The sequence below is a fragment of the Sorex fumeus genome, unplaced genomic scaffold (assembly GCF_029834395.1).
Source record: "Sorex fumeus unplaced genomic scaffold, SorFum_2.1 ptg000178l, whole genome shotgun sequence".
Classification (NCBI taxonomy): Eukaryota; Metazoa; Chordata; class Mammalia; order Eulipotyphla; family Soricidae; genus Sorex; species Sorex fumeus.
Window position 1 is genome coordinate 1,705,083 of NW_026606235.1, and position 71,642 is coordinate 1,776,724.

The following is a 71,642-nucleotide window of genomic DNA, read 5'->3' on the forward strand; positions in this document are numbered from 1 at the left end:
GGGAGCAGAGAGGGGTTCCTTTCGGCCTCTTCCGAGAGCCCCGCACCTGAGTCCACGGCATCGCTGGCCTTCTCCACCATGAGCCGGTTCCAGCGGAGACCACCCCATGCGGCCCTCGTGGCTGCTCTCACCTCTCCCGTGCCGGGTTTACTCTGAGCCCCTCACAGAACCCAAGCAGCACCCACCATTTCGGTCTTCCTTTCACTTTATTTCGATTTCACTTTATTAAAAATAAAAATGTTGGGGAGGGTGGGAGGGAATCTCGAAACAAGGATCACGGCATTTCAGAGGCACAAACTTTGCAGTAGAGAAGGTGGTCACCTGGCCAGGGCACAGGCAGCGGGGACAAGGGTGGGGGCTCGGGCTGTTCTCAGGGAAGGGGACAGTGTGGTGAGAGGCACATTAGGGGACTCGGGTGGGGAGGGTTGGGGGGGAGGTCTGGGGCGGAAACTCTGGGGGGTGAGTTTTGGCACCTCCCCTCCAGACCACCATGGAGGGGTCCTGGGCTCTCTGTCTGCTGCTCCCTGGGGGGCTGGCAGTGACAGGGGCCATCAGGAGCTCCCCGTGATGGAGGTGGGGGCAGGGAGAGAGTGGGGTGCTCCTGCAGTGAACACAGACATGCTTCCCTGCTGGCCCGGTGGACCCACGCCCCTCTGGTCCCTGCCTGGGCCATGAGCCTCACAGTGAACCGCGAGCCTGAATGAGGTTCCACGGGAGGCCTGGATGCAGGGCGGAATCTAGAAACTTCCTCCAATGCCTTCTCCAGAGGCCCCACATTTCCGCTGGGGATTGTGCTGACCAGGCAGGTGGCAGTGGACAGCCCTGCCACCCAGGGCGCTCTGGGTGACCTCAGATGGGCCCTGGCTTCTCAGGTTCCTGTGTCCCCATAGGGACAATCAGCAGGAGGTCTCCGGTGGGAAATCTCCGACATCCTTTCAGTGTTGGCGGCCTCTCATGGGTGTTTCTCTGTGGAGGACAGGCATTGACCAAGGCTCTGTGTCACCCAGGGTGGAGTCCAGGAGGATGGAAAGGAAGGTGCTGGGGGTGCTGTGGAGAGGAGAGGTGGGGGCTCTGTAGTCACAGGCCTTCCTCCACTGTCCCCTGAAGAAGTGTCCAGGTGGGGCATCTGGAGTCTCAGAGCCTCCTTCAGGAGTTCCAGGAAGGCGATGGTGGCCACACTCTGTGGACACAGCCTCCAGGGCTGAGCAGAGCAGACAGCACTCATGGCCTGTGTCCAGGGTCTCCTGTGGAACAGAAATGGGCTCCTGCGGGGTGACAGGCATGCCCAGGCTGAATCCTGGCCCTCTGAAGGTCTGTCTCTGCAAAGGTGGGCTCAGGGGAGGGTCGGACAGGCCCAGGAACGACGTTCAACATTCCCTTTCCTTAAAGAGAAGATGTAACATCTGGGGGTGTGGTAAAGGCAAAAAGGGTGTGTGTCTCGTGTGTGTGAGAAAGTGTGCGTGAGAGAAAGTATGTGAAAGAAAGTGTGCATGAGAGAAAGTGTTTGAGTAAGAATGTGTATGGATGTGTGAGAGAGAAAATATATGAGAAAGTGTATATGAGAGAGTGGGTGTGAGAAAGTGTAAACTCTGGGTGAGTGAAAGTGTGTGAGTGAAAAATTGTGTGAGAGAAAAAGTGTGAGACTGTGAGAAAGTGTTGTGAGTCAAAGTGTTGTGAGTCAAAGTGTTGGAAAGGAAGGCGTGAGAAAGTGTGTGAGAAAGTATGTGAGAGAAAGTATGTGTATGAGAAAGTATATAACAGTGTGTATGTGTGAAAGTGTGTGAGTGAGAGTGTATGGGTGAGAGAGGGAAGATGTATGAGTGAGAAAATATATGTGTGTGTGAGAGAGAGAGGGAAAGTGTGAGAAAGTGTGTTTGTGTGTGTGTGTGTGTGTGTGAGAGAGAGAGAGAGAGAAAGTATGTGAGTAAGGAAGTGTGTGTCTGAGTGTCAAATACAGAGACAGGGAGGTCACAGTGAGAAATATGAAAGCAGAAGGAAAGGGAAAGAAAGAAAGCAAAGAAAGAAAGAAAGAAAGAAAGAAAGAAAGAAAGAAAGAAAGAAAAAGAAAAAGAGAGAAGGAAAGAAGGAAGGAAAGGAGGGAGGGATGGAGGGAGGGCGGGAGGGAGGGATGGTGGGAAGATGGAGAAGTGGAGAAACATAGGAAAAGGAAGGGGAAAGCATAGTGACATGGAAAGAAAGAAGAAGGGAGAGAAGCAAGAGTTGAGGAGTAAAGGAGGGGCTGGAGATGGTGTTTTCTGTCATGTTTCAGTCACGCCTCTGTCATGTCTCAGACACGCCTCTATCACATCTCAGTGAAGTCTGTCATGTTTCAGTCACATCTCAGCCATGTCTCAGTCACGTCTCAGTCACGTCTCAGTCACGTCTTGGTCACATCCGCGCACTCAGGCCTGGGGCCGGCGGGGCCGCACGTCCAGCTTGCGGTCAAGCTTCCGGTCCTTGCGCGGGCGCCGCTCCCTGCGACCCTTCTTCTGGCTGGAGCTTCGCTCTGCAAAGGGGGTGCAGGGGGCAGTGTGTCTCAGGCTGGAGCCCCCGAATCCTCACAGACAGCAGAGGGCAGAGTAACTCGGACACTGACCTCATGCTGACTCCTGTTGGCACTGCAGGACAGCTTGGCCCCCACTGTCACCTCAGCTCTTTTATTTCTTTTTTGGGGGGGCTTTTTGGGTCACACCCGGTGATGCTTAGGAGTTACTCCTGGCTCTGCACTCAGGAATTACTCCTGGCAGTGCTCAGGGAACCATATGGGATGCTGGGAATCGAACCTGGGTATGCCGTGTGCAAGGCAAACACCCTACCCTCTGTGCTATTGCTCCAGCCCCACCTCAGCTCTTTAGGGGAGCTCACTGTCCTAGGGCGCCCACCCCAGGGGGGGTCCTCATCTGACCTGCCGAGCCCTGCAGCTTTAGGAGGCCTCCTCAGTCAGCTCTGGGGTAGCCTTAGGGGGAGCGCCAGGACCCTCCCTTAGGCACTGAAACTTTCGTCCAGATCTCAGCACCACCTTCCAACTTACCTGGTACCCTGGCTCTGCCCTCAGAACACAGAGGCAGTGACAGAATTTGGTGACGCCCCCCAAATAACACCACCCCACCCCCACCGTGCAGGCTGGGATTTCCAGTGTCCTCTGTACACTATTCTCTCCCCAACTCTCTCTATATGGGGGGGGGGGGCACACCTAATGGTGCTCAGGGCTTACTCCTGACTGCACTCAGGGATCACTCCTGGCAGACATGGGGGATCATGTGGGGTGCCGGGGTTTGAACCTGGGTCAGCCATGAGCAGGACAAGTGCCCCATCCCTGTACTATTGCTCTGTCCCCTGTATGTCTCCCCACATTCCGGCCGCCCTGTTCCTCAGGTATGAGGGACCTGGGCCATCGTGGTTCTTGTCATCCACCTGGCCCTACTCACTGACCTCCCCTCTGTTCCCCAGGTCATTGGGTCATAGCCTCCGCCACACCTCTGCACTGATCCACCTGGAATGTTCTGCCAGTTCTTGGATCAGCAGGTGAGATGACCTCGGCTTAGCGGGAACACAGGCAGCCCGAAAGTGCCAGTTTCCCGCCTCCCAACACGCAGGTCATGCTCACACACTGCCTGTCCCTCCCCGTACTTCTCTCCCCAAGGGCCACAGCCACGGAGACTAGGAAGCAGCTCCTACACCCGCACGGCAAGGCTGGAAGCAAGCTGTGGGTGGCACGCACTTTCATTCTTGAATGTCAACTGGGGGTCCTTTCATCTGGGCACCAAGCCAGCCTCCAGGATGCTGAGGGAGCCTCTGTGGGTGGAGTGCTCCCGGCGTAAAGGACAGGCATCACCCCACAGCACCTGGGACTGGGCCCTGCCAGGGAGACCTTTGAAAGGACCCCGGGAAGGACCAGTCTTAGCCCCTGGAGGTGTGGGTGACAGGCCACCTTCCAGCAACCTTTTGGATACTGTGTACTATGTGGCAGTGTCCTGGGGCCACTCATGGTCTAACCACATGCTCCCCCATCCCCATCCCCATCCCCATCCCCATCCTGGCGCTCACCTCCTGGGCAGGGCCTCTGGATGGGGCATTTCCTGGACTCGGACAGCACCTGGCAGCTGGCCCCCTCCTCCGGCCCGGTCCGGCCGGCCTCTCGCACTCGGGTCTCCAGGCCCCATGACAGGCCGCACGTCTTCCTGCTGTGCATGCACCGGCTCCAGGCACCCCAGGGGCCCAGCTCACACTCCTCTGGGGGGACAGAGACACAGACAGGTGTCAGAGAGGGTCAGGCAGCAAATACAGGGGTTGACGGGCTCGGTTCTCCCCCAGGAGAGGGTCTTGCGGGCTGCCCCGAGGAGAGATGTTTAAGGAGCATCCAGGAAGCAGAAGGTCAAGCCACGGAGGGTGACTCTGAAGAGGAAGGCGTCCCGGGGAGGGGTCAGGGCTGGGGTGGGGCTCAGCAGGTGGCCTCTCTGGGGTGGGGCAGCTGGGGATCAAGGGGCAACAGTGGGGGGCTGTGGCCGGACACGCAGATGTCTGGTCAGCTTGGAGGCCCGCAGGACCAAGACACAGGGGTTGAGCTCAATCGTGCTTTCTCTTTAACTTAAGGTGGGGGGTAGACCATGCTGTTGCGAGGGGGAGAAAACATGAAGAGAAGTTCTCAGCCTGGACAAATTTGAGAATTAAATATTCATTTCTTCCCATGGGATTCTTTTTTTTTTCTTTTTGGGTCACACCTGGCGATGCTCAGGGGTTACTTCTGGCTCTGCACTCAGGAATTATCCCTGGCGGGGCTCAGGGGGCCGTATGGGATGCTGGGAATTAAACCAGATCGGCCGCTTGCAAGGCAAATGCCCTGCCTGCTGTGCTATCACTCCAGCCCCGCTCCCCCGTCCCCGCCATAGGATTCTTTAAAGACTCCCTGGGTCAGAGAGCTAGAACAGCGGGTACTATCTGGGTCCATCCTCGGTATCACAGATGGTTTCTCCAGCCCAGTGATGGGTGATCACAGAGCACAGTCAGCGATAAGTCCTGAGCACTGCCAGGTGTGACCCAAACCCATCTCTGTGAAAAAGAGTCCTTGAGAGGCAGACAGAGATAGGAGTGGTGACTCACACACCTATTTTATAGATTAAAACGCTGAGCCCAGGGCAGGAAAAAGGCAGCCCAGGGAACACAGAGGGACTCGCATCTCAGAAGACACCTCAGGAAGCGGGAGCCCCAGAACCCAGGCCTGCAGGCCTGAGAACCATGGTTCCTAGACTGTATGCATTCACTTGAAAAGCAAGATTGAGGACTTGCTGTGTGTGCCAGGGGCTGGATTGGTGCTGGGGTGCCAAAGAAATAAGACAGACCCGAGTCGGCCTCCTAGAGCTCACAATCAGCAGGGTACTCAGACAGCAATCAGGTGCTCACAGAAGCCCAGAAGGCTTCCTGGAGGAGGAGCCCCCTGACCTGAATCTGGAAGTGGGGCCGGGAGTTCAGCCAGGTTCAGAGGGGGGCAGGAAGGAGGAGAGCACCAGGGGAGAGAAAAGACACAGGCAAAGTTGTCAGGGTAATCGGCCCTAGTTTAGATCTGGGGCATCTATTGCAGACCTAAAGGAGAGAGAGAGTGAAAGGGAATGTGCCTGCCACCGGGGGGTGGGTGGGGTGGGGGTGGTGAGGGATACTGGGATCATTGGTGGTGGAGAAGGGGCACTGCTGGAGGGATGGGTACTCGATCATTGTATGACTGAAATGCAAGCACAAAAGTTTGTAAGTCTGTAACTGTACCTCACGGTTGATTCATTAAAAAAAAAAAATTAAAAAAAAAAAGATCTGGGCCACTGGAGCCTGGCCTCAAATGGAGGAGGAACAAAGGAGAGGGGCAAGAGGTTGGCTTATGGGCACCAGAGGGAGCACTGTGGGACCACACAGGAAGGTCTCTCTGAGCAGAGCAGAATCCTAGTCTCAGCGCCACATCAACAGAATCTGGCTGGGAGCCTGAGCTAGAGAGACAGGCAGGAGGCTGGGGCCAGGATCACAGTCATGGGCGAAGGTGTGTGTGTGTGTGTGTGTGTGTGTGTGTGTGTGTGTAGTGAGGAGACGAGGGCAAGCAGAGATGGAGTGGGTCAGGGAGTTTTATTCTATCTCAGCACCACCCCCTGCCCCCAACGCTGACCTCTCACGCACCCTGAGATCTGTTTTGCTCTCTATACCAAATAGTCCCAACCACGAGGGAGAGAAGCTTTGCCCATTTTCTTGGCAAATATACACTTTTTTTGTGGGGGGGGGTGGGGGAGTCCACCCAGTTTCTTCCTGGCTCTGCACTCAGGGAATCACTCCTAGCATTGCTCAGGGGACTAAATACAGTGCCAGGGATCAAACCAGGGCTGGCTGGGTCCAAGGCAAGTGCCTTACTCACTGTACTATCTCTCCAGTCCCTTCTTATTCTTAAAAATTCCAGCTTTCCCTGGAGAATTTCCCTCTTGCTCTACTCTATTTAATATATATATATATATATATATATATATATATATATATTCACAGGTCTTTAATAGATGTCATAACTTAAAACTTCCATCTGTAAGATTTGGGGGGGGCAGTGGCAGGGGGCACAGGATGATGCTCAGGGCTTCCTCCTGGCTCTGCACTCAGGAATCACTCCTGGTGTGCTTGGGGAACCATATGGGATGCCGGGGATCAAACCCAGGCTGGCTGTGTGCAGGGCGAACGCCCTGCTTGTTGTACTGTCGCTCTGGCCCCCAGTGCCTGACACATAGCATATGCTCTAATGACTCTCTCTTGAAGGAAGGAATGAGCGGATTGGATCTGAGGGAGGATGAGGAAGAGAGAAGAGTCAGCAGAGGTCCATATCTCCGGGGAGGCCAGCCCAGGGGGCGTGGAGCTGGTTATGGATGGAGGAACCCAGAAGAGGCAGCAGGCTACAGACAGGGACAGGGGAGACATCTGACCACAGGAGGGGAGTCATGCAGAGCTGCCCCAGGAGGGATGTGGCCCAAGCCAGGAGCCACCATGTTTAGAACGGCTGTGAAGAAGAGCTCAGAAAGAATGCACGGGTGGAACTTTGTGTTTCAACTGAGAGTCCAGGGGAGCAGGACTCTGTCTGACTGTGTGTCTCTAAGGACAGACCACAGATTATAATGAGATTATAATGCACGTTATAATCTCATAATTATGATGAGATATCCTGGCCTGCTCGGATTGGGACTGGGCCTCCTCCACTCAGATCCCCCATCTTCCAGTAGCCAGACAGTTGCACCCACCGACTGCTGAGTAATCCCACCAACGGCCAAGATCCAGAGACTATGAAACCAAGCTCCAAGAAGCACGTGGCCACAAATGTGTGACCTTTTATTGTCTAGTTTTCTCTCTCAGAGAACCTGGTGGGCTACCGAAAGTATCCTTACCACATATATGCCTGACTGGGAACACCTGTAAAGGTGATTAGAGGCTGCCCCAAAAGCCTCCATCCCTCTCATGCAAGCTACTGAGAGTATATCCCGCCTGCATGGCAGAGCCTCGCAAGCTACCCGTGGTGTACTCGAAATGCCGAAAACAGTATCAATGATGGTCCTCATTCCCCTCACCCCGAAAGAGCCCCCAATATGCCATCGGGCTACACTAGCATGTGTCAGGGACAAATGGAGACATCACTGGTGCCCACTCAAGAAAATTGATGAACAAGGAGAGGACAGTGATACAGTGATATAATGCACGAGCTCAGGCAGGGGTCTGCGAGAGAGCAATTAAGGAATCTGGAAACAACCCGAGTACCAGGCAGATGACTGGTTAAAGAAACTATGGCACATCCACACAATGGGATACTATGCAGCTTTTAGGGAAAATGAAGTCATGAAATTTAACTATAAATGCATGGACATGAAGAGTATCACGCTGAGGGAAATGAATCAGAAGGAGAGGGACAGGCATAGAATGACTGCACTCATTTATGCGATGTGAAAAAAATAGTATGAGGCTAAGACCCAAGAACAGTAGAAACAAGGGCCAGGAGGATTGGTTCATGGTTGGATGCCTGCCTCAAGTGCTAGTGGAGGGGGCAGTTAGGATCGAGAAGGGTCCACTATGACAATGATGGTAGGAAGAGATCGCTCTGAATGGGAGCTGCATGCTGAAAGTGGGCAAAAGACTAAACATGATGGCCTCTCAGGATCTGTACTGCAAATTATAATGCCCAAAACCAAAAGGAGAGATAGAGAGATAGAGATAGATAGATAGATAGATACAGAGAGAGAGAAAGAAGAAGAGATAGATACAGAGAGAGAAAGAAGAAGAGATAGATAGATACAGAGAGAGAGAGAAGAAGGAGAAGGAGAAGAAGGAGAAGAAGGAGGAGGAGAAGAAGGAGAAGGAGGAGAAGGAGGAGAAGGAGGAGAAGAAGAAGGAGGAGGAGGAGGAGGAGGAGAAGGAGAAGGAGAAGGAGAAGGAGAAGGAGAAGAAGAAGAAGAAGGCGGCCTTCCATAGATAGGGGCCTGGGAGGGAAATTGAGGACATTGGTGGTGGGAAATGGACATTGGTGAAGAGACACATGTTGGAACATTGTATAACTAAAGCCCCATCATGAACAGCTTTGTAACTGTGTATCTCACAGTGGTTCAATTAAAATAAAATAAAAAATAAAATAAAAATAAAGGAGCAACTGGGAAACAGAGCAGGGAGACAAGGACACTGATGCAATTATAATGCATTGCACACTGCCTGGATGCTCCTTAGTGTATGCCGTAAGTTCTTCAAACCGTAGTAATTCATTTCACTCTCATTCACCCCATCCACCCCACTTGCTTCCTCAAGGAAGCAAGTCCTATGTTCCTATCCTCAAGGAAGTTGGTTCAATGGTCATTTTTAAAAACATTTGGAGAAACTGAAAGATAGGTAGATGACTTAATCAAGCTCACAAATGCATACATATTAGAGCTAGGTTTTGAATGGACTCCATCTTATTCCACAGTCACTGTTTTTCTCCCAAGTATGGTTGCTTTCCTTAGTCATACTAGGGATGTCGGAGTGGGCACTAATGGAAATGATGGTGTTTATATCAGATCTAGTGCCATTGAATGACTCCTGTGTGTACCTGACACAGTTGGACTTCCATGTGATGGTCTCCAGGACCCTAGACCTCCTCCTCAGACCTCTGCTCCAGAGAGAGAAGGAAAAGGGCAGGGAAGGGAGGCCTCCACTCACCCTGGCACTCCCGTGTGCTCTGTTGGGCTGCGGTGCCAGGCGGACAGGTGGGCAGGCACTTCCCCTTGTACAGGTAAAACCTCCTCTTGCACTGGATGCAGAAGTCCTGGCTGAAGCAGCTCTCACAGGTGGTGCCACATTCTGTAACAGAGCCAGTGCCACCCCCATGGAGGGCACTGCATTCTATGACAGAGCCTGGGCCACCCCATGGAGGGCATCACATTCTATGACAGAGCCGGGGCCACCCCATGAAGGGCACTGCGTTCTCTGACAGAGTCAGGGCCAGCCCATGGAGGGCGGCTGCACTAGTGGGTTTCTGAGCAGCCCTAGTGTTGGGGTCAGAAGTCTGTGTCTCCTTGGAATGTCAACCTTGTCCAACGTCAAACAGGGCTGCTTTTGAGGAGAAAGCACTGGAACTGGGGCTCAGCAGAGGGAGGGCAATGTGTCCAAGGTCACGACAGGCCATTAGGATTTGAGGGTCCAGAATTCCTTTTCTCATTTGATCTGAGGTTCAGAAAGGGCATGAGATGGACCTTCCAGCAAATCTGAGTCAGGAGAAAAGGCCTCCCCTCCCCCCTTTCCATCAAAGCTCAGGGATCTGTCACAGACCATCCCGATAATTCAAGTCAGGAGTCAAGAATCTTTTCCCTTTTGAGTTATGCCACGAGAGGGTGAGGAACATACTGAGGTCACACAGCTAACTAGGGAAGAAGTGAAGGTTCCCGGCTGGCACCAGGGAGGGCACCGAGCTGCCTGGGGCATCAGTACCAGCCTGAATCAAGCCGGCGTCTGGATCTAGCCTAGCTACACACTGGCATCCCTGTGGCTGTGGGGGGGCTGAGACGTGGTCTTGGGGTCAGCCCGGCCCAGGAGCCGATGCTAGCACGGGCCTAGGGAGGAGACACGTACTTTTGCACCTGTTGACCTCCTGGCCGCGGATGCCGAAGTAGCCCAGGGGACAGTCATGCACACACTTGCCGTACTGGCGGATGCCTTCCCGGCGGATGAACAGAAACAGCTTCTGCTGGCACGTGGAGCAGCCGTTCTCTTCCGAGCAGATGACACAGCCTGTGCAGTTTCCCCCCAGACCAGTCCCTGCTGCTCATCAGAACAAGGTGGAAGGTGGGGGAAGGGGAGAGAGAAACAAGTCATATGTGTGAGCATCTCAATTGTGCCATCAAGTCACTGAGAACTACATTTCCCAGCTACCCTTGCGACTAGACACGGCCACGTGACTAAAATCCGACCAATGGGGGCCTAAAGTAAAGGGCACAGGTGCTCCTTGACATCCTCTATCCTTCCTGTAGGTTGGACTGTGAGCATCATGGTTGGAGCACATCTGGGTTCATGAAGTAGAAACCAAGTGTTGAGAAGGTTGGAGAAATAAGATGAGGAAGAGCCTGAGTTCCTGAGGAAGGTTGAACTCTGGGCTGCCCAAGTAAACAGCTATCTGGAAGAAGGCTAGAGAGACAGTACAGTGGGGAGGGCATTTGCCTGGTATACAGCCAACCTTCTTAGTTCCAACCCTGGCACCCCTTATGGTCCCCCAAGCACAGCCAGGTGTGATCCCTGAGCACAGAGCCAGGAGTAAGCCCTGAACACTGTCAGGCATAGCTGAAAAATTGAACTGTTGCATGAGAGAAACATCTTTTGTTTTTTCCTGTTTCCTTTAAATTGCTGTTATTTGGATTTCTCATTTACAAACCTAATCTGTACTAAAATGGGGTGTGGGGGTTGTCTGCCTGTAGGGAGAAGCTAGTCGGCTTGCCTGGCAAGCACTGGACCCAGGTTTAATCCCTGACATTCTATATGGTCCCCAGAGCACTGCTAGGAGTAATTACTGAGTTCCTAGCCAGGAATAAATAACTTCTGAGTATGTCCGGGTGACCCAGAAAAACTAAAAACAAATACACAAATCAACCAAACAAAAAACTCCCAGTTACTATAAAGGAAAAAGAAAAGGCGCCACCAATAACAAAAACAAAATGAAAGGGGAAAAAAATGAACAGAGCTCAGTTCCCACCATAGGCTATTTAAAAAAAAATTTTTTTTTGACAATTATGAGGACTGGCCAGGCTGAAAGGAAATTTTCACTTCATCTTGTGAATCTTTTTCCCTCCCTGCCCCCCCCCCCCCCGGCCCAAACCACAGCAGTTTGTCTTCTGTCTCCTGGTATAAAAACCCAAAATAGTGGGTGTCGACTGTCCGAGGTCAGCATCTAGAGAGCTGGTGATGACTCAGATCGCTCTACCACCTTGGAGAATGGAATTCTCAGGGTCTGAGATGAGGCCTGAGGATTTGCACTGCTAACTGGTTCCTGGGTCACACTGATGTTTCCGGTCTCAAGGGTCATGGGCACAGAGACGGTCTTATGTATTTGCACAGAAGCAGGGTCAAAGGTGTTTACTGAAGCGTTGCTTAATAATAGCTCATTGCAAAGCCCTGTCTTAATAACAGAAGAAGAAAGCACTGTGTGGGCCAGAGAGACTGAACCAGGGGTAGGGTGCTTGCCTTGTACATGGCCAACCCTGGTTCAAATCCCCAGAACCCCATAAGGTCCTCTGAGCACCAGTCAGGGGTCACTCCTGAACACAGATCCAGGAGTGAGCCCTGAGAACCATCTAGACTGGCCCTTGAGCATGGAGCTAGGAGTAAGGACTGAGCAGATGTGGCTTAATGTCCCCCACCCCCACACAATGCATATGCCATACATATTTTACTACTGCAAATGATAGAAATGGAATGTTTTTATGAATTGATCTCAAAGACAGTGCTGAGACAAAAATGCAGGTTGTATGATGAATCCTACAGAAAGAAGCTATATATATATTATATATAGCTTCTTTCAAATATAAAGATACATATCACTTAATCACTTAACTTCCCGTTAATCGTCGATTTGCTCGAGCGGGCGCCAGTAACGTCTCCATTTGTCCCTGTCGCGTGCTAGTGTAGCCCAATGGCATCTCTTCGCTCCGGGAACATGGAGGGCCTCAAACCGATCGTTCATGACCTTGACAAAGAAGTCTGACCATCTGGTATATATATATATTTGAAATATATATATATATTTGAAAACCTTGCAAAGCAGTTTCCTAACACCACTGGCTTTTGTATGATGACATATAAAGGACCCATAAACTCTGAATTTAGGATCACTGCATCCCTCAGGATCCCGTGGGGAAAGGGACTAGAGAACAAACAAGGACTTAGCTTTTCAGCGAGTAGGGCGTTTGTCTTGCAAGCGGCCGACCTGGTTGACCTGAGTTCGATTCCTCCGCCCCTCTTGCTGGAGCCCGGCAAGTTAACAAGAGTATCTCGCTCATAGGTAAAGCCTGGCAAGGTACCCAGGAAGTATTTGATATGCCAAACACAGTAACGACAAGTAACATTCTCACAATGGTACTGTGCCCGCTTGAGCAAATCGATGAACAACGGGAGGACAGTGACAGTGACAGTGACAATGTAGGAGTACTGTATTTGTTCAGCTATTGAACAAATAAGCTGATTGAATTGGGCATGAAAGGACTTAGCATTTGTTACTACTATTTGAGCTCTTAAAATATGAAGCAAATATGGAAATAGCAAGAATATGTAAAAATGGTTGTCAAATAGAAAATGTTTATTAAGGCACCATTTTACAGTTTTTTAAAACTTTTATTGAATCACTGTGAGCTATACCATTATAAAGCTGTTCGTGATTGGATTTCAGTCATACAGTATTCCAATACCCATCCCTCCACCAGTGTACATTTTCCAGCACCAGTGTCCCCAGGTTCCCTCCCATCACTCCCCACCTCCCTCCTCAATTCTTCTATTTAATATTTTGTTGTTGCTTTGGGTTACATCCAGCAGTGCTCAGGAATCACTCCTGGTGGGCCTCAGGACCATAGCTAATGCTGGGGACCTAACAGAGATTGGTTGCGTTCTTTCTTTTTTCTCTTTCTTTCTTTTTTCTTTCTTCCTTCCTTCCTTCCTTCCTTCCTTCCTTCCTTCCTTCCTTTCTTTCTTTCTTTCTTTCTTTCTTTCTTCTTTCTTTCTCTTTCTTTCTTCTTTCTTTCTCTTTCTTTCTTTCTTTCTTTCTTTCTTTCTTTCTTTGTCTTCCTTCCTTCCTTCCTTCCTTCCTTTCTTCCTTACTTCCTTCCTCCTTTCTTTCCTTTTCTTTCTCTTTCATTTTTCTTTCTTTTGTTCTTTTCTTTGTTCCTTTTTTTTTTGTTTTTTGGGGTCACGATGAGCAGTGCTCAGGGAATACTCCTGGCTTTGCACTCAGGGATCACTCCTGGTGGGACTCAGGGGTGTATATGAGGTGTCAGGGATTGAACCCTGGTCAGCTACATGCAAGGCAAGTACTTTACCCACTGTACTATCTCTGCGGGTATCCCCCTTTCACTTTTGCCTATAGGTTTGTAGATCTTAAAACAAGAAGATACTTAAAGGCAACAGTCTTGCCTTTATTGTGTCCTGCGGGTGGGATGGATAGAGAAAGGACCACATTTTTGTTCTTCCCTGTTCTCCTTGCACCTCTCAACCTTCTGGGAAGATGATGGGGATTCTGAGAGCACCAAAGGCCTGTACACCCGAGTATGGTGCCTCTCCTCGGTCACCACATCCATCCTTCCACCCTTACCTCCAGTCTGAAGCATAACTAGTGGCCTTCCACCTTTCTACACCAGTGGACTGGCCGCGAATGTGGACTTGTGATTGAAGAACACGGACTCCAAGCACTATTTATAGAGTGGTGTTGATATTTTTTTTACTTGTTAAAGATAGTAGAACCTTCCTTTGGGGGGATTCAGGGGGTGGGGAGAAAGGGAGGGAGAGAGAGAGAGAGAGAGAGAGAGAGAGAGAGAGAGAGAGAGAGAGAGAGAGAGAATATGTATGGGGGAATGGGGGAAGAGGTTTGGGGATGGGAGAGTGCCGGAGAGGGAGAGAAAGGGCGAGAGAGGCAAAGAAAGAGCATCACACAGCACTGAGCCAGAAAGAGCATCACACAGCACTGAGCCGGGTCTATGCCATTGGGGCCTCTGCTGAGCCCTTGATGTTGGCAGTGCCTGGGGCGCCCTCTAGCGGCTCCATAGTGTAACGGCGCCTCCCGCTGGCGGGCTGCGGATGGTGTCCCTCTGGCTCTTCATGGCATCTCTGTAAATCCTTAGAGAGAGCAAAACTATTTCCGCCCTCCCCACCCCCACCGCTCAGGGCACGGGTGTAGAGACTTGGATTCTAATTTTAGGAATAATAAGTGGTGACAACTAGTGTCTGTACAGTTCTGCTTCAGAAAAATCCCAACTTGATGGTTCTACAAGTTTCCTGGGAGTAAGAACCCCAGGAAGGCTTGTGAAGTGGCTGGGCTGGGTGCAGGGACATGCGAAGCAACAAGTTCAAACCCAGAGTGCTGGGCAGGGCCTTCCCTGCTTACACTGTCTTCTCTCTGATGACCAGTGGCAGGACCCTGATCCCCGGCCAGTGGGGAGCTGACTGAGCCCGGCGGGCCAGTCACACCGTCTCTCTGCGAGGCATTTACTCAGGGCCCACAGCTGTGGTCGGGGCTGACCTCTGGCCCCTGGGCCAAGACTGTTCCAGGAAACACGGTGAGGGGCGTCGGTGGGCTGTAACTTCCGTGACGCCTCTCAGCTAACAGGGCGCTTCCTCCCCACCCTCTGACTTTCAAGGTTCATGTGGCCCCGTGTCCACCCCGAGGCACAGACCTGGGCTTGGCCATCTGGACACTGCACTCCAGGGGCTGTCCTAACTCTGCTAGGGGTTTCAACAAGACCTAGTCCTAGATGTTTTAAAAATCAATTCATGTGTGAATGTGTATGAGTGACTGTGTGTCTGTGTGCGAAAATGTGCGTGTGTCTCTGTGTATCTGCATGTGAGTGTAAAAGCATGTGTGTGTGTCTGTGTATCCGTGTGTGAGTAGAAAAGAGTGTCTGTGTGTGTCTGTGACTCTGAATGTGAGTGACTGTGTGTGAATGTGAGTGTTTGTGATTGTGTATCTGTGTGATAGTGTGTGTCTGTGTATGTGAGTACTGTGTGTAAATGTGAGTGTGTGGCTGGGTATCTGTATTTGAGTGTGAAAGTGTGTGTCTGTGGATCTGTATTTGAGTGTGAAAGTGTGTGTTTGTGTATGTGAGGGACTGTGTGTAACTATGAGTAGTGTGTGTGACTGTATTTGTGTGTATGAATGTGTATGCGAGTGATTATATGTGAATGTGTGTGACTGTATCTGTGTGTGAATGTGAAAGTGTGTGTCTGTGTATGTGTGTGTGAATGTGTACGTCTCAGTATGTGTGAGTGAATGTGAGTGTGTGACTGTGTAACTGTGTGTATCTCTGTGTGTGAATGTGTGAGTTACTCTATGTGTGTGTGAGTGAGTGAATGTCTGTGAGTGTGTTTGAGTGTGTGAGTAACTGTGTGTATGCATGTTTCTTTTTCTTTTTTCTTTTCTTTTTTTGCTTTTTGGGTCACACCCAGCGATGCGCAGGGGTTACTCCTGGCTCTGCACTCAGCAGTTACTCCTGGCAGTGCTCAGGGGACCATATGGGACTCTGGGTCGGCTGCGTGCAAGGCAAACGCCCTACCCGCAGTGCTATCTCTCCAGCCCCCGTTTCTTTTTCTTCTACCCAGGCTTGGGGGTATAGACCAGATCAGAGGCGCTCCATCTGAAGGATGTACCTCAAGGATGGTGAGCCACAAGGCTATCTGGGCTATCTGGGGAAGGGGTGACACATAGGTTCTCTTCTTTTGTTCTCATGCCACTTTGAGTTAGATTTTCTGTCACTTGTAACCAGACACTCCTGAATAATTCAGAAGCAGGGAGAGCAAAAGAAATAAATCTGACACACAGAGACAAAAGCAGCTAGAAACATCCCAGCCTCTAAAGACAATTTCGGACCATCTTCCAAGGGAGCCTCAGGTGCATGCCACCGCCTTGCTCCAAGTCTTCTCCACTCGCCTCCGGCCACTGACAACGCAAATGATGCTGTTTCCTGCCCAGGAAGCAGGACTCAAAGTGGCAGCTCTGACCCTGCCACTGTGAGAGGCCTGAAGCACACCCACCCAGCCTGTGCCATGGTCCCTCAAGGGGATCAGGACACTGAAAACCTGTTATTAGCTGCACACTGACTTTCTCGCTGCCTTTTTCTTTTCTTTTCTTTTCTTTTCTTTTCTTTTCTTTCTCTTTCTCTTTTCTTTCCTCCCTCCCTCCCTCCCTCCCTCCTTTCTTTCTTTCTTTCTTTTTTTTTGGCTTTTTGGGTCACACCCGACAATGCACAGGGGCTACTCCTGGCTCTGTACTCAGGAATTAAACCTGGCAGTGCTCAGGGGACCATATGGGATGCTGGGAATCGAACCCGGGTTGGCCGCGTGCAAGGCAAATGCCCTACCCGCTGTGCTATTGCTCCAGCCCCTCTTTCTTTCTTTCTTTCTTTCTTTCTTTCTTTCTTTCTTTCTTTTTTTCTTTCTTTCTTTCTTCCTTTGTGCCACACTTAGCAGTGTTCAGGGCTTATTCCTTGTTCTACACTCAGGAATTACTCCTGGAGTTTTGGGGACCCTCTGGGGTACCAGGGATTGAACCAAGGTCAGCCATGTGCAAGGCCAACGCCCTCCCCACTGTGTGATGGCTCCAGCCCCTCTCACAGTGTTTTTCTAGATAAAGGCATTTGGTCTCTGGTGCGACCACCCTGCACTTGACTTGGCATCAGCAGTAAGGCACCACACGTGCTTTCACTCAGCAACTGTTTCCCACAGTCAAGGCCGTCCTCCCTTGGTTCAAAAGAGCCAGTTGGCCCCCGTGGAGTCACCCTGAGATGCTCCCTCCAGCAATGAAGGGGATTGAAATGACATCTGAGTCATCTGGTCTTTCCCCTGGTGCCCAGGGCATGAGTTGAGACTTCGGTGTCCATTTTCTAGGGAGTGACAGTGAAATTCATGGCATCAGGCTTGGCAGTTTACAAAGGGGACAGCGGATGACAGCTCTGAACACAAGGGTTAGCCCAGGGCTGTGCTCCCCGTCGCTCACTATCCATCTGTCCGTTCAACACAGTCACTGAGGGTGTCCTTGGGGTGTGGTCCAGGGCTGGGGATGAGCATTGGGGTGAGGGCAGCTGAGAGATCCTGGGAAAGCACTGTAGGAAACAGGTTTCACTTATTTTAGCTTATTTTAGCTGTGACGGGGTGGCAGTGCTGATCTCGTAGCCCGAGATGGTGTGGGAAGACTCTGAGCTTTGAGCTTGGCAAGGGCAGACCCCTGGCAAACTAGAGTTGAGGTCAGTATATTGAACTTGATAAAAGTTTTGTGTGTCGGGGCTGGAGTGATAGCACAGCAGGTAGGGCATTTGCCTTGCATGCGGCCGACCCGGGTTCGATTCCCAGCATCCCATATGGTCCCCTGAGCACCGCCAGGAGTCATTCCTGAGTGCAGAGCCAGGAGTAGCCACTGTGCATCACCGGGTGTGACCCAAAAAGAAAAAAAAAATTTGCATTGTTTGTCCCTCCCCCAGAAGCTCCAAGGCCCCGACTTACATTGCAGGAAGCCAGTTGGAGAGATCATATGGCAGGGAGGAAGCTTGCCTTGCACACAGCCAACCCTGGTTCGATCCCCAGCACCACCTATGGCTGCCTGGGCCTTGCCTGGAGGAATCCCTGTGCCCGGAGCTGTGAGTAAGCCCTGAGCATAGCCGGGTGAGCTTCGTGGTCTCCCTACGCCCTTGCCAAACCCCACCAAAACCCTGCTCCCTTACTCTCTGCATGCCCTTGGAAACACCCCGTCATCTCTGTGGGACTCCGTCTCCTCATCTGAAAACAGTGGCAGCAGCTCCTGGCCCTTCCTAGGGTGTGTGCAAACAAGGCAGCAAGGGCCTGCCTGGCACACAGCTATGGGCGTTCCTTTCCTCTCCCTCACACGCACGTCTCCAGGCGGGTCTGGCCCACTCTGGGGTTCCCTGTCTTTCCCCGGGTGAGCCACAGGCCTTGGTGGACAGCAGGAGCCAGGGAAGGACGGAGGGCAGAGACAAGAGGAGGCCACTCTGGCCTGGAACAGGGGACGCTTCGGATGGCGGCTGGGGAGGTCCCAATCTCAGAGACTGCCAACTTTGACAGTACATTTCACCTCTAAGGCTGGCCATGAGAACGCTCTGCACTGAGTCCTATTATCTGCCGACACCCCGCAGGGCAGGAAGAAGTCATCTGGAGGGACAGAGATGGGCATCTGCTCTCTAATTTGCCGCAGTCCCCACCCTTCCCTCGTACTATCCCTGACACTGAAGGTTGGGTCAGCTGTATGCCCCTGGCTTGCCACCACATTAGAAGTGCACAGAAGATGGGGGTTCTCAGACTCTGTAAATCAGAGTCGCCGGAGGCCTTGGCAGAGCCCTGCTGCCTCTGAATAGCGGGTGGCTGGGGTTCAAGCCCCAGTCCGCCCCTGCCCTTTGCACGGGTGGCCTCAAGCAAGCACCTTCTCCGCCCTGTGCTTCTGGCTCCCCGTCTGACCAGGAAGAACCAGACCAGCTGACCCTGTCGGGAACAGTGTGAGGACATGAGCTGGCCGGACCCTACGAGGACTCAGGATGGTCTCTCTCACCACCTGCCATGTCTCCCGGGGCCTGGACCTTGCTCGTCTTGCTTTGGCAAGCTGTGCAGGACGTTTAATTTCGATGTCAACACTTTTGGGGTAGAGTTTCTTCATCGCTGGGGTGTGCCCAGGGAAGCGTGTCTCGCATGAGAATGTGGTGTGTCATGGCGGATGAAGGATTCAGCCCAGCTGTCCGGAAGGACCCCCTGGGTTAAGGAGGATGAGAAGGACTGAAGGAAACCATGACCTCCTTCCCCCTGGTGAGGCCGGGCCCTGCTCTGTCCCGGGGAAGTTTCCAGAACCATGTAGGGGGGCCCCATGCAGAGATGACTGGGCAGCGCATCCTCCGATCCCTGCCTGGCAGTGGACGATGTGTGCATGTCCCCAATGACCAAAGGAAATAAACAACATCTGGGCTCCGGCCGGCCTGCACAGACCGCCACATGTGGGAGTCAGCCTCAGACACTGGAGAACCCCCCCACCCCCACCCTCCTGGGCGCATTCCTGCCTGGGGGGCAGATTGCACCATCCCCCTGCAAGGGGTGGGCCCCGATTTCTGGCCTGAAAATGACTGGGGAAAGGGTGGGGGCCAGAGGTCTTCAGGATTCTCAATGCCCAGAAGATGGGGCCGTGGGGAGAGGTAAACTATGAATCCACAGTAGGTACTCAAATCCAGTGGAACTTTGAGGTGGTGATCTTGGCTTGGGGCAGGATAAACCATCATCTCAGGCTTCCCTGCTCTGGACCTCAGTCTCCTCTTCTGCACAATGGGACAACTGTAGTCACCATCTTCCAAGGGTTTGTGGGGAGGGCTGGAGCTTGGCCATGGAAGCGTTTTGCACCCCTCAGCTGAAGGAGCACCGTTTCCTGACTCGTTTCAAGGGAGAGACATGCTTCCTCAAGGACTAGCTTATCTGGCTGTTCTTATCTCATATTTATTTATTTATTTATTTATGCTTTTTGGGTCACACCCGGCGATGCTCAGGGGTTACTCCTGGCTCATGCACTCAGGAATTGCTCCTGGCGGTGCTCAGGGGACCATATGGGGTGCTGGGAATCGAACTTGTGTCGGTCATGTTGACTACGTGCAAGGCAAACGCCCTACCCGCTGTGCTATCACTCCAGCCCCTGTTCTTATCTCATAGAGGAACAATTTGTGGGCGCTACAATTTCTCAAATGAATGAGGATGTGGTGGCTTCATGAATATCCTCGAACCTCTTCCCAGGGAGCCTGCAGTGGAGCCAGAGAGCCAGGCTGACAGCAAAGAAAGGGGCGAAGATGGCCCTGGCAGGGCTCGGAGACAAGGAATGAACACAGACTCTGAGCCTTTGGGGGAGCTTTGGGGCAAGGCAGGGCTGGGCACAGGAGCAGGGCTGGTTGGAGGAGGAGGAGCGGTCAAGAGACGGAAGCTCAAGATGGTCTAGAGTCGGTGGCTTGGGGTTACTGGATGAGAGCCCCAAAATGCAAAGGCAAGAGTCACATGGCCAGAATGGTAGCTTTTCTTCCTGTTGACCCTGCAAATGCACCTCATCCGTCCATCTCAGCTGGTGGCTACTTGTCACAGGTGCAGACCCTGGGAGGCATCTGCCTCTGTTCACACCCCCGTGAAATAGACTAGAATCTATGAGAATTTCTGACCTTCTTGTACATGGGGAGATGGGGTTGGGGTGTGGGTTCTACTGTCAATGTTCAGGTTCTGCTCCCAGTTTGGTGCTCCTGATGGTACTTGGGAGATGGTATGGTGCTGAGGAGGGAACTCGGGGCTCCAGCATACACAGCATGCCCCCCAGCCCTGTGAGCAATGTCTCTGGTCCAATCAGAATCAGACCCCCCCACACACACCCAGCCCTGACATATTTCCCTTCTTGCCCCTGCCGTCCCTGATCCAGCCATGACTTTCCCACCCCAGGGCCTTTGCACTTGCTCTCTCTTGGCCTGGAGCCCCACCCACCCACATGCAACCACGAGTCTCACTCCTTTTCAGTCGCTAGTGCTTTGCCCCCTTCCCTGACCTGCCAGAATCCACCATTCTTCCACCCCAGGGGGAATTTATTCCCTCTGTGACAGCTCTGAGACTTTGATGTCTCTTTCTTGGGAGTGAAAAGTGGGCTTGGGTGTGGTGAGGCAGAGCTCAGTACGTGCGCAGACCAGCCACCACCTGCCTTTGGTCACTCAGATTATCCTGGAGAACATGGCACATGGGTGAGGACCCCGCTTTTATAACTGCTGCAAAAAAATCATTCCAGCCATCTCAGAGAGGATGTACCCAAGGTCACCTGGGAGAGGCACAGTGACAGTGTGACCCTGTGGCTGACGGGCAGGAAGCTTGCAGCTGGAGCCACACCCCCTCTTGCTGTCAGGCTGCTGTCTTTGTTTGTGGCAGGGGCTTCCCAAGAATGCTGAGGTGGGACAGTCAGATAGTTCAATGCTCAGGTCCGGTAGGGTTTGGGGGACCCGGGATGCTGGGTCTGGCAGTCAGTTTCTTGTGCTGGTAAGGTGTGCCCCTCCCCCAGCCCTGGCGCTCTCTCCCCAGCTGGGCCTGCCCTCTCTCCCCTTCACAGAGCAGCAGGTGTCCAGGCCAAAACCTTGCTGAAGTCCCCATGCTGTGACAAGGCCACACTTGTCCTCAGTAGGCGCTTGGCAGTGACTGAAATAGGAAATTGGCCAGCAGTGGAGCCCAGCAAGCTACCAAGAGTATCTCGCCCGCACGGCAAAGCCTGGCAAGCTACCCGTGACGTACTCAATATGCCAAACACAGTAACAACAAGTCTCATAATGAAGATGTTACTGGGCCCACTCAAGCAAATCGATGAACAACGGGAGGACAGTGCTATAGAGCTACCCCAAAGGGTCATGATACTGCCTCCCAGGAAGTTGTGGAACAATGTGGGGCAGGGGTGAGGTTACCTTGGATGCATTTGGGGAGTGGGAGTTTGGGGATTTTTTTTCCTGTTTATGCTAGATCACTTAAAGAAGGTAGATTTCCAATACCGAGTAATTTATCATTTTTTTTTTTCCTGAAAAGGGGCAATGGACTAAGTTTAGGAACCTCTGATTTAAGACAGGGTGCTGCAGCCAGAATCCTATTATGTACAAATCCATGTCTTCTTCAAAAATGACTTTTTGTTTTGGGAGCCGTTGTAGAATTTAATTTAAAAAATTATTTTTGATTGAGATTTTGTGGCTTTTAATACTTTTAGTAATGGTTTCTCATGTACATAATTCCAACGCCAGTGTACCCATTTCCCTCTCCCAACGCAAAAACTATCTGGGGTTAGGCAAGCTTCGCCTAAGCCATCAGGAGCATGTAAAACACCCAGGGATCTTGGGTTCAAATGTAGATTTTGAAACTAAAGATAGGGTGTGTATGGGGGTGGGGTGGGGGATGGCTGGGTTAATAGGATGGAGAGGTGGCAGGGGCTGAGATTCTGCTTCCTAGAAAGTGGAGCCTGAAGATGTAAGTCTCAGACCTATTTTATTTATTTATTTATTTATTTTTTCAAATTCAAAATTGGTTTTTATTTTTATTTTATTTTTTAAAATTTTTTATTAGTGAAACACCATGAGGTACAGTTGTAGATTTACATTTTTTTGTGCTTGGGTTTCAGTTATACAATGATTGAGTACCCATCCCTCCACCAGTGCCCATTCTCCACCACTACTGATCCCAGTATCCCTCCTCCTCAACCCCCCCCCATCCCACCCCATCACTGTGGCGGGGCATTCCCTTTTGTTTTCTCTCTTCTGTTGGGTCTCAGTACTATTTTAAGAAGCAGGAGGCGGGTGCTCCGCTTCCCTCTCACTCTGCAGCTGAACTCACGCACGAAGGCCAACCAACCAAGTGTTCCCGGAGGCGCTGGCCAGAGTCCCGCTCTACTGCTCTCTGTCACCTGGCGGTCTGGCACTGGGGAAATAGGAGAAGAGGGAGCTGCTTCTGCTTACTACTCTGAGGAGGGATGCTCTCCCAAGAAGCCCGAGTCAGGACCCGTCCAGAAGAAGGAGGACGCTGGGTTTGTGTGTCCTGGGTGATTTGGGACGGTGGCACTTATGCCTGGACTGGGGGACCTGCAGGAAGATTCCAGCATCCAGTTTGGGGCCTGGACGAGGCTTTGCCCCCTGCCTGGCCCTCTACAGTCCAAGGAGTGGAACTTGAACTGCTGAAAGGACCCAAAGCCTGGCTCTGAGAGGCATGGCAAACCGGTGACAGGGACAATGTCCTCTGCTTTTACCTAATGTATTAAAACAATGTCAAAAGACACATCACAGACCAGGAGAAACATTACAGGAAGCTACACAGAGGTAGACTAGATTGAGCTGCAAACCAGCTTGGAATCATATTCTGAGGTCACCTGCCCACCATGGCACTCAGGACCAGGCACAGAGCTGGGGGTCGCCTGGACACTGCCAGTGTCCACTGAATGAATGAGTGGACAGGACTTAGCTAACTGCTGCAAAATGAGCACATAAAACTCCAACTCCTTCACTCCCCCAAGTCAAACATCTCACCATCCCGAAGGACCCTAGAAAGCCCCACGTACCTGCACCTCCCATGCCACTCATGAAGCACAGTCATATTCACACTCCTGGTGGGAGTCTGGGCACAGAGCAGTCACCCACACCTTCAGAAAAATCAGGTTTTTTTTAAGAAGTAGATTATTAGGGCCAGGGCAATAATACTAGTGGTAGAGCACATGTCTAGCATGCGTGAGGCCCTGGTATCGTCACTGCCACCACATGGCCCCTGACACTACTGGGTGTGGCCCCTATTTTCAATATATATAAATATATGTTTTTATATTTTATAAATGTAAATGGTATTTTAGGGTTGGAAGGCTAGCTCAGAGACTAGGGGTGCATGCCTTATATGTTCAAGGATCTGAGCTTGATCCCCAGCACTGCATGCCCCACTGAAAACATCCAGGGAGAGACCCTGGTGGCCCTTGAGCACTGTTAATTCAGAGCTGTGCTGTTTCTGGATCCAACCGTCGAACTGTTTCCAAGCTGGGTTAGCTGAGTTTCTGGTAGTATTACTAGGGAGGCCTCTCCACTTTCAAAACTTTATATATTTTATTATATATATATATTTTAATTTTTATTAGTGAGACACCATGAGGTACAGTTGTAGACTTACAAATGTTTGTGCTTGGGTTTCAATTATACAATGATCAAATACCCATCCCTCCACCAGTGCCCATTTCCCACCACCATATATTTTATATGTGTTTATAAACACACATGTATTTATACATATACATGATATTTTAATGTTAGTTTTTGGACCACAGCCAGCAATACTCAGGGGTTATCCCTGATTCTGTACTCAGGAGTTACTCCTAGTGGTGCTCAGGGGACCATATGGGATGCCAGGGATTAAACCCGGGTCAGCTATGCTCAGGGCAAGCACCCTACCCACTGCATTATCTCTTCTGCCCCAAGAGACATATTTTTTTTCTGCTTTTTTGGGTCACACCTGGCGATGCACAGGGGTTACTCCTGGCTCTGTGCTCAGGAGTTACTCCTGGCAGTGCTCAGGGGACCGTATGGGATGTTGGGAATCGAACCCGGGTTGGCTGCGTGCAAGGCAAATACCCTACCTGCCATGCTATCTCTCCAGGCCGTATTTTTAAAAGGACTCTTATTGGGTCCCTCTCGTTCTGCAGGCTGCAGGAGCAGGGCAATCATGCCCTCCAGAGGCTTCTCTGGGAACCTCCAGGGCTCAACACCCCATTATCTATGAGTCTAGAATTGTCACAAAGCTATTTACAGTGTGAACTGTCAAAAATCCCTGGAAATGCCGTGAAATGGTTTTCAAGATCACGAGCAGTTACTCTGGTGTCCAGTATGTGGAACTGCCTGAGACACTGACGGCCACAGTAAGTCTGTGGGCATGTGGCACATGGAGTCGCTGGAGCCAGTTCCTGCCCCTTGGCTCTAGTAAAGGCCCTCCCGTTGATCGTCGATTTGCTCGAGCGGGCCCAGTAACGTCTCCATTGGAGACTTTGTTCTTACTGTGTCTGGCATATCGAATACGTCACGGGGAGCTTGCCAGGCTCTGCCGTGCGGGCGAGATACTCTCGGTAGCTTGCCGGGCTCTCCTAGAGGGGCGGAGGAATCGAACTCGGGTCGGCCATGTTGACTGCGTGCAAGGCAAATGCCCTACCGCTGTGCTATCGCTCCAGCCCCTTGGCTCTAGGATGCTGAAATACACTGTGCCTCAGTTTCTCCTCCTGTACCTGCCCCATAGGGCTATTTTGGGGATCAAAAGAGAGATTGGCTCATAAGATCTCACGGTCACATATTGGTGTGCCCAGGTACACACACAGGTATACATGTGGGCATGCACACAGAGGTAGACACATGAACGCATTCTCCTGTAGGAACACACATGGGTACACATACACGATCACGCACACAGGCACACAAACATGCATGTATGAGTGTGCACACATGCTACATATGCACAGCACACACGCACAGAAACACACATGGGTACAACACTATAGCACACACTCATACAGGCACAGGCTCAAACATGGACACACATTCACACCCAGGTGCACACCTGCATAGGCATACATTTATACACAGGCACGTGCTTGCACGTGAACTCACACACACACACATGGACACACGTCTATGCACATAAGTGCACAAACATGCACATACCCAAATGTGCTCACCAGGTACAAAAGCAGGGGCACACAGGCACACATATGTTGGTGCACATGTACACACACACACATGCTCACACACATGAGTGGAATTCCCCCAAGGCTTATAGGTTTCTAGCTGGCTCAGGGCTGTGGCCTCAGGGCCCTGCAGAGTCAGTGTCTGGCCGACAGCAGATGCTCAGGTTGTACTTAGACACGTTCTTGCTCCCTCCAGTGCTGGGCCTGTTTCACCATGGGCCTATGTGACCCTGGGCAAGTGCCTCCCCACTCTGATCCTCTCTGAGCTGCTGGGTTGGCTGCTCTAAGTACCTGAGACCTACAGCTAGAGGCCAGGCAATACTGGGGGTGGTAGACTCGCTAGCTGCCAATTCCTCCCTGCCCACTACCTACTCCGGGAGTTTTAGATTCTTATCTTGTGTTTCTTTATCCTTGTGTCAGGGGGTATTTCAAGAGGCCTTTAAAGGTGGCAGGTGAAAGCTGAACCCGGCTGAGTGGGGGGATTTTCACATCAATGATGACCCATCCTGCCCACCTGGAGGTGCCAAGCCATCTTCTGCATATTGGGGTTGCCCACTGGTAACAAGCCAGAAGGATCCTGCAAGTGCAGGGAAGGATCAGAGTGTCTGCTCGATCCGGGGAAGAAGGGGGACTTTCTAAGGAGAACTGGAGAGCCTGAGGTGGTCCCCAAGATAAACCAAAAAGGAAGCAGTTTTCTCAGCAGGTTGTAAAACCAAGTTCCTCATTCTGTCAGAGGAAACCCAGCGATTAATGGGACTTGGCACAAGGAACCATACACTGATTCCCAACTGGCCTTGCACTCAGACTCAAGATACCACAGAGGAACACCCCTTGTCTCAGGATCACCCTTGAAGGAAACAAAGAACTGTCTGATAAAGTGGTTTCCCCCCTAATTCAGTTAACTTTCCCCCTAGATGAGCAGAGAGTAGCACAGGACTCTGGAGAGGGCCAGGCAGGGCTGGGCTGTGTTGGGAGGTTTTGCTGGGGGGTCGGGGAGGGTCCTGGGCTCTGTCTTCCTGCTTTATTTCATCCCTTTCTGAAGAGCCCCTAATAATGATCCTCGGGACCCCAGAGTCCCACAGTACTGATGACAGAGGTAGCTCAGTAGGGGACCCTAGAGCAGGAGGAGGTTCTGAAGAGTGACAGCCTGGCCTCCAACCTCACCCTAACCTCACTGAGCCTCGATTTGATTTTTCCATCTGTAAAATGCAGGCAAGACAGGTTCAAAGCACTAATGTGCATGCATTTATGCCCAAGGCGACATGGTCCCTTGAGTACAGCTGGGAGTGCCCTCTGAGCACAGACCAAAGGTATACCCCAGCCCTGATGGCTGTGGCCCCCTAAACAAACAAGAAAAGAGAAAAGAAATGTCCTATCCCTACCTTCCATTGAGAAGATTCAGCTAATCTGTGGGAAAGATGAGAATAGAGTTTGCCATGTGATGAGGGGCAAGTATAGGGCACTGACATGACTGGCTGCCTCTTCTCAGACACAGGAAGATAAGGCACAGAGAAGGCATGAAGTGCCCAGGACACACAGCTGCTGAGGGGAAGGCGAAGACAGTCAACCAGGCAATCTTAACAATCAGCCTCCATAGGGGAGAAGCTAGTCCCCAGAACACGTTTAACACAGACACGCCTTCTCTTAAATCTAAGGAAGGATTCTCTTAAATCCAAGGAAGTTTGGGGTGCATGAGCAGCCCTAGCACAGAGGGAGCCCAGATCCCACTGCCTGCGAACACCTGGGATGGACCTGAGCTGAGTCAGGGCTAGCCGGGACTCTGTTGGTATTCCAACCGTCCTCTCTCAGCCGGCATCCAAGTCACCCAAGATTCCCAGGGGTTCCAGAAAGTTGGGGTGCAGATGGAGCCTTCTGCTACAGGCGAACATTTTCAAAACCCTTTTCTGGGTGTGGGTTCTCCCCAGACTCCCTCCTTTTTCACTTTAAAAAATTGACTTTATTATTATTATTATTATTATTATTATTATTACCTTGCATACAGCCAGCCCAGCTGAGCCGGGTTCGATTCCTCTGCCCATCTCGGAGAGCCTGGTAAGCTACCGAGAGTATCTTGCCCACACGGCAAAGCCAGGCAAGCTACCCGTGACGTATTCAATATGCCAAACACAGTAACAGGAAGTGTCACAATGGAGATGTTACTGGGCCCACTTGAGCAAATTGATGAACAACGGGAGGACAGTGCTACAGTGACAGTGTATTATTATTATTATTAAATTAGTGAATCACCATGAGGTACAGTTACATACTTACAAACTTTCATACTTGCATTTCAGTCATATAATGATCGAGTACCCATCCCTCCACAAGTGCCCATTCTCCACCACCAATGATTCCAACATCCCTCCCAGCCCCCTCCCCTCTGCCTCTGTGGCAGGGCATTCCCTTTTGTTCTCCCTAGACTCCCTCTTGCTCTCAGACTCTTGAATGGAATCCACCTCCCAGTTCTGATTCCCCTCAGCAAGTTCCCACTTCCTCTGCAGCCCAGCTTCTCCATCTACCAAGGGGAAACTTCTCATCAGTAGGGGTCCCAGATTCATTTATCCATCTGTCTCTCCACCCGTCCATGAGTCTGGTAAGCATTTCTTGAATGCCTACCCTATGCCAGATCTCTTCTGGGCTCCATAAACTTAAGCGTGGAAATATGAAACAGAATACATTTCCTTTGCTTTTATTTCATGTATTAAACAATGTTAAAAGACACATCCCAGGGTTGGAACGATAGCACAGCGGATAGGGCGTTTGCCTTGCATGCAGCTGACCCTGGTTCGATTTCCAGCATCCCATATGGTCCCCTGAGGACTGCCAGGAGTAATTCCTGAGTGCAGAGCCAGGAGTAACCCCTGCGCATCGCTGGGTGTGACCCAAAAAGAAAAAAAAAGGCACATCCCAGAGCGGGAGAAACATTATAAGAAGCTACACAGAGGTAGACTAGATTGAGTTGGCAAATCAGCCCAGAAGATTATCCCAATCACCTGTCTACCATGCCACTGGGGCTGGGGTTCACTGGGGCTCTGCTAATGCCCCCTGAATGAATGAGTGGGTGAATGAATGGACAGGATTTATCTTACTGCTGCAAGTCTCTGTGTCCTCCCCGCCCTCTGTCACCAAGTTCTAAAGAGACCTGCCTCAAGTATGAAACGGGGAGGATTTATCTGAAATTAGCATATCTCTACCTGCTCCAGAGCTTAGTAGGGGTACACTAATCTCTACCCCCCTCCCTGTCCCAGTAGGTATATACACAGGACTGAAGAAGCTCCAAGTCCTACCAGGGTTGAGGTACACAAAGAAGGTGATGAGAATTGCTTACGGTTTGGTGGTAGGGTGACCTGCCTGAAATACCCATAAAAATGGGTCCCTCCACTCCTGATCGAACACACATGCACTGAGCCCCGTCTACTGAGGGAGAACCAACGAGAGTCCGGAGGGCAGGGTGGGTGCTGCACCACGGAGCGGAGGAACCAAAGCAGGAGGGCAGTCTGGTCCTAGGAGAGCCACTGCCATCCCTGAGAGGTGACATGCTTGAAGGAGGAGGTGAACTGACCCATACTGCAGAGTCCCAGCCCAGGGGGACAAGAGGTTGTGTGTGTGTGTGGGGGGAGGCGGGGACCCTGGGTAGTGTGGTAACTAGCTTAGCTTAGGGGAGGTCAGTTTGATGCTCCCACCCAATACAGCAGCCACACACACATAGCTCAGGAAGGGGTACGGGAAGACCTGCGCTGACTCCACTCCTTGCAGCTGACTCATGTGGGTCCCTGTGGGGCAACACCAGACAGGGAACAGCTGTCCATCTGCTCTGCTCCTTAACGCATGGGGATGAGGGTGAAAGGGGGTGGACCAAAGGGGGAGCGAGGCACATGTCAGTGAGGGGAAGGAGAGCTATGCACCAGATCTAGGCTTTCAGAGGGCAGCACCAGATTGGACCGGCCAGTGGCAGCAATAGCCACCGTCTGCCCATGGGATCAAGGAATGGGTTTTAGAGCTCCAACAGTGAAAGGGGGAGGGTGGCATGACATGCCGTAATCCTCAGCCCTGTGCTCATCCCAACAGCCAGCTGTGTGCAAAGCAGGCATCACCATCTAGGAGCTCCCAGTAACAGCAGGAGCAGCTAGAGGCAAGGAAACAGGCAAAGATTTTACAAATAATTCAAATAGATGAGCCCATGAAGCTTGGTCCCAGCCTCTAATTGTAATTTCCAAAATGAAAGATGAAAATCCAAGTACAACATTACCTGTGCTCAACCAGAGAGAGAAACTGCGAAGGACTCACCACATCCAATGCCCCTTTTGGAGGAGGTGATGTTGGCATCATCTCTTAAAATCTAACATCTGTCCCCAGGGCTGGAGGGACAGTACAGGAGTTAAGGAATATACCTTGCAGGTGGTCAACCCCATTTTTTTTTTGCTGGTACTACATATGGTTCCTAAGCACTGCCAGGAGTCATACCTCAGAAGTAATGCCTGGATACCACCAGACACTGCCCCAAACCCTGCCAAATAAAGATCTGTAGCGTGGGGGTACCAGTATCATTCTAGCGATAGTGCCCTGTAACGCAGTGGGTCTGGCGCTTGTTCAGAGCCACCCCTAGGTCTTGCTGTGTCTGGGAGTGTCAGCAGATTCTCCCTGCCCCAGAATTGAACCCAGGCCCTCGGTGGGACCCAGTCCTGGTATTAATTCTGGGTTACTTCAACGTTTTCCCTGCATGATCCCATTCACTTAATGCAGCAGCAGCGGGCACTGCCAGAAGCACCGTGGGTTCAGGTTATGGTTGATTTTGAACCAATTTGGGGACATAGTGCATTTAGAAACCTTTTCCTGGTGACTTTTTTTATTCTCCACAGCCCCCCACCCCACCCCCTTCAGTGACATGGGGTTGGGACACAGAGTTTAAGACGTCAGGTGCTAAATCGTTCCAAACTCACAGCGCCCTTCACCTTTCCAAGGATGAGGAAAGCAGTTTCAGAGTGGAGAAGGGGTAGGAGCAGGGGCACAGCACCAAACAACCTCAGTGCCCAATTGCTGGAGCAGTCGCCAGCTCAGAGTGGCCAGACATCCTCCACGAGGGTGCAGGTTAACACCAGGACCAAGCACCACCATTGGTGGGGTCTCAATGACTGTGGGGGACAGACAGGAGGACAGAGGAGCCTCCTCCAATTTGAGGGTCTGAGCGCACCCCCTCACCCCCAAGGGTATCTCTGTGATGGTCTTGCTTATCAGTGGACTCTCTTCCCTTTGGGGTAGTGATTGGGGGTGGTCTGGGGGTTGGAGGCGAGGATCAGCCAATCCACAGACTTGAGCCTTTAAGTGCAAGTCTCAGCAGCTCAGTTCCAAAGGATCCAAACCTTCCGCGGGTGCAGTTCTGGCCCCGCTTGCCCACCCCCTCTGCTGTCTTGGAGGCTGACTCTGTCTCACTTGCTCTGCCAACCCTCTGCCGCCAAGGTTCAGACCCCATAGCCGGGCTCAGAGCGGGTGGTGAGCAGGGAGCTGAGCTGTCAGGCCAGTGTGAGAGAGGCATCTCATATGTGCTGGAGAGTTTGGGGTTCCAAGAAGAACATCGGGGCCCTTCCTACAAGACTTTGACAAAAAGACGGCTCTTATCCCCCCACCTTGAGAGCTCAGGTGTCAGAACTGCAGGAACAGCTTATAAGTAATGATTTATATTCCCCTCAAACCACCCCAAGTCAGATGACAGTGATGATGCATGGGCGAGTAATACAGGAAGATGATGAATAGCTAAGTAATATAAGGAAGTACTATGAGTTTTCAAGGAAAATTTAGGAAACCAAATTTTAAAATAATGAATAAATAAAATACAACTTTAAAAAGCGGGGGTTGAGGCCAGATAGATTGTACACTTCAGGTGACTTGGGTATCCAGGTGACTGGCCTGGGTTTGATCCCTGGAATCCCAAATGGTCCCCAGAGCACCATCAGGAGAGATCCCTGAGCACAGAGCCAGGAGTAATCCCTGAGCATTGCTGAGTGTGGCTTAAAAATAGAACAAAGAAAATAAATAAAAAGCAGGGGTGGGGGCTGGAGCAATAGCACAGTGGGTAGGGCATTTGCCTTGCACGTGGCCAACCCGGGTTCGATTCCCAGCATCCCATATGGTCCCCTGAGCACTGCCAGGGGTAATTCCTGAGTTCAGAGCCAGGAGTAACCCCTGTGCATTGCCGGGTGTGACCCAAAAAGGAAAAAAAAAGCAGGGGTGGGGGAAATTCATGACAATCAAATAAAAATGTTGAATGAGAATGAAATGGGTTACAATAACATAAATTAGTAAAACATCATTGTCACTGTCCTCCCGTTGTTCATCGATTTGCTTGAGCGGGCCCAGTAACCTCTCCATTGTGACAATTGTTACTGTGTTTGGCATATCGAATACGTCACCGGTAGCTTGCCAGTCTTTGCTGTCTAGGCGAGATACTCTCGGTAGCTTGCCAGGCATATAACATAAAATCACCTTTTTTTAAAGATTAAATTAAGTAATTAAGTATCAGAAAAAAATTTAAACTTAGGAAATACAATGTAAGAATGAAATAAAGTGCATCTTTAAATTTAAATGATGTTACATTAATAAAAATTAAAAACTAAAGTTTAAATATATCAATACAAAAATAATGGAAGAAGATGAGAACCAGAGATAGTTCAAAGGGGTGAGCACCGCTTTAATACCCAACCTCTGGGCTCCTTTCAGCAACACCCAGTCCCCTGCGCACCACCAAGAATGACTCCCCCAAGCATCTTTTTTTGCTTTTTGGGTCACACCCGGCGATGCTCAGGGGTTACTCCTGGTTCATGTACTCAGGAACTACTCCTGGCCGTGCTCAGGGGACCATACGGGATGCTGGGGATCGAACCCAGGTCGGGTCGCGTGCAAAGCAAACGCCCTACCCGCTGTGCTATCACTCCAGCCCACCCCCAAGCATCTTTGGTTTGCTTGTTTTGGGGCCACACCCAGGGGTGTCTAGAGCTTCCTCTTGGCTCTGCTCTCAGGGGTTCTTTCTGGTGGGACTCGGAAGACCGTATGGGATGCAGGGAACCAAACCCAGACTGGCCGCGTGCAAGGCAAATGCCCTTCCCGCTGTACTATGCTCCATCTCACCAGAGAAATTTTAAGTGAAGCAAAATTTAAGAGGAAAGTTTCCGAACAGTAATTTGTAACAATTTAAAAAATAAAGAAGAAAAACTAACAAAAAACAAGAGCAAGGCTTGCACCGTGGAGGTTGCTAATGTGCTCTGTGTTAAGAAGCCGCCTGACTCAGAGGCCTGCAGGAGGGGCATGCAGTAGAGAGGCCGACTCTGTCCTCAAGGCAGTCACTGACCGGGTTTTTCCAGCCTGCGGGGGCCAGAGGTTAGGACATCAGCCTCCGACACAACCCCATTCACAAGAGCCATCTGTCAGTGATGTGCTTATGATGTGTGGAACTCACAGACATATATAACATGCATGCACACAGGTGTACACACATAGATGCACACAGGAGACAGACAAACAAACTTGCATTGACACATACACCAATACAATATACATTCACACACACATGCGTGTATACACACACACACACTCACACCCTCTCATCCATCCTTAACCTTACAGTCTGCTTGGACAAAGAAGGTCTAAGAGCCACGGTCACACGGCATGTAGGGCCCCTCAAATCTCCAGCTCCATCTCCTTCAGCTCTTTTGGTGAGTAAGGTTGTTGGGGACTGTCCAATCAAGGCAAAAACAAAACCCATCAAGCTCAAACATTCTGGGCACCAGAAAGAAGGAAGTCCGGCGAGGCGGACCCTGGGCACCACTTACCGAGCAACCGGGCCCAGGTATGTGACAGGCAGGATCTTCCAGGCAAGGGTCTGACATGGAGGATCCTGCCACCAGCACTCCGTCCCCCCACCCCCAGACAGCATGCTGAGGTTCAGGAGGAAATTCTGCCACCCAGGCATGGCAGGAGAGGAGCTGGGAGCTGAGCCCAGGCCTGACACAGCCTCAATTCCCCCCTGGCCAGCCTGGCACTGCACCCTCTCAATCATCACCGACTGGGCACTCTCTAAATGCCAGGAAGCTGTTTCCATGTTCCAGTGTGGAATGAGCCAAGAGAGGCACCGGAAAGGAGAGGACCAATCAGGGGTCATGAAGCTGGTGAGTGGCAGAGACCCCCACCCTCATGCCCCCAGCCTCCCCCCACCCACCCACTGTGCCCATGTGCCAAGCACCACAGCAGGGTTCAGAAGGGCTGGCGTGACGATGCTTTCCTGTGCGGATGTGGGCACCACGGGCCAGCTTCAGGGAAAGTGGCGGCTGCTGGGGAAAGGCGGTGGTTTTCCCATGTGGTCCAGGTCCCCGGGCCGGGGAATGCCTTTCTTCTGAGCTGGTGAAACAGAACCCCCTCACCCCCACCTCCGGGCCCCCCACGGGTCACAAAGCGGGAGCCCTGTGAATCAGGCCACATTGCTACAAGGCATCCTCCCGGAACTGGCTTCATCAGGGCCAGTGGGAACCAGACCAGGGGAGGACACTCCTCGGGGGAGTCCCTGCCCCCCGGCGAATGTGCTTCTTAAGACTCTCTACAGATGGTCAGGGAGCTGGAAAGGCCTCTGGATTCCACGGTCCTGCCTGACATTTATCCCGGCCCTGGGCAAAGGCGAGGCTCTCCACACCCTGGGAGCACTAAACCCAAAATCCTCTCTACTGCCCTGTTCATCTACCCGTCCGAAGCTGCCTTGCCCCCCATGGTCTCTCCTGCTCACTTACTGGCCCCCACCTACCAACTGGGTGACCCTGGGTGAGGTGCTTCCTTGTTGGAGACCCCAGTTTCTGAGTACTGGTCTCCACAGACTCAGTTGGCCAGTTGAGACTTAGCGTTCTATTACTCTAGATAGCTTCTCTGGAAATTTAGACAAAATGAAAGCTGAGCATCTCAAACTGGAATATTTCTAGAAAGCTCTGTCTGGGTGACAGCAGCGGGTGCCAGTGGGCAGCAGGCAGAGGGCTTTCTGGAGAAGTCTGTGGTCAGCAGGCTTTGCACCAGAGTTCTTGACTCAGGTAGGACCAGGTCCCACTCATACTGTCTATGTGACCTGGGACCAGCCACCTCCTCCCTACAATGGCCAGCCTGGACTGGGCTAAGGGTCCAGGGGAAAGGAACATGAACAGGATGACCACACTGGCTGCTGAGGGTGGGGTGGGGACTAGGATGTCTAGAGTAGGAGATTTGGGACCTTGAAGGATTGGTCCTCCCACCCTTGGAAGCCCCAAAAACATTTGACTCAGTGAGGCTGTGACCAGAAGATTCTGGACATTAGGAGCAAGGGGCTGAACCAAGGAACTGAGAAATGTCTAACTCGGAGAAGCACCCATTGCTCAGAGCCAGATATCTTGGGTCCCAATGCTTGTGACCCCCGAGCCTTAGTTTCCCCATCTGTTGCACAGGGCTCTTCTAGGAGGTCATGGAGCCTGATATTGTGGCCTCCACACTTGTGTTAGCTTGTTCTGTTTTGGGGCACACCTAGAGGTGCTCTGGGTTTACTCCTGGGGGGCTTGGGGAACCATATGGGATGCCAGGGTTCAAACTCAGGTCAGCTGCGTGCCAAGCAAGCTGTAATAATAATAATAATACAGCTACCCACTGTATTATTATTGCTCTGGCCCCAACCTCTACACATTTTGTGATATTGGCACAAATGACATTTTATTGTCAGTGTACACATAGACACATTATTCTACCCACACCCACGTGGACACACATCCACACTTATATACATGCATGCGAGCTTGCTCACCCACTCACCAACCCTCTCCCCCAACACAAAGACACATAAACCAGAATACACTTCTCAGATCAAGATTAGGCCTAACACTTGGAATGTCCACTGATAGCTTCTGAAAGTGGGACTCGTTAATTCCCATCTATAGACAGACCTTGACCTGCAGTCTGTTTGCATATGGCCTGTGAGCTAACAACACCCTATTTTTAAAGCATTACTTTGGAAAAAATAAAGGAAAGAAAGAAAAGGGCAAATCAAATAAGAATGGATTAGACTGGTACAGGATGCTAAGCCTTCAAAATCAGCTACCAGGTCCTTTACAAAAATAGTTTTTCCACTCCACTTAGTTTCACTCCCTTTGATACCATTCAGAACAAGCTCCATCTCATTCAGAAAGTGCCAGCTCCGTTTACGAAATTAATTTTTCTGATTCCCCGACAGTTTGCAAACCCTCAGTGTGAAGAACTTTGAATACAGGCAAGCTTGCTTTTGTTTACTGGAATCAATATTTCCCAAAGTGTGGGATACCGCCCCTGCCTCAGGGGGTGTGCTAGAAAATCCTGAAGGTGGTTGTCACCTCAGGTGCAATTGTGTGTGTGTGGGGGGGGGCTGCCTGTTTGTTCACTTAAAGACAGGGGGAAGGGTGCTGAGCGATTTTTTTTTCCTTTTCTGGAAAAGGGGCTGTAGAGTAAAATAAGTTCTGGAACCTTGGACTTAGTTAGCCAGCAGAGGGACGAGAGGAAGCAGTGGACAAACTGTGACCCTCCCCCCCAAGCCAAGCACTGTCCCCTCTTTGAGTCGCATTTTCTCCAGTTGTGCCTGGGACCCCTGCCCACCTGCTCTTGGCATCCTCTCTGCATCCTTTCTGATGGCCCGTCCCTGGCGTCTCAAGGAGACACGGAGCCCGCTGACATCTCTGCTGTCCTTGTCAACAACTATTCCAGAGCGATCCCAAAGGAGCGGCTCAAGAAACCTCCACAAATATTTCTTGGTGACCATAGTGACAGTAAAGTGGCGTCGCATCCATGACTGGACTGTAGCCCTGAAGGCAATAGGACCGTGCCACTTCACAGTGACAGAAAATGATCCTCGAGACCAGGCACATTCCTTTAAAGATAAAGCGAAAAGGAGTCTTGGAGGCGGGCAGCGGAGAAGGCAAAGACAAATGCAGTCCCTGGGAGACACCTCTCCTTCCACTCAGGCCACACCCTGTCAGATGGGAGCCGGGAGGGGGTCAGACACTGATGAGGCACCTCCTATATGCCTCCAGCACCTTCCCTTGAGACTGTGGTCAAGGAAGAGACGTGATCGTTGCCGTTTCATGGAACCAAATGGAGGCAGGTGACACATCTCAAGGGTGAGGGCCCTGGATTGGAGCTCTTGGAATTCCAGAACTCTCCACCCCTTGCTGCCTCCCATCAAGAAGAAGGATCTAGACAGGCTTTGTGGATGTGGGGAACTCTCCCTGTGCCGCATGCCCGCCCTGGTAAGGCTGGGTGTTGGGGTGAGTACCTCAAAGTGTGTCTTCCCCGCATAGCCTCCAGGAGGTGGGGGTTCAGATCAGAGGCTCCAAACCCTACTCAACAGAAGTGATGCCAGGACGCCCAAGCTTGTTTTAAGAGAAATGTCCCCATCTGGTTCAGATTAATTTCCACTTAATTAATCAAAATGTTTTGTAAGCGACACTTCAGATCCAAGAGCCTTCCTCAAGCCTTCTTTCATTCTTTCTTGTCTTAGAAGCAGAAAAATTGGGTTTCATTAAGAAAAAAAAAAACAAAAAAAAATCGTGAGGCCGCATCTGAGCCAGTGTGGATCTATGGCACTGAGCCCCAAGGAGATGATGAGATGGGGCAGCTTCTGGGGTCCACGCTCTGATCAGTGCGGGCCAAAGACCAGGGGCCAGGGCCTTGACCTGGAGGAGAGATGAGGGGCAGGCCCTCATCCTGGCCACTCCTGAAGGGCAGGTCCAGGGCTGCCCACAGAAGCATCCCCAAGCTTCCCAGCACAGAGCCTGGCACAGAGGCTGCCGGGGGAACACTTGTCAAATGAACAAGGAATGGACAAAGGAAGCATCACCAATGCTCTCCAGGGCACATTCTCCTGCCTCCCAGCAGGTACCACTCCCAGAGACCCCAGGAGGTATTGTCCAGGCAGCGGGTTTGTGAGCCTGGCCTGTTGGGTGAGGCGGAGTCTGCCATTCCTTTTCACCACGACTGCTCTGGCCAGTCCTGCAGTCTCACCCGTTCCCCCACCTCCCAGGATCAGATCCCCAGGGTCACCTTGGAGAAGAGGCTACAGCCAGTGGGGCACCAAGAGCCCCTCCAGCACCAGGAGTAGCCGCTGACTAGTCCTCCCTGAGCAACAGTGATGGTGGTGGGGGGGTGTCCCAACGGGGAGATGATGGGGGCCGAGACTGGACTTCCTCTCTTTCTTGCTGACACATGTGCTTTAGCACTGAGAAGCACTCGGTAGGCATGAGGCAGGCCACACGTGTTTGTACTCAGAGCTTACTCTTGCCTCTGTGCTTGGGGGCCCCTTCTGGTGGTGCTCAGGAGACCATATGTGGGACCAGGGATAGAACCAGAGTTGGCTGCGTGCGAGACACACACCATAACCCCTGTGTTGTGCCTCAGTCAACCCCTTCCACCCCGGAAGCATCTTGGAGATCCTCTAAACTCACTCCTCTTCCAAAGGGGAAACTGAAGTTCGGGAAGGAAGAGCACAGCTCAGGAGACATTCTCTCAGCATCCTGTCAAGAGGAATCTGATTCGAACCCACTTTCCACGTTTACCTGCTGTGCAACCTTGGGAAAATCAATATCCCTCTCTGAAGCTCAGCTTCCACGTCCAGAAAACAAACCCATACCCCCTCCCTCTGTGAGGTGGTTGTGAGTAGCCAAGGACACAATGGGCAGGAAATGAGAATGACCTACACTCGCAAGTGCCCACCAGGAACTTGTGTACTTGCCCCTAATTAGGCAGATACTAACTCATTCAGCCTTTCACCTCTGCCCTTAGAATCAGATACTTAAGACTATTTTTCCTAAGTCAGAGACCTAGCACAGGGATTGGGGGTGCAAGCTTGACCCCTGACACTTCATGCCCCTCCCAAGTATCACAAGGTCTGACCCTCAAACCCCTGGAACAAGTATCGTGGGACAAAGTATTAGTATTCCTCATACTCCTGGAGCAAGTACTCGTATCCCAGGAATAAGCACTAGTACTAGTACTCCTAGTGCTCTTGGGGGAAAGTATTAGTACTCCTAGTACACCAGGGGCTCTGCTGGGGTGGCCCTGGTGGTCCTCATCACTGCTGACTCTGGCACTGAACCATGAGCTGGTTGGCTGAGTTAGTGCCTGGAATGGCCCCCGGGCCCCGGGAATACTGCTTGGGAGGTCCCTCCCCAATAAAATGACTATTCTTCCTATTTTAAAGGGGAGTCAGTGAGGAAAACATTTTCACGATGATTAATTTTTGGATCTTTTATAGAATGTTAAATGAGCTGTGAGAGCTAGGAGGATCCTCAGATGGGTCAACTGAGGCTCAGCACAGCAAAAACGGCTCCCCATAGCCACTGAGCTGGGAAGTGGGGAGGCGGGGTCTGAACCCAGACAGTGCCACTCTGGAGCCCACGCACTGAGGAACTCCGCAGAGCGTGTCCCAGGCTCGCCCCATCTCCCCTCAGCACCCATCATCACTCCTGGGTTCCTGATCTAGTTACACCTGGAGTTGGGAGTTGCTCTGGGCTTAGTCTTCCCGGGAGCCAAGCCCTGTCCAACTCTCCCCCATCATGCCCCTCTGCAGGCTAGAGTGTGCTCCTGAGCTTTCCCTCAAAAGGACCAGCACCTCCACCCCTGACTGTCCCCAGCCCTCACCCCCTATGCTCCCCCGCCCAGGGCAGATTCTGCCTCTTGCTTCCATCAGCAGCAGAGGAAGGAGAGAAGGCACTGGGCCACCCTCTCACCTGAGGCTTTACCAAGGGATCACAGATGTCTGAGCTGAGGCATCCAGCTTTACAAAACGAGGTGGCCCCAGAATCATAAGGATGCAGTGGGGTACCTTTGGAGGTGGAAACCCCTGATCACCATTCTGCACGGTCTTCCAGAGGGCCTGTGGGGGCTGGTGCGGGTGGGAGAGTGCTTCCTGAAGCCCCTCCTTGTCCTTGTCCACCAGGCCCTCGGCCGAGCGCCTCTCTGCAGTCACCACTCACAGGGTCCTGAGCTGCCCTAGCCGGAGACACAGGCTGAGACACAGAACCCTCATAAGGGGTCCCGGCTCTGCGCTCTGCTTAACATGTGCATTCTGAATCCAAGGAAGAGCAGGTGGGAGAGGGGAAATTACTGCAGGCCTCAGGTCTATCTGAGCTCCAGAGGCCGGGGTCCCCGCCAGATCCCCACCCCCAAGAACTCTGCCTGCTCAGTAGGGACAGAGCGAACCCCAGGGTGTGCAAACCACTGGCTCTTGTCGTCTTCTCTGGGAGGAGACTTGGGACCCCAGGGACCCCAATTTCTTCTAGCCTGGCCCCTGAGTCTGCTCGGAGCAGGGGAGTGCGCGGGAGCCCAGCGGCTCCATCCCTTCCTGCACAGACTCCTGGGTCCAGCTTGCCCGGGCGGGCGGCAGGCTGAGTCTGCCTTGGGGCCTGTCTCCCGTCTGCAGAACCAGATGGCCGCTGTCCCGTGGGGTCCGTTGCTCGCATCCGGGCCGTGCCCCTGTCTGTCCCGCCGCGCCGCGGCGCGCCGCCCTGCGCCCCCCGCACAGCCGCCCCCTCGTACCTTGCTTCTTCCTTCGGTTCAAGGGCAGCGTGTCCACGACGTGGGCGACCAGCAGCAACAGGCAAAGTGGCGGCCGCATCTGGGCAGCCTGGTCCAGAGGGCGCTCAGGGCTCCTGGTACCTGGGAGGCACCCGTGGGGGCTCCAGGGGACGCCCGACGGCCCGGCGGCGACAGCGCGGGGGGCGCAGAGGCTGCTCGGGGCGCGCCGGGCGCATCGGCGGAGCGCGGGGGGTCGGTGCCGCCAAGGACCCGCCGTCTGCCCAGACTCAGGACACCAGGTCTACTGAGGGCGCGAGCGGGGACACTGCCCGCGGGGGCCGGGGAGGAGCCAGTGCGGCGGGGCCGGGGCCGGGGCGGCGCGTTAACCCGCTAGGGGCCGGGGCGGCATGCCACGGGGGCGGGGGTCCCCAGGGCCACTGGCCAGGAGGTGGGTCTGCCTGTCCTGCAGTTGGGGCCTGCTGCCTGGGACCGTATCCACACTGCCTTTCACTTAACCTGCACTCACAATCATACACTCACACACTCATGCACTCATATACACATTTCCACACACATACACTGTCACTCTCAAACACACTCATCTACTCACACTCACACATGCATGCACAACTCACACTGATATAACCCCCTGTTCACACTCGTCCACTTCACACGTTCATATTAACACATACTCACACATTCACACGTGCACTCATACACACACGTATACACTCACACACACTCATCTACTCACTCACACCCATACACACACTTAAACACTTTCACACACATCCACTTGTACACACATTATTCATACACACTCACACGCACTTACATTCACATCCACTTACTCATACCACTGACACACATATGCGCTTTCACACTCAGACGCTCATAATCACACACACATTCACTCATACCCATTGACATACACTTACACACTTTCAGACACACACATAAACACTCATACACACATTCACGCATACATACTCACCCGCCCCCCCCAGGACCCTCATCTGTGCTCTCAGCTTCTTTTTCTCGTTGCCATTCCCTCTTTCTCCTGCTCTGGACCCTTCAGGGTCCCCTTTCTCCTCTTTCCGGTTCTCCTTTTCCTCTGCTGTGCCTCTGCAGACGCTCCCAGGTGTTGGTCCTTCAAGCTCCCTCTTGCCAGTGCTCCTTCCTGCTCTGGTCACCTTCTGTCTCCACCTGGCTTGACTTCCAGCGCTGTTACCTGTCCTACCGTCATTCTCCAGTGCCTTGTCTCCACCTGCAGGCTGGGGTACACTGGATGCCCTCATACCTGGTTCCCTCCCTGCTCAGCTGCTTTCTTTCGGCAGGGTCCCAGAGTTCTTCCTGGGCCACTCACTGTGGTGGAGACTGGCGGACTCTGGAGTCCATCCTCTCTGACACTTGGGGGCCAGCGCCTCATAAATTCACATAAGGGGTCAGGCCCCAGGCTGTTTTTCCTCCAGTCTTATCCAGGGGACCAGGAGCAGCTGGTTCCATTTTTCACCCTTTCAAAGACAAATTCCTCCTCCTTCTTCCTCTGTCTTCTGTGGTCCTGCCCATGGAAAACCATGAGAGCTACCGTTTTTGGTGTGTGTGTTTGGCATGGAGCTGGTGTGGTTGGCATGGAGCTAAAACTTTACCCCTGATCTTCAAAACTTCTGTGGGCACAGGAGTCTTGTGTTGAGTAGCCCTACTTTGCAGGAGAGAAAAGGAGTGTTCAGAGAGGCCAAGTGACTTGTCTAAGGCCACACAACAGGTGAGCAGTTCCTCGCACTCTTGAGTCCACCTTAGCTCCTCACCTCTTGGGGTGCAGGGGAATTTACCCTTGACACCCTCTTGTTGAAATGTGGTCCCTTTCCCTACACATGTGGTTTGATCCAAAAAAAGATCGGCGTCTCCTCCATCCCCTTTCTCCCATCCTTGGTGGGTTCTCTGGAGCAATGAGGCCATGAGAGGGGAAGGAAACTTACACATAGAAGCAGAGCTCAGTCAGCCATTTTCTTGCAAGTCATCCACCTGATGGCTGGTGGACAGTGTCCCAGGGTGCTTAAACATCAAAGCCCTCCCAGCCAACAGCATCACTACGTAGCTGCCCCACAGAGAACTCGGGATGCGCTTCAGCACCCCAGGCAGGACAGAACAGGGTGGATGTGCAAGTATCCTGCAAACCCGTCTGCTCTATGGCCTCTAAGACTCTTCTCACTTCTCCGTTTTGAACACTCTCTGACCCCTTTCGGCTTTCATCTCAGTGACCTCAACTCTGCAACATACCATGAACATCTCTCACACCTCTGGAGATCCCCTGGGTGGCTTCTCTGTGGACTCCACCCGATACTCACCCTGCATTCTCCACAGACTCCGTCCAGACCCTGCCTTGAATAAAGACTCTGATCACACTGAACTTTTTTTTTTCTTTTTTGGGTCACACCCGGTGATGCTCAGGGGTTACTCCTGGCTCTGCACTGAGGAATCACTCTTGGCGGTGCTTGGGGGACCATATGGGATTCTGGGAATCAAACCCAAGTTGGCAGCGTGCAAGGCAAATGCCCTACCTGCTGTGCTATTGCTCCAGTCCCTGATCGCACTGAACTTTTTTTTTTTAATTTTTGCTTTTTGGATCACACCCCATGGTGCACAGGGGTTACTCCTGGCTCTGCACTCAAGAGTTACTCCTGGCGGTGCTCAGGGAACCATATGGGATGCTGGGAATCTAACCCGGGTTGGCCGCATGCAAGGCAAATGCCCTACCCGCTGTTCTATCTCTCCAGCCCCGATCACACTGAACTTTGAATATTGCACATCCCTCCCGCTCAATTGTCAACTCTCGGAGGTCAGGTCACAGCAGAGTCCCTGGAACCCAGCGCATGCTGGACACAGAGCAGGTGCAGCTCTGTGGGTTTGTTGAATGAATGAATGCGGGTGAGTTTGGCAGGAATGAGTCCTCCCAAAGGCGACAGCTCTGACTCTATACATAGAATTCAGGCATCCCAAGAAGATGGAGCGTTAGGATGGCGGTAAGCCCTCCTCCCTCCAACCAGCCCAGTTCTGAAGTCTGCAGAGTCTAGGCAGGAGCCTCCAGAGGTGCGTGGGGTTGGGGAGAATCGTTGGACACCACAACTTCTGCAGAGGCTGCTGCCCAGCTCTGCAGTTCTTACTCCTCTCCCCCTCACCACTTCTGCTCCAGCCACCTGGGCCTCTTCCTGTTCCTCAGACTGGTACCCCATGAGCCATCAGGGGGTCTTTTGCCATTCATCTTCTACCTGAAAATTCTCCTAAGATGTCTCTGAGGGCCCAACTCCAGTCAATATTCATTCTTCAGAAAGGTCCACTCTGACCTCCCAGATACAATACAGTGCCTCTTCTCTGCACCCCCTTTCCTGCTCCCCCCCCATCACCATAGTTCTAAAAATACTCCAACCTGTCATGTTGGTAACTTGCTTGTTTGTCGCCTCCAGGAGCACAGGGATTTTCTATTGTGTCCCTGTGCGCCATATATAAGATACTTAGTAAATATTGGTGGAATGAATGAATGAATGAATTACCACTCCTTTGACTCTTTGGTCATTGTGGAGTTTCAAATACCTCCTGCTCAAAGGGAGGGAGAGAAAGAGAGAGAGAGAGGTGGGAGGAGGAGGAGGGGAGGAAGGGGGACTGCTTGCCATAGAGGTGGGGAGGGGGAGGGAAGAAACTGGGGATGTTAGGGATGTTGGTGGTGGGAAATGCATGCTGGTGAAGGGACAGAGCTTAAAACATTGTATGACTGAAACCCAATCATGAACAACTTTGTAGCTGTGTATCTCACATTCAATTAAAAAATAATATTTAAAAATAGCTCCTGCTCTCCTGGGCTCAGTGTACCCGTTTGTTTAAAAATGGCACAGGGAGTTGGAATGATAGCACAGCGGGTAGGGCATTCGCCTTGCATGCGGCCGACCCAGGTTCGAATCTCAGCATCCCATATGGTCCCCAGAGCACCTCCAGGAGTAATTCCTGAGTGCATGAGCCAGGAGTGACCCTTGTGCATTGCTGGTGTGACCCAAAGCTGGAGCGATAGCACAGCGGGTAGGGCGTTCGCCTTACATGCGGCCAACATGGCTGATTCGAGTTCGATTCCTCCGCCCCTCTTGGAGAGCCCGGCAAGCTTCCGAGAGTATTCAATATGCCAAACACAGTAACAACAAAGTCTCCAATGGAGACGTTACTGGGCCCGCTCGAGCAAATAAATAAATAAATAAATAATAAATAATAAATTAAAATGGCACAGTTGGAGATCTCTGTGTTGACACCTCCATTAGCCAGAACTCAGCTCCTCCCTACTGCCTTGCCCTGAGATGCTCAGGAGGTCTCAGTGTCTCTGAAATGGGGGGGGGGGGTACCATCTGGGAAATCCCATCCTGCCATCCAGGCTTCGTACCCAACACAGGTCCCCACATGGAGTGCTGGAGATTTGCCCACCAGTGGGTGTCCCTTAAATAATCTCAGGTGTAGTCACAAATGGACAAAATGGAAATAAGGACTGCAGCATACTCCAACCACTTCTCAGCAGCCCTTCTGCTTCCTTCCAGTTTGGGCTATACCTCTATCTAACCCATAACCCCCTTGGAGAGGACAAGTTATAGAGGAGTACCTCTGGTGGGCTGGGGGTTAAGAGCATTCTGCGATGTTCTCCCTCCACAGCTCAGACACATGATGACACCTACGTGCAAGAGAGAAGCATTGACGAAACAAGAGGAAAAGCTAAAGAGTTGGGTGGACCCTAGATCCATCTGCCACACTGAGTCACTCTCCTTCTTGCCCCACTGATTCACTAGCTCCTCTCTTGGTCGCCTCTGTGCCCATTACATGCTCCTTCCTAAGTTGTCATAGGAACTGTATTTTCTTCTGGATGAAGCCCAAACTCCTCCTCCTCATGGCTGCAAGAGCTGCACAATGGCTCTGCTAGAGAGACCAGCTGGCCAGGTCTCCCACGTGTTGACGAGGACAGTTTGCCTCATGTGTGCTTTGAGTAAGTACCATCACATCAAGTTCTTCACTGGATCATTCCAAGATTCCCTTCACTGGACCATCTCAAGGTTCTCAGGTCTATGATTTCATTCCCTCCACCCTTAATCTCCATGGTCCATTTTAAATTAATCTTTGTACTGGGCGTGACGCTTAGGTCATTTCACTATTTTGCCTATGGATGTACATTTGCTCTAGTATGATTTGTAAAAAGTGTTGTCCTGGGGCCCAGAGCGATAGTACAATGGTTAAGGGTATTTGCCTTGCACACGGCTGACCTGGGTCCGATCCCCAGTTTCCCATAGCATCCCCCAAGCACCGCCTGGAATAATTCCTGAATGCAGAGTCAGGAATAACCCCTGAGCATTGCTGGGTGTGACCCTTCCCCACACACAAAAAAGCAAAAATAAATAAATAAAGTATTGTCCTACCTCCATTGAATTACTCTTGCCCATTTGCCAAAAATTAGTTTGACTTACCTGTGCAGGTTGATTTCTGGATTATGTCTTAATTAGTGCAGCCTTAAAAATAAATTTAAAAACTAAATAGATTGATCTCATGACCTAGCCTTCCCCACTCTCACCCCAAATTGTTTTATCTGTTCTAGCTCCATCGCCTTTCTCTATAAATTTCAAAGTAGTTTTTGTCTATGCTTGCACAAATTTTTTCCGGGAATGTGACCAGAATTGCATTACAGGGACCACTTTGAGAACTGACTTTTTGATTATATTGAGTTTTCCAATCTATGAACACATTATGACTCGATTAGGACATTATTTGTATCTTCTTTTGGGGTCAGGCACACACACAGAATAGTGCTCCAGGGCTACTCCCAGCCCAGTGGCTCAAAAGTCACTCCTGGCAGTATTTGGGGGACCAGGTGACCCTTGGGATTGAATCAGAGCTTCCTGCATGCAAAGCATGCCCCCTTTAGACTATCTCTCTGGCCCTGGATCTTCTTTTGTAAAAAATAAAACACAACATACAATAGTTAGAATTTGGAAAAAACCTGAGTGCCCGAGAACAGATGACTGGTTAAAGAAACTTTGGTACATCTACACAATGGAGTACTACGTAGCTGTTAGAAAGGATGAAGTCATGAAATTTACATACAAGTGGTACTACATGGAAAGTATCATGCTAAATGAAATGAGTCAGAAAGAGAGGGATAGACATAGAAAGATTGCATTCATCTGGGGAACATAAAGTAAGAAAATAGGAGATTAACATCCAAGAATAGCCGAGATAAGTACCAGGAGGTTTACTCCATGGCTTGGAGGCCAGCCACACACTCTAGGGGTAAAGGCAGCTCAGATAGAGAAGGGAGCACCAAATAAAGCATGTTGGGAAGATCCATCCAGGATGGGAGATGCACGCTGAAAGTAGACTATAGACCAAACATGATTGCCACTCAATTCCTCTTTTGCAAACCATAGCATCCAAAAGGAGAGAGAGAACAAAGGGGAGTGCCCTGCCACAGAGGCAGGGTGGAATGGGGGGATGGGGGGTGGGAGGAATACTGGGATCAGTGGTGGTGGAGAATGGGCACTGGTGGAGGGATGGGTACTCAATCATTGCATAACTGAAAACCAAGCACAAAAATTTGTAAGTCTACAACTGTACCTCATGGTGTTTCACTAATAATTTTTTAAAAAATGCCTAAGATCATTAAAAAAATTAAAAAAACACAACAGTAATTCAGCATTTTAAGCATATAAGTCCTATGCATCTTTTGTTAGATTTACACCTAAGTGTTTCTCTTCTTGAGCAATTTTCAATACTATTCACTGTATCACTGTCCTCCCGTTGTTCATCGATTTGCTCGAGCGGGCCCAGTAACATCTCCATTTTGAGACTTCTTGTTACTGTGTTTGGCATATTGAATACGTCACGGGGAGCTTGCCAGGCTTTGCCGTGCAGGTGAGATACTCTCGGTTGCTTGCCGGGCTCTCCGAGAGGGGCAGAGGAATCGAACCCGGCTCGGCCGGGCTGGCTGTGCGCAAGGCAAAGGCTCTACTGCTGTGCTATCGCTTCAATACTATTATAATTATTATTTTGGTGCTCATGTGTTTATGCTCAGTTATAAAAATACAGCTGACTCTTCTATACACTAATCTTATCTATCTTGCTAAACTCAAATGCTAGTACTACACTTGTTTTCATTTGGGTAGGGTATAAATTTTGAGGGTTTTTCCACGCAGACAATCCTGGTACTTGTAAATAAAGACAGGAATTTTTTTTCTATAACATGTGATTTTCATTGTCTTCCTGATCTTCTTATAGCTTGTGCAGGCACTATTGCTTTCTCCCGCATCTTGGAGGGAAGCATTCAGTTCTTCACCAGCTGGAAGTGTTCGTAGATGTGCTTTTCATGTTGAGGATGTTTCTCTCTAGTGCTTATTTTCTGGGAGTTTTTCTCTTTATAGGAGTGGGTGTTGAAGTTTGTCAAATTCTTTAAAAATTTTATCGATATGATCCTGTGATTTTTTTCCTTTAATGTACCACATCTATTGATATACTACATTGATTTTTAAATATTAAGCTGGCTTTCCCTCCATAGAATAACCTCTACTTGGCCAGGGTGTATTTTTAATATATTCATTAATTCTACTTATTAATTTTTATTCTGGATTTTGGATCTAATTAATGAATTTCTTAGTATTGGGATAATACCTGTCTGTCTGTCACTGTCCTCCCGTTGTTCATTGATTTGCTCGAGCAGGCCCAGTAACGTCTCCATTATGAGACTTCTTGTTACTGTGTTTGGCATATTGAATACTCTCGGTAGCTTGCCAGGCTCTCCAAGAGGGGCGGAGGAATCGAACCTGGCCCGGCCAGGCTGGCTGTGCACAAGGCAAATGCCCTACCGCTGTGCTATTGCTCCAGCCCAGGCATAATACCACTGAATGTTATACGTACTCTATTGTATATAGTATATAATAACACTCAAAAGACAAAACAGGATATAAAGGTGGGATTTGGTTTATTTGTTTGTTTTGCTTTTGGGCCACACCTGGCATGCTCAGGGGTTACTCCTGACTTTGCACTCAGGTATTACTCCTAGTAGGGCTCAGGGGACCATATGGTATGTTGGGAATCAACCTGGATCAGCCACATGTAAGGCAAATGTCTTACCTGCTGTACAATTGTTCCAGCCCCAGGGATGTTGAATTTTTGTGGTGTTTTTTTTTCCTGTTTATTTGTTTTGCTTTAGGGCCACACCTGGCATGCTCAGGAGTTACTCCTGGCTCTATACTCATGAATTATTCCTGGCACAGGACAATTTAATTGCAAGAACTGAGCCAGAGAGATAGGAAAAGAGTTCATGATCCCAAACATCACATTAGGTCCCCTGAGCATTGCCAGGAATGATCCCTGAGCAAAAGCCAGGAGTAAACCTTGAGTATAGCTGGGTGTGTGCACAAAATTTTTTTCAAGAACTCTGACAGCAAAATAATCTTCACAACAATAATCCCCCAAAGTAGGTAAGAACCTGCATACAGTATCCAAACCCTGAGCTGCCTGAAAAGATAATCTATTTAATTCTTGGAGTTTCCACACCACAGAAACTGGCACACATTCAAAAGAACTAAGGCAACTAGTGCTGGCGTGGATGTAGGGAAAAAGGGATGCTCTTTCACTGTTGGTGGGAATGCCAACTGAAAAACAATATGGAAAGCCTCTCTGGAAAACAATATGGACATTCCTTCAAAAACTAGAAATTGAGTTTTCATATGACCCTGAAATACCACTTCTGGGAATATATCCTGAGGATACAAAAGAGCACAGTAGAAATGATATTTGTACCTGTATGTTCATTACAGCACTGTTCAAAATAGCCAAAATCTGGAAACAACCCTAGTGCCCAAGAACAGATGACTGGTTAAAGAAACTTTGGTACATGTACACAATGGAATACTATACAGCTTTTAGGAGAGATGAAGTAATGAGATTTGCTTATAAGTGGATAGACGTGGAGAATATCATGCTGAGTGAAATGAGTCAGAAAGAAAGGGACAGATATATAAGGACTAAACTCATTTATGGAATATAAAATAACATAATATGAGACTGACACCCAAGGACAGTAGACACAAGGGCCAGTAAGATTGCCCCATAGTTGGAAGCCTGTCTCATGAGCTGGGGGAGAAGGCAGAGAAGGGGTCACTAAGACAATGATGGTTGGAGGAATTGTTTGGGATGGGAGATGTGTGCTGAAAGTAGATAAAGGACCAAAAGTGATGGCCTCTCAGTATCTGTATTGCAAACCATAATGCTCCAAAGTTGAGAGAGAGTATGGGGAAAACTATCTGCTATGGAGGCAGGGGTAGGGTGGGAGGGGGGGTTATACTGAGGACATTAGTGGTAGGGAATGTGCACTGGTGGAGGGATGGGTGTTTGATCATTTTATGATTGTAACTCAAACATGAAAGCTTGTAATTGTATCTCATGTGATTCAATAAATAAAAAAATTCTTGGAGTTTCCTAATATAATAGCCCAAATGTCCAGAAAATACGAATCAGAAACCACAGTCTGAATGAGAAAGATGATCAAATTAGTCTAAAATAATGATGATTCAAGTGCTGGAAGCACCTGACACATTTTAAACAACCATCATAAAAATACTTTGAGAAGCAATTACAAGGATCAGAAAGAAAGATAGTACAGGAGATCAGGCATTTTCCTTGCAAGGAGCCAAGTTGACAGTGTCCTGAGTTCGAATCCCCAAGACCACCTATGGTCCCCTGTGCACTTGCAGAGGTCACTTCTGAGCACAGAGCCAGAAATAGCCTCTAAACACCACCAGGTGTGGCCTCTAACCCCACAAAATAACATAGCAACAAAATTAGGGATGCAATTCTAAATTCTCCGAAAACAGGAAAGCTAAGCCAAGAACAAGGAACTATCATAAAGAACTAACCAGAATTTGTAAATCACACAACCTGCTATGGACTGAATGAAAGAAAGGAGCTGTCAGTGATACACGAACACCCCAACGCCCTTTCAACAAGTAGACTTTCATTCATCAAGTCACATGCTGATTCCCAGAAACCAGCCTCACCACTACTGCAGTGCCAACCTCCAACTGTCCCTGAGGGTGACTGTCTTGCTAGTCTACTTTCTAGGTCTCCCTTCCCAAATTGTCTTGACCCAGGTTTCCCCAGATCAATGTCTTGAACCTAAATCTTCATCTCAGAATGTGCTTCTGGATAACTCCAAACAGAGATCAGATCATACTGGGGAGTGCCTGGAAAAACCATGCTCCTCCCCGAGAAAGTCAAGACGTGTGGGCCAGTTTCATTTACAGAAGAGGCAAAGGCATGAGCCCTACTCCCACCTCACCTTCTCCCCTGGACTTGATCTTCTCCTCTTGCATTCCAAACTCTTTAGCCTCTCCCTGCACCCTCCCCATCCTCTCTTCTAGATTCTTCCTTTGTGCTCCTTTTTCCCAAGGGAAGGAGCAGCATGGGCCCTGGGATGATCCAGCAAACAAAAGGGCTGCTTTAAGCCAGCCACCCCTCCCGCGCCAACCCCAGTGGACTCCAGCCTCTGTGGTGGGTTGTTTTTAATACCAGTGTGAAATAAATTGAAAAATTACCCATAAAATACAGGTTTTCAGCAGCTGGCTGGACATTTCTTTCCATAAACAAACAAGTTTAAAGAGATGCCTTAATGCCATGGGCCAGCTTCTCCCCCCACCCCAGTCTTTTATGTCCCACTGCCCTGGTGGGGACTTCCAGAGACTTGACCTCCTGGACAAAGCAGGCTGCTGGTCACCAAGGGTCATCCCGAGACCTTTCTCTGACTTGCATGCCCTCCACATCAGCCTGCTCAATGAAGACTCCCTTAGATTCCAACTCCGTTCCCAAGACTGCCACAAAATACTTTGCAGTCTATTTGAGTTGTAATGAGAGATTCCCTCCAAAGACCATGGAATTTTAAGCATGTAACTCAGCCTACATTTGCCTTAGTTTCCCCTTCTGAAAAAGAGGGAAAGATTCGTGCCCAGTCCTTAGGGTTGTTGGAGAATTTAATTCAACAGCCCAGGAAGCCCCTAGAACTGTCCAACACAAGGCCATGCTGTATAATTGTGAGCTATTATTAGTTTTACAGGCGGAAGAGAAATGAGGAGAGAGATGGAGTAGGAGGCCCAGTGACATTTGGACTTTTCCGCAATGAGGCTCCTTTGGGGTTTCCTCTGGGGTGTGTATATAAACATCTGCCCAACACCCTGCATTTTGCAAAGATTGCTGACATCCGTTATTTCATTTGGCCTGACATTTAGCTATGGAAGGATTCAAGAGAGGGCTTATGATTATCCCCAGTATACAATAGAGGAAACTGAGGCCTAGCGGGTGAATGGACCTGCTGATGAGCTCAGGACATGGCCAACTTCTTTTCAGTGATTTGAGGACCCCTGAAGTTAGGACCCCCAGAGTCCTGACTCTGATCGCACTTTGGACCCTGACTCATAACGGACGCTGAGCTTTGAGCCTTCACGACATACTGAAACTCAAACCAGGTCCTTGACCACAGGCTGATTTCTGAATGCAAAGTCCTGATGTAGGTCTTGGACTGAGTCCTAAACCTTTTATGACTAAGCCCAGATCCTTGTGGACTGAGTGGTAGTCTTGGTCCCACTCAAATCAAGATCCTGGTTCCCTCCTGAGCCCCAGGCCCCAGACTGAGCTCCCAAGGGGACGCTAACCTGAAGCTCCTCCTGTGGTGTGGCCTCATCTAGAATCAACTGTACAAATCCAACTGCACATCTTCCCCAGGCATTACTGCATCACCCACAAAATGGGGAGGTGCAGGGCTGGGGAGTGTGAAAGGAGGTTTCTTCTTCTACACCCATTGGAGAAAGGCCAGGTATCAGACCAGGATTTAAAACCAACCATGGTGGGGCTGGAGCGATAGCACAGCAGGTAGGGTGTTTGCCTTGCAGGCGGCCGACCAGAGTTGATCCCCGGCATCCCATATGGTTCCCTGAGCACTGCCAGGAGTGGTTCCTGAGTGCAGAGCCAGGAGTAACCCCTGAGCATCACCAGGTGTGGCCCAAAAAGTCAAAAAATAAAATAAAATAAAACCAACCGTGGGAAGTCAGAGACAGTCTCCTTTCCCATGTTTGCAAAATCTTCAACCCCCATCCTGGGGATAATGTCAAAGACCCAAGTTCTGTTGCCAGATTGAGGAGGAGTTCCAATTGTTTGGGTGGTTTGGGGGTTTGCTTATTTTACAGAGTTCTCTCTGGTTTTACACTCACAGACTCGGGTAGGGTTCTCCTCTCTGCGGTTAAAGCTGCAGCACTTCTTCCAACAAAGGGAAAAGTCTTAAAACAGCCATGAGACTCTGAAATATATTCATGAGCAAGTTGGTCTCCTGGTAATCTCCCAGGGAGAGAAGGGAAGGGCGTGGACTTACATAGTGAGGGGATGGCAGGTCTTTTAGTGGGCGAGGGGTAAGAGGGAGCCAGGCTTGAATGTGAGTCTACAGAAAAGTGGTGATGGGGGCTAGGGATGGGGAACTGGGAGCAGGATGGTACAGTGGGAAAACAAGTTTCCTCCCTCTAAAGCTTTCCTTCGGCAAGAGCCCAGGCCTGGCACCTCTGACGGTTCACCTTTCGCTTTCAGCCTCACTTTTCTCATCTATGAAATGGGTACTAACACCTGTGCAAGGAGGATCTCAGAGACCAAGAGTCGCCAAAAGTGACAGCAGCCCTCCTAGCCCATGGACCAATGCCAAGCAGATGAATCTGCAGGAGTTACTGCCATCGCTGTTTGTGTTCATTGTCACCTGAGAAGCAAGATAGAACTCAGTGGCACAAGGAGGCCAGAGCCAAAAGGCCTGGGTTCTAGTCCTGGTCACTTACTGATCTTAAGTGATCATGGGTAAGTGGCTGAAATCCTCTGTGCCTCCATTTTCGCAGCTGTAAAATGGGCATTTGAGCTATGTGAGTAGTATGTGCATGAGTATGGTCCAAGCATTTAGAACTAGGCCCGATGCATAGGAGGTGTGGAATAAGTGCTCTTCTCATCTGCTCAAGCTGTGCTTCATATGACCTCTGAAGGGCAGGACCTCGGGTTAGAAAGCTCATCTCTAGGAGGTGACCAAAAGGCCCCCGCCACAGTCTTCTTCCACACTCTCCACCTCAATTCTCATCACTAGGAGTTAATTCATTGACAGTTTCCTTCCTCGGTTTTGACCCGGAAGCGGCTGTGTGCTGGGGATGGGGGATAGTTAAGGACACAAGACCCCAGAATCTGGTGAAGAGAGAGGGAAGCAAAGCAGGAGATTGGAACCGAGGTGGAGAGATTCTGGGATCCAGGCCTGTGAGGGCAGCACAGGAACCTAGGGAGGTGCTGCAGAGAGACTCCCCTCACCCCCACCCGCCCCTCAGGAGCTATTGGTCATGCTGACTTCCTCAGAGCTCACAAGAGTTGAACATTCATCCACTCAACTCACTGCTGGTGAGTCTTGATCCACACACAAAGGACTGAGGAAGGTCAAATGAGCCTTCTCCAAACTTTGTCCAGTATGAGGGGGGACAGAGAGTAATGAAGAAACTTGTGCAGAGACAGGAGAGGTGACTCAGAGCACTGGAGCGCCTGCCTAGAGTGCCTGAGGCACCAAGTCCAAACCTTGGCAGTACATGCCCCTCTGCCCCCACACCACCAGGTATAGTCGTATAGTCCTAGTGACCACCAAGTACTTCCAGGGTCAACCGTGGTGGCACCCAAGTACTGCTGGTGGCCACCAGCATCCCCAGCCCCCATATTGAATGTTGAGGAGGAGTCCTGGAGGTGAGGAGGAGCTTCTCTGAGAGATGTCACCGAACAGAAACCCAAGTGCAAGCGGGGAGCACTTTCCAGGTGAGAGAATAGCAGGTGCAAAGGCCAGGAGGCAGGAGACAACTTGAGGCCAAGGCAGAGAAGGACCATAGTGGGTAGAGTTGGAGGCTGTGAGGAGGGTATGGGAAGGGTTTGTGGGGACACGCAGGATCTTGTCCCAGAGGTTTTTCCAGGAGAACGGAAGGGCCAGGTGGGTCAAGAGGGGCCAGAGAGAAGACAGGGGCAACAAGAAGCTGGAGCGGGTGGAGGGGGCCTCTTCCTCGGTGATAGGTTATCTTCCTCCCTTGCTTGAAGCCTGCTAAGATTCTCTTCTGATCCCAGGAAACAGCCATGGCCACTCTGCCCAGACACTACCATTGGGCCTTCGCACTTGCCCCATTTGCCTGGAATACCCCCAGGTGTCCCTGAGCTTATTTTGTCTTCCTGGTCTTGATTTGAACATTACCTTCTCAGCTAGGTTTTTGCACACCCAAACTCCCATTCCTCTTTACCCACCAAGTCTGCTTCATTCCCTGTCCACCATATTTCTTAGGTGCTGAGCCGACCTTGTTGATGTGGGGTCTTCAGGCTGTGCCCCCCAAGTTGGGTCTGAGCTTCTTGCTCCTGCACGGCTTCCTCCTCCCTCTGGTTTGGTGCTCAGCTGAGAGTTTGGGGTATCTCTTTCCCTCCTGGAGTTGGTCATCTAGCTAGACAGGGGCTGAGGATGGAAGGCAAGTGAGGGATCCACGGTGGAAAATGCCACAGGAAAAGATATATGGACAGGTGGCTTGAAAGCAGGTGACTTACTGGGTCAAGGAGACAGCACAGGGCTTAAGGCCTTGCACAGAGCTGACCATGGCTCATCCCCAGCCCCAGATACGGTCTCCTGAGTACTGCCAGGAGTGAGCCCTGAGCACAGAATCAGGAGTAAGCCCTGAGCATCACTGAATGTGGCCACCCCCCAAAATCAACACCCAATCATTCTCAGGGCTTAGTCCTGGTTCTGTGCTCAGAGATCGTTCGTGGCAGTACATGGGGAATCAAATGCAGTCCTGGGGACCAAACTGAGGTAGGTGGGAGGCAAAGAAAGCGCCTTAATCTGCCTTTTTCCTTTGGCCCCAAGATAGTCTTTTTGACAATAGCGACTCAGAGCCCAGAGACCCCATCTGTTCAGAATACCCTTAACTAATTAAACAAATGCCCACTTGCAAGTGAGCTGTAGCAGGCCTTTATTCTGCAAATGTGTCTTAAAGGAAGACGATCCCTTTACTGAGAAACAGTACTTTGCTGCAGATAGGAAATTCACTAAGCAACTTCCCCATCAAGGCACCTCAGAGTGTGATGATATTTTTATCTTCTGACGTTCAGAAAAATGCCTTAGCAGCTTTGGTGAAGATAGTTTGGTGTACTGGAGGAGAAGATCAATAATGAATCCATTTTATTTTATTTTTTTTTTATTTTCTTCACTTGAAGGTTTTATTCACAGATCTTGTCTCATAAAAATTATTCAGAAAACATTATATTAAACAAACATTCCATGGTGATTAATCAGAATTCTTATGTTTGAAAGTGACAGACTCATACCACACTCATTTTAAACTAAGAAGATACTTGATTCATGTAACTATAAAGCTGGAGTGCCCTCTAGGTATGGTTGGGCCCAAAGAGTTGATTTTTATTTATTTACTTATTGATTGAGTGGTTGACTGAATCACCATGACATAAAGAGATACAAAGCTGTTCATGATTAGATTTCAGTCATACAGTGTTCCAAGACCCATTGCTCCACCAGTGAACATTTCCCACCACCAGTGGCAGGAAGAATGTGCTGGTTTCACCCCTCACCCCCAATCCCACGAGGCCCTGTCACCCTAGCTCATACCTGGCTGTCCAATAGTCTCTGAGGTGGTGGGCATCGTGCCGCCAGCGGGGAGAAAGGCAGAAGCAACAAATACCCTTTCCCACCTGAGGGAGAATGGTGCCGTAGCTTAATGCATAGTTCATTCACATTTCTGCCAAAAGCCTCTGGGTTCCGAATTGGATCCATGTGCCTCTGGGGCTGTGGTCGTGCCGGAGAGCCTCTTGTGGGGGTCAAATCGTGATCTCGGTGGGGCAGAAAGAATGGCTCTATGGTCTACTTTTGGCATGCATCTCCCACCCAGAGCGGGTCCTCCAAATACCCTTTAGTTGGTGTTCTGGCCTCTATCTGAGCTGCCTTTCCCCCCAGCATGTGATGCCGGCTTCCAAGAACTGGAGCAAACCTCCTAGTCCTTATCACTCTATTCTTGGGTATTAGTCTCTCATTCTGTTACTTTATATTCCACAGATGAGTACAATCTTTCGATGTCTGTCCATATCTTTCTGACTCATTTCACTTTCTTTTTTTTTATTTAATCATTTTTTTATTAGTGAAACACCATGAAGTACATTTATAGACTTATAAATTTTTGTGCTTGGGTTTCAGTTATACAATGATCAAGTACCCATCCTTCCACCAGTGCCCATCCTCCCCCACCACGGGTCCTAGCATCCCTCCCACCCCCATCCCCCCCCCCATCCCACCCTGCCGCTGTGGCAGGGCATTCCCCCTTGTTCTCTCTCTCTTCTTTTGGGTACTGTGTTTTGCCAGAGAGGCATTGAGTGGCAATCATGTTTGGTCTCTAGACTACTTTTAGCATGTCTCTCCCACCCTGGGAGGGTCTTCACAACACCCTTTATTTGGTGCTCCCTTCTCTATCTGAGCTTCCTTTTCACCTAGCACATGTGGCTGGCCTTCAAGTCATGGAGCAAAATTCCTGGTACTAATCTGAGCCATTCCTGGGTGTTAGTCTCCTGTTTTGTTGCTTTATGTTCCCCAGATGAATGCAATCTTTCTGTGTCTATCCCGCTCTTTCTGACACATTTCGCTTAACATGATACTTTCCATGTAGTACCACTTGTATGTAAATTTCATAACTTCATCTTTTCTAACAGCTACATAGTACTCCATTGTGTAAATGTACCAAAGTTTCTTTAACCAGTCATCTGTTCTCGGGCACTCAGGTTTTTTCCAGATTCTGGCTATTGTAAAGAGTGCTGCAATGAACAAACAATTGCAGATGTCACTTCGACTATACCTTTTTGCCTCTCTGGGATATATTCCCAGGAGTGCTATAGCTGGGTCAAATGGGAGATCAAATTCTAATTTTTTGAGAATCGTCCATACTGTTTTCCAAAAGGGTTGGACCAGCCTGCATTCCCACCAGCAGTGAAGGAGGGTCCCTTTCTCGCCACATCCGCGCCAGCACCTGTTGCTTTTGTTCTTGTGGATGTAGGCCAGTCTCTGTGGTGTGAAATGATATCTCATTGTTGTTTTGATCTGCATCTCTCTGATGATTAGTGATGTAGAGCATTTTCTCATGTGCCTTTTTGCCATTCGGATTTCTTCTTTGCGAAAGTTTCTGTTCATTTCCTCGCCCCATTTTTTGATGGGGTTGGGTGATTTCTTCTTGTGTAGTTTAACCAGTACCTTGTATATCCTTGATATCAACCCCTTGTTGGATGTGTATTTGGTGAATATTCTTTCCCATTCTGTAGGCTGTCTTTGTATTTTGGTCACTGTTTCTTTTGAGGTGCAGAAGCTTCTTAGTTTAAGATAGTCCCATTTGTCTATCTCTGTTTTCACTTGCTCGGCCAGTGGCGTGACATCTTTGAAGATACCACTAACTTCAATATCGTGGAGAGTTTTGCCAACTTTGTCTTCAATAAACATTATGGAATGAATCCATTTTAAACGTGAATGAATCATTTGTCATGTCCAAGTGAGAAGCAATGCTTGGTGGTAAGACCCCAGTAGGAAAACAAACAACTGCAAAACTTGAATAATCACCAGTTATGGAAATGTGGTCCTAAAGAAACCGTTAAAACAAAAAAGGGATCACTATGACAATAATTGAAAATGATCACTCTGGACAAGAACTGAGTGCTGAAAGGAGGTAAAGGGACATGCAAGATAAACTTTTAGTACCTGTACTGCAAACCTTAATGCTCAAAGGCGGGATGGAGAGGAGAGAGGCAGACAGAGACAGACAGAGACAGACATACACAGAGAGAAAGAGAGAAGAAAAGTGTCTGCCATTGAGGCAGGCTGGAGGGTGGCAGAAGGGAAACGGGGTCAGTGGAGGTGGTAAATGTACACTGGTGAAGGGATGGGTGGTGGAACATTGTATGACTTAAACCCAATAACAGACAGCTTTGTAACTGTGTATCTCATGCTGATTCAATTAAAACATAAAGAGAAAGAAAAGGAAATGAAGACAAGGGATGGGAAGGGAGGAGAGGGGAGGGGAAGGGGTTGGGGAAGGGAAGGGGAAGAGAAGGGAAGGGGAAGGGAAGGGAAGGGAAGGGAAGGGAAGGGAAGGGAAGGGAAGGGAAGGGAAGGGAAGGGAAGGGAAGGGAAGGGAAGGGAAGGGAAGGGAAGGGAAGAATTCCTTACAAATAGGTCTGACAGGGTGATAACAAAGCCTCCAGTCTGTTGCTTATCCCACAGGTGGGTACTGAGCAGAGAGTGGCTCCGCTGTGACCTTGGACTTCATTTTCCCCTTCTCTGCTCCCTCCTCTGGCTCTTACCTCCTCACTGCTTTTCCATGGCTCCAAGTGGGGTTTCAGCTCAGTTCTCCTCTCTCCAGCTCCGAAATGCTCCCAAACCCACTTGGCAGCTCTGAGGCCAGGCTTCCTCTCCCTGGTTGGACAGCCCCATGGGTCTCTCCAAACCAGGGTTTCTGGAATCAAACTCAGTCTCTGCCCTGCTTCATCTTCATCTTAGATTCTGGAGAGCACCCCTGTATCCACTGCATCTGTGGATACCCACTGCATCTCAGCCCCTCTTCGCCCAGACCCCAGCTGGAGCAGGGGATAACGGAGTCAGCTGTCTTCAATTCTTCAACGAATGATCCCTGAGAACCACTGAGTATTGTTTTGGGGGTTGTTGTTGTTTTTTATTGGCTGGGGGTGGGGGTGGGATGGGGGAGTGTGTGACTATACTCGGCAGGGCTCAGAGCTTACTTCTGGCTCTGTGCTCAGGAGTCTGTGCTTGGGCCTCTAGCTAACTGTTCCCCCAGCCACCTACCCACCTGCTCAGTGACTCTCGGGAACACACTCGGGGATAGTCTGTCCCTCCAGCACACTCTCATGGACACGCCTGTGTCTTTCTGTGCCTCGGGAGACCGACCACCTGCAAAAGGTGCAGATTTCCAAGTTCCCGAGCACCCCTTGCCAACGGTGGGAGTTGATGTTTAGAGCCAGCTTCCTGCCCTCTGGGGGGGTCTCTGCTGTCCCCAGAGTCCACTGTGGGGAGCCTGCTGGCCCTGCGCTCTCACGCCCACAGCAGCCGCCGGATAACCTGTCATTTTCACTGTCTTTCCTTCCAGGCAGCACTTGCCCCTCTGTACAGAGTTTCCTGGAACCTCCGCCCAAAGTAACTATTTGCCTGATTCCTTGTCTGAGTGTCTGCTTCACAGGAAACCCAAGTCAAAATGCTTCCCAATTATTTTGTCGTTTGTTTAGAAGACAGCAAAAGTCTTCAGTGTCTGGGTCATAGAATTTTATACAAGTCACAACCTGGGGCGGGGAAATTGCTCAGAGGACTGGTGCTTATGTTCCATATGCTGGAAGCCCAGGTTTGCTCCTCCAACATTGTCTGAGCGCACCTGGTATAAATTCTGAGCACTGAGTGGGGAGTGGCCACTGAGCACCTCCAAGTGTCTCAACTTCTCTCTCTAATTTATTTCTTTATTGAATCACTGTGGGAAAAGTTACAGAGCTTTCAGGTTTAGGTCTCAGTCATGTAAATATCAAACACATTTCCCTTTACCAATACTTATTTTTAACCGCGAACCCCAATAGAACCCCACCTCCCACCCCTCCCAATTCCTGTGAGGCAGATGAGTTCTAGTTAATACTCTATCTACTTTGACTAGATACATTGTTTCGATAGAAGATGCACCATTATTGTTTAGAGTTTACGACCCTCCCCCCCCTCCCCAATCAGACATGCTGAAACAGCGTTGTGAAATGATTTGCTTTCTACAACTTGGTTTAAGAATAAAATGATGTGGCCGCAAGAGCGGCCGCGCGGTTTTGGATTTCTGCTATTTTACTTATTAACTCTGGAAGAATTTCTATTAAAAGTTAGATAGTTAAGAGATTGGTTTCTGTGCTCTGGAGTCGTGGCCGTGCTCAACTTCTCTTTCTTGAGTCCATGGGTAGGGACTCTTTGGTCTCTATGAAAAGTCCTGGCCTTCAGGGTGACATCTAAGCCCTTACCTGTCATTTAAAACCCTCAGCACACAGACCCAGCCTCCTGGCTGCCCTTCCACCCTCGGCTCAGACTACTTTCCTGGTCTACAATGACCATCCTTCTGCTCATCCTTCTGAGTTGCACCTATCTTTCAAGACTTAGTTCCAAGCTCTTCCAGGCATTTCGAGTATCCCACAGTGCGGAGAGTCTGCTCTCTACCAATGGCATAAGTGCGTCTAGATTCTTTCTTGGTTTGACCCACCTGCATATGGTTAGATTAGCGTTTTCTCCAGGCCCAGCGCTAAGAGTTGAAAGGGCCCCAAATTGGCCTTGAATTGACATAGGCGCTGCCCCTGAGCTGAGTAGTCCACTGGGGAAGAGATTCAGAAGAGGGAGTGGACATTCCAGGTAAAAACCACTCACTCCATAAAGAAAGGGACTCACTTAATAGAGCATTAAAAAAAAACATGAATCATTATTTTAGTGATGCATTTTAATGAATGAAAGTGACGTTGTTTTAGTGGATAACTACAGACCAGAGACTGATTCCAGGTTGCCACTTATTTTTATGAATTTTTACTAGAACACAGTGATGTTACTTTGTCTAGCCTATGGTTGGCTTGGCACCACAACAGCAGAGTTGGGACAGAGACACCCCCCACTTCTGCAGCCCATAATGACTAAAACATTTACTCTGATACCTTTTTTTTTTTTTGCAGTGGAGTGGACCACATTGGGTGTGCCCAGGGCTTACTCCTGGCTCCGTGCTCAAGGATCATGCAGTCTGATCACATACAAGACAATCTCTTTACCCACTGTAAATCTCTCTGGCCCAACCATCTGAACTTTTTATTTTGTTTTAGGGCCACACCCAGCAGTGCTAGGGCTTAGTACTGGCTTTGTGCTCAGGGATCACTCCTGGCGGTGCAAGAGGGACCATCAGGGGTGTCAGGGATTGCACTTGTGTCAGTCATGTGCAAGGCAAGTGCCCTACCCACTGGACTATCACTCCAGCCTCAATATCTAAACTTGTACAGAAAAAAAAGCTCCCTTATCCCCAGCCTATAGCAGCTGTTATTATTTCACGTTACTTCTGCAGGTGAGGAATCTGGAGCGATCACCTTGGGCTTAGGGTCTCTCAGGAGTCTCTGTCCAGCTGTTGGCTGGGAGGGTCCATTCCCAGGATGACTCATGCCCACAACCAGCCAACTGTTGACTGAGGAGTTTCAGCTCCTCTCCATATGGGTTCTTCCACAGGGGCAGCCCGAGTCTCTTCAGAACAGGGCAGCTGGTTTCCCCAGTGAGGAGGGCACTCATACTACATACATTCTACAAGGTCTCCTTGAGTCATCACTTAAGGCACAGAATCGATCACCACCTCCCTCCCTTTGTCCGCTTAGGAACCAGAGCTCAGAGAGAGAGAGAGAAAACAACTTCTCCAAGTCAAATCTAGGACTTAACCTCAAATCTCTCTGGTTCTAACACCCCGGGCTTTATCTTATTGCTTCTCTGAATCATAGCAGAGTTTGTTCCTATAATGCTCCGTGCCTGGGAATTAGGGGCTATTGCGGTATGATCTGGAGTCTCCCTATGCAGGGGGAATGGTCATACTCTGTCCATGACCATGATCAGCTCCATGCTTCCTCAGACCCTCTACCCGGGATTTCAGGTCTTGCCCAGTCTTCTTCCCCGGTGCTTTTGCTACTTTTCCTCTCTAGTGTTTTTATTGCTTTAACAGAGGCTTACAATACTACATAGACTTCTGCACTGAGACTCCTTCACCCACTGCTGCTAAAGTTCCACTGCTATTTTCACTACCAGATCACCATTGCTCTTATTTTCCAGTCTCAAAACTCCAGCTTTACCTCAGCCATCTTGTCTCACACCTGCAGAAAAAGTCAAAAAAGGTCAATGCTTGCTGAAAGTAGACTATAGACCAAACATGATTGCCACTCAATGCCTCTTTTGCAAACTTCAACACCCAATAGAAGACAGAGAACAAAAGGAAGTGCCCTGCCACAGAGGCAGGGTGGGATTGGGGGACAGGGGGTGGGAGGGATACTGGGACCCGTGGTGGTGGAGAATGGGCACTGGTGGAGGGATGGGTATTTGATCATTGTATAATTGAAACCCAAGCACAAAAAATTGTAAGTCTACAACTGTACTTCATGGTGTCTCACTAATAAAAATTTTTAAAAAAAGGAATCAATGCTTTCCAGTGATGTCCCTTGATTTAATCCACCCCGTGTCCCCTCAGCTCTTCTCCGCTCATCCTTTGAGAGGGTGGAGATGCAAAGGATAACCCTAGAATTTCAGAAAAGGCCCCAGATGCACCTCAATGCATGATAAATGGTATTTTCTGTGAAAATTATAAAATTGACAATAATAAAAGCAACAATAATTGGTTTTTTGTTTTTTTTTTTAGTCTTCTACATTCATAAACGAATCTTGGTATCAAGTAAACTTGCTGAGTTCCTTCATGGTCTTCACAACACATGTCTATGATCAAGTCATGACTTCTGCTTTGGCCTCATTTGCCTTGTCTCAAAGTTGCTGAAAGGATTAAATTGCATGATTAAAGGACATTGTGTTATAGGGAACTTGGCATGATACCTAGTAGGTAATAATGGCCATTATGCAAAGGGCATTTGGTCCACTTGCTTACAGGGGAAGCAAGAAAAACATGTTAATAATGATGGAGTGTTGTGGCTAATCCAGGTTGAAGATTACCAAATGATGTTCTCTTATTCTAAAACAATCCAGAAAGCCAAAGAAAATGTCTATCTTATCAATTGACCTTCACATCTGCTCCAAGCTGTGTGGTTTTCAAATAGCAAAACATTCTATATTTTTTTGTTGGATCATAGTTCAAGTATTTTAAGAAGTAACATTGGTTTGTCATTTCTCCCCTGGCAGGGAGCTTAGGTTTATTGAGTTACTCCTACCACAGTGCTCCTGAGGCACTCCCATTTCCATCAGGGCACTTCCAATGCTCTGGTGTATATCTTTACCCTCTCCTTTGTGCTCTTCTCCCCCTGTCTGTTAATCACAAATATCTCCAAATCAAACCTTGCAATCTGCAGGTCAAATCTTCTGGATTTTGTATATGTAAGAGAAATATTGCTTTTCTCTTCCTTTATGTTCTTTGCATAGTTTATTTTAGATCAATGTCCTTTTTGTATAAACACAAGAAGACAGTTAATGCTATGCTTTTATAACATGGGAGTTAATTAACTCTAAATAATATTTACTCCTGGTCATCCGTCATATTTACTTACCTTAAGCCTCAGTTGCCCTTAGTTCCTAACACCCCAAAAGAGGGGGTCCCGGAAAGGGACTTGGATGGACCCAGGGTAAGGTGTAAGCTACCCTGGCTTTGAAAAGGGACAAGCTAAGTGCCATAAGAAGTATAATAAGTTAAGAGCACAGTCATGGAAGAAACTCTGTCATGACCCCCCAAGAAAGTAACTGAATAAGGACCCTTCTGGGGTTAGGAAAGACTAACCTGTCCTGAGGACTGTAGTCTGGAATATATAGCGAGAACGTCCCCAGGAAGAGCCAACCGTTAAGCTTAATATATCTCTTACTGTGTTCACACAAAATGACTAGAAGTAAATTTAAAATGATTGTTTAAATGGATTTCTAGCAAAGGTAAGAGAAAGCAATAACCCTTAGATGGATTTCTGCCCTTGAGTGGATCTCCTAGGAGAGATATAGAACTCTGGAACCCCCTAGATGAGATTTGTCCTTGGGTGGATCTCCTAGAAGAACTTACCCGGAAGGAAAGCCTTTATATATATGTCCTTTGTTTACGATGATTTTCAACCACATCTATGTGTAATTGCTACCCCCAACCATTCATGATTTCTCTATAACCAATGCTGTAAGACTTGAATAAATGGCCACTGATTACCAACCAGCCCATGGCCCCCATTCCTTAGTTCATTCATCATTGGCTGGCAAGGAGTGGGAGTGGTGTTCATCAGTCTCAAACACACCAAGGGTCTCAAACACATCAAATACCCATAGACATCACAGGACGGTGACACCCATGATTAGCGACAGTTTTTCAAATCGCAAAACAGAGGGTGAGAGAATAAAAATGACTCATCTAAGGTCACATAGTGTATGGAGAGAGATTTTCAATAATCATAATCTGTTTGATTCCAGACCCAGAGATCTTTTTGCTCTCTCTACTCATTGGCTTATAGAAACATTCTCCCATTATCTCATCAACCCAACCTCTCCTCCACCATTCATCCATCAACAAACTTATAATCACCTATCCTCCCACACTGTTCATCCACCTTTCCATCCACCCATCCTACCATTAGCTTTTCATTCATCCTTCCAAATACACAAATTCCCATCCCTCTCTACTACCCATCCATGCATGCCCCCATCTAACCATTCACCATTAATTTGATAGTTACTGAGAACATACCGTCCACCAACCACTATTTCTGGAATGAAGTTATGACTTTGAGATAGAAAAAGCTCTGCTCTTACCACACATTCTAGTTGTGTGCAGAAACAAATAAATTCATATTGTACTGATGGCATAGAGTTGTGAAGAAAAATAAAGCAGGAGAGTAACATCTAGAGTAACCAAGGGAAGATTGTATGGAGGAAAGTCTTCTCTGACAAGGTGATGCCTGGGCAAGTATAGCAGAAGTAAAGGATTGAGTGCTGTGAGCACTTGAAAGAAGAGCACTCCAGTTAGAAAAGATGAAGTCATGAAATTTACATACAAGTGGTACTACATGGAAAGTATCATGCTAAGCGAAATGAGTCAAAAGAGAGGGACAGACATAGAAAGATTGCATTCATCTGGGGAACATAAAGTAACAAAATAGGAGACTAACACCCAAGAATAGCTGAGAAAAGTACCAGGAGGTTCAATCTGTAGCTTGGAGGCCAGCCGCACACGCTAGGGGGAAAGTCAGCTCAGATAGAGAAGGGAGCATCAAATAAAGGGTGTTGGGAGGATCCGCCCAGGATGAGAGATGCATGCTGAAAGTAGACTATAGACCAAACATGATTGCCACTCAATGCCTCTCTTGCAAACCACAGCATCCAAAAGGAGAGAGAGAACAAAGGGGAGTGCCCTGCCACAGAGGCAGGGTGGGATGGGGGGATGGGGGTTGGGAGGGATACTGGGATCAGTGGTGGTGGAGAATGGGCACTGGTGGAGGGATGGGTACTCGATCATTGTATAATTGAAACCCAAGCACAAAAAATTGTAAGTCTACAACTGTACCTCATGGTGTTTCACTAATAAAAATTTTTTAAAAAAAGAAAGAAGAGCACTTCAAACAAAGAAAAACCTGAAAACAAGCTTGATTTGCCTTATGTCGCAAAGAAGTTTAATGTAGGAGCTAAAGAGATAGTCCATCAGGCAGGGATTGTCATTGTGTTTGGGAAGATTAAATCTAGGGCTTTGCTGTGTCCAATATAGGCCAATAACTTCTCAAAAGGCATATCTGAAAAAAGCTGAAATTTATTAGTTCATCAGTAGGTCTCTTTTTCCCTCAGCTCACTGAGGATTTGCTGATGTCTAATACCTTTATAAGTTGAAGGTATACAGTATTATAGTTTTATTTACATATATTGAAATTATTACTACCATAGATCATTCTATGAATAGATACTATTTATAACTACTATCCATTATCTTACATAAGATATATTTCATAGAAAAGAAAGAAGAAAAAAGAGGAAGCAAAACATTTTCTTGGGATGAGAACTTTTGGGATCTATTAAAACAGTTTTCCTATATATCATACAACAATGTGAACTATCTTATGTGCACATTACGTCCCAGGTACTTATACATACTGTAAGTGGACAATTCTACCCTTTGATTTTTTATTTCTTTCTGTATTGATTGACTGATTTCTATTCCCTATTGTACAAAGAGTTTGAAGCAACTTAAGAAGGAAGTGAAGGGTGGAAAGTGATCATCTGTGCTTCTTACATTCCACTCATCGGAACACCGAGAAATGCAAAAAAAAAATAATCCAGCTGCTACATAGCTGGGCAACAAATTCTTAGTATGGAAGTAATTCTTCTAAAGCCAGCCTCCTCAAAGTACATTCCAAACGCTTTTCCTATTCTCGGCCTTAATTAGGAGACGTTTCTGCTGTATGAGTCAACACTTAATAATGGGGGAGGGGTTGTTTATTAGGGAATGGGTGGAAAGAAGATGGGACTGTTGGTCAGTTCAGATCTAAGTCCTGCATGTCACTCATAAGGCTGTGTGTTCTTGGACAACCCACTTCTGCTCCCTCATCCTGAGTTTCTTTGTCGATCAGTATTCACCTGGCAGGGACTTGAGAGAAATCTAAACTAGATCAGGCACATCAAAAACTCACCGATACATATTTCCTACTATCCCTTTCCACTTATGTCCTCAGTTTGCTTCCCAAATAACCTCAGGAAGCTTGATAGCAGTGTAGATTGGTTTCTCTAGCATGACTTATAGTCTTCCAGAAAATGTTCAGTCATCTCTTTGAAATGAAATTTTAGATCAGATCTGATATATCTTGGACTGGAGCGATAGCACAGTGGTAGGGCGTTTGCCTTGCGTGAAGCCAGCCTGGCCGAGCCAGGTTCAATTCCTCCGCCCCTCCTGGAGAGCCCGGCAAGCTACTGAGAGTATCTTGCCCACATGGTAAAGCCTGGCAAGCTACCCATGACGTATTCAATATGCCAAACACAGTAACAACAAGTCTCAAAATGGATACATTACTGGTGCCCACTCGAGAAAATTGGTGAGCAATGGGAGGACAGCGCTGTCTTACGTTTACAATAGCATTAATATGGTATTGTGTGCAGTAATCTCACGTCACAGTCACTAAAAATGTTCAAGACCCTCCACTCATGCCTTTATAATGCTTCCTTCCAGTCCACCTCATCATTCTGTTCCTACCCACTTTCCCTTACTTGGTAATCTCAGTTCTGTACTTTTAGGGCCAAGGGTTTGCTATCATTTGATACTATGTAATTCCTTGTTTTATTTCTCTATCTACCACAAAGGAGTGAAATGACCTGGAATTTAGTCTCCTTCTGACTCAATTTCTTTAAAATGTTTCTCTTAGTTCCATACATTTTGCTGCGACCTTCATGATTTCATCTTTTCTTATGGCTGCATTTAATTGTGCATCTCTACTACGCCTTCTTTACTTTTATTGAACAGATGTTTCCATAACCCGGGTGTTGTGTTAAGAGCTGCAATGAACATAGGTGTGCGTATATCTTCTCAAATGAATGTCTTTGTGTTTTGGAGGCAGGTGCCAAGAAGTGGAATTGCTGGGTCATAGGAAAGCCGTACTCTTACTGTGTAGAGATATCTCCATACTGTTTTCCATATAGGCTGAACTAGATGATGTTCCCACCAACGGGGAATGAAGGAACCTTCACATCCTCACCAGCACTGGTTGTTGTCAGTCTCTTTGATATAAGCCATTGTCACATTGTCACATTAGATGATACCTCATCATCATTTTTATTTGCATTTTCCAAGAAATAACTAATAAATGATGATTAACTCTTTTTCGTGTGCCTATTGCCTGTCCGTATGTCCTCTTCATGGAAGTATCTTTTTATCAACCCTCTCCAATTTTTTTCTACGTTTGCGATCATTTTTGTTGCTGAGTTTTGTGAGTGAGGTATATACGTATATTATATACTGGATATTAGCTCTTTATTTGATGTATTATATACAGTTGTTTTCTTCCATTTGGTAGAGCATCTTCTTATTTTAGCTTGAGTTCATTCACCACGTAAAACTTTTTTTTTTTAAATTTGATGTTGTCCTATTTGCTTTTCTCTGGTTTTGCTCTTTGCCAATGGAGTAAAATCATTGACAACACTTCTGAGGTCCATAACCTGGAGAGTTATTGTGTCTGGATGCTTATGTCAATGGTCCATTTATGCATTTTACTATTTTTGTTTATCACTCTAGTTCTTCATTTTAAGTAACTTCAAAGAGAAGATACAACTCTACATATATGAATCAGATCATTGCAATCTATGATCTAAAATAAATTAAATATATCGTAGCACTGTCCTCCTGTTGTTCATTGATTTGCTTGAGTGGGCACCAGTAACGTCTCACAACAAACTGTGAGACTTGTTGTTACTGTTTTTTGGCATATCGAATATGTCATGGGTTTCTTGCCAGGCTTTGCTGTATGGGGAAGATACTCTCAGTAGCTTGCTGGGCTCTCCGAGAGGGGTGGAGGACTCAAACCCGGGTCGGCCATGTGCAAGGCAAATGCCATACCCACTGTGTTATCGCTCCAGCCCAAATTAAATACAAATCAATCTGTTTAAAATTTTTTTGCACCAACCATTAGTCTTCATGAAATACAACAGGAGAGTCGCAGGTAAGGTGAGAGAATGAGAATTGAAGAGCTGGTTGCAGGCTATTTCTTTGAAATCCTTCATCCTGGCAGCTGGAGTCTTAGGACCTGTTTTGTAGGGTTTCTTTGGGCTTTCTCTGAAACTTTTACTGGGGTTGGATGCTTGGCAGAGGGCACTTTCTCCACATAACTGCAGTATTCATTTGGTGGTTCCCAACTCATTAGGAATTTTCAGGGATCATCTTGTCCTTCCACAACAGCCCAGAGAGGTGACATGACCTGGGACAGCAAAGATGGGATGTAAGTCTGTCTGGCTCCAGACTCTGAAGCAGTAATTCACCATTTGGTTATGAAACGGGCAGTCACAGGAAAAAATGACAGCATATCATTGGAGATAAAGGTGATTATTCAGAAATCCAGCACCCTAGGGGCAATGGGGTGGGGAGCTGGTGGGGAGGAAGGGGAAGGCATGGGAGGTGGTAGTTAAGGAAAACTGATTGCAAGGTGCAAAAGATGTTTGATCGCTGGTGTGTGCACCCGTCTCTCTGTCTGTGTCTGTGTGTATGTCTGTGTATTCATAGACCCTGGTGAGTATCTGGGGATCAGGAGGCCTGAGGTTTCCTGTTAGACTTTCAGGCTCCTCATTTTCTTTTCCGGGGGGAGCGGAACCTCAGCCTCCATCACCTTCAGTAAGAGAAGAGGTGACAATGGAATAGCGCTGGTGTCAGCAGACTGATTCTTTCCGGGCATTTCCATAGTTTGCAGGTACAGCAGGTATAAGGTGAAAATAATTAAAAAATAAAATGCAAAAGAATTGTTTTCTTTTTCTTTTATTCACTCTTACATTTCTCTCTCCCATATGTTCCATCCCTCCCATTCTTCTTGCCTCTTCTTCCTTTTCCCTTCTCTTTCCTCTAACTCCTCTTTTCTTTGTTGAATAGGTTATAGACATGTGTAGCACTGTAGCACTGTCCTCCCATTGTTCATCGATTTGCTCGAGTGGGAACCAGTAACGTCTCCATTGTGAAACTTGTTACTGTTTTTGGCATATCGAACATGCCACGGGGAGCTTGCCAGGCTCTGCCATGAGGGCCGGATATTCTCTGTAACTTGCAGGGCTCTCGGAGAGGGATGGAGGAATTGAATCCAGATCGGCTACATTCAAGGCAAAGGCCCTACCCACTGTGCTATCGCTCCAGCCCATATACATGTGTATATTCAATATATTTTGTGCTATATATGCATAGTACAACCACAGTCGGTGCAAAAGTGTATTCTGGGGAACATCATTCTCCCTCCCCTCTGTCCCCAGTTCTCTACAAGAAGCAGCGACTATTTTCAGTTTCTGCCTCGAGTTTCTACCCAGAGGGAATGGATGCATATATGAGCCTCTGCCCACAGACTGCCTCTGCTTTCTCCTTTACCAGAGACTAATACAGCATAGTGTTCTACACGTCACTTCCTGCACCACATCCTGGACACTCCTCTTTATCAACCCTTGGAGAGAGGCCCACTTTTCACAGCTGCGTAAATTCCACGGATTAGATGTGCCATCACTCATTAACTGGTGCCCCAGAGATGGGTATTTAGATGGTTTCCTGCCTTTTGCTGGTGCCACAAACTGCAAGGCCTGTCCATGGACAGATGGCATTTTGAAAGCATGAGAATGTGTAGACTTGACTCCAAGAGTGGGGCGAGGGGATGTGTCTTGTAACGGGGGGTGTATTTATCAAATGTTCTGACACTCCCAGTGCTGTAACAGAAAGCCTGCTCTTAGTGTTTCTCATCGATTTGTGTCCATCCTAATTTTGTCAACGGACCCTCTATTATCCTCTGTGGAATTTCCCTCCAGTGCAGGATGCAGTTCGGGATTACTTATCACACTAGAGGGCCTGACTATTCTGCTTTAGAGTTGTTCCCTGGCCTCTTTCGTCTTTTAAATAGCCACTCATTTTTAAAAATATGGACGAGCCGTTTCATAGTAACCCATTTTCCTCCACTTGGGCTTGTGCAGAGTTTCCTACCATTACTCTCAAGTTATGCTTTTGTTTCAAAAATGCTTTAGAAGTGTGGCTGTGTGCTTTTCATGCAGCTGACCTGGGTTCAATCCCTGGCATCACATATGGTCCCCTGGGCACCACCAGGAGTAATTTCTGAGTGCAGAGTCAGGAGTAACCCCTGAGCATCACTAGGTGTGACCCCAAAAGTCAAAAAACAACAAGTGTGGCTGCGTTCTAGAAGTGTCACATTGGGAGGGTTATGCTCCCCCTTATCAGTGCTAACTTCAAGTACTTGGGGTCCAGTTTTCCCACCATAAAGATTCCACCTTTCCTTCTATAATTAAGTTTTATGGGTAGACTTTACTATCTTCATTAAATATCTGTCCTTGCCAAATCCATTGTACATTTAAAATGTAGACTTAATTATTGGGAGCAATGGGAACATTTACTCCTGCTGATAGAAGTCAGGGAGGGGGGTTCCTCTCATTGAATTTTGATCACAATTTTATTTCCCTAAACTAATTTGGAAGTTTTGAGTTTGTTTTAGCAGAATAGTTAAAGTTTAGTCCTCTGGTGTTGGAACCAAGTTTCTGACTGTTTGTTTTATCCCCGTTTTTTTCAGAACCTCTGAAAAGAGTTGCTTCCCCAAATTCATTTGGTTCTCAAGTCCAAAGATGGGTTTGTCCTGCCCATTCTGATGAATGGTACCTCCCTCCATCCCCATTCTTACCCCAGGAAAGGGCAGGCAGATAAAGGTCTTGGATGTCCCCAAGGGATATCAGCTGTCTGAGCTGATAAAGTTGCCCCATAACAAACTGGAGTAACTGGGGATGCACCAGGGTCCCAAGGCCACATGACTTGGAAAGGGATTTCTGATTCGAGAAGAAGTTTCTGCTTGCGTAGGACAGAGGATGCAGAAGGCCTGGGATGTCTGGGAGGATGGTTAGAGGGATTGACTAGACCTGGCTCTTGTAATCTTGGTGTGGGCTACCTTCACCTGCAACCCATGATAGTTGCGGGCACCATCAGGCTGGGTTTCTGGAGCTCAGAGACTCAGGAACAAGTGACCTCCACAACCTCCAAATGATGTCAGGTGAGGTCAACCACCAAAAACACAAATGAAGCCATCAACAGCCAGCTGGCTACAGACATGGGCAAGCCCAGCTCATTCTTATCAA

At 49.2% G+C, this 71,642-nt stretch overlaps 1 protein-coding gene across 1 annotated transcript; it reads right to left on the bottom strand.

Annotated features, from left to right (window-relative positions):
- Nucleotides 1-2,402: 2,402 nt before the first annotated feature.
- Nucleotides 2,403-40,143, bottom strand: RSPO4 (R-spondin 4). The gene is made up of 5 exons (XM_056107884.1): nucleotides 40,004-40,143; nucleotides 10,096-10,284; nucleotides 9,187-9,327; nucleotides 4,048-4,233; nucleotides 2,403-2,506 (listed from the first exon to the last, which is right to left on the bottom strand). Exons 1-5 carry the CDS (start codon nucleotides 40,080-40,082, stop codon nucleotides 2,403-2,405), a joined length of 699 nt encoding a protein of 232 aa, XP_055963859.1. The 5' UTR covers nucleotides 40,083-40,143.
- Between the last annotated feature and the right edge of the window lie 31,499 nt (nucleotides 40,144-71,642).

What these genes read in the sequence shown, in the direction of transcription:
- RSPO4 (XM_056107884.1), bottom strand. Translation starts at nt 40,082, where the DNA reads ATGCGGCCGCCACTTTGCCTGTTGCTGCTGGTCGCCCACGTCGTGGAC. An exon ending in GAACCGAAGGAAGAAGCAAG is followed by an intron (nt 10,285 to 40,003) that starts GTACGAGGGGGC and finishes TCTGATGAGCAG; the next exon opens with CAGGGACTGGTCTGGGGGGA. An exon ending in CCAGAGGCCCTGCCCAGGAG is followed by an intron (nt 2,507 to 4,047) that starts GTGAGCGCCAGG and finishes CCCCCTTTGCAG; the next exon opens with AGCGAAGCTCCAGCCAGAAG.